Here is a 62,087-nt window from a genome sequence, read left to right as displayed (position 1 = left end):
AAATTAGGAGACTAATAGAATCTAGGTACCAGCTGATGAAAGTTTGGGTTAATACAGGGGCAATGATCATAAAGGAGAGGACAGGCTCTTGTGACTGATAAAGGAGTTAAAGACCATGGCTTCAGAGCCTGGGAACTAGAAATGCAGTTGTGCTATTCAGAATAAGAACTGGGAGAGGAAGGGAAGGGGAGGTGAAAAAAAACCCTTTACTGTGGTTTTACTTCCAAGTAAAAAACATTTGTAGGTAGCTACAGATATTAGACCTAAGCTATCAGATTCAAACCTTTCATTTAAGGCATGAATTCTGTATTCTTGCCTGATATACCTCCAAAGATGCTGGGCAGGTCTTCTTATAATAGGTTTCCCCAAATCATTGTGACACAACTACATTTGCTTTTTGTGTGGACTTGGGAGTTTTGAACTCAGGACAGAACACAGCTTAGGGTATTGTCTGTGCCTGCCCACTCTGTGTATTAAATACTCAGTATTTCTTAAACATGTTAGCACAACAGTGGGTAAGATCTGAGGAAAAATAAACAGGGTTGAAAATGGGCTCTTAGGCAACTCCCCAAAATAAGGAATGAGGTAGAAGTGCTCCCAAAGAAATCTAAACCAAAGGCACATAGTCTGTTTCAAACAGAACTGACTTTTAAAAGTATACTTTCAACTCACACCTTTTAGAATTTCTTTTCATTTTGTTTTACAACTGGCAGTCTCCCCTTCCACGTAACTACTTGGAGGCAATTATTTTGTCTTGTTTGACTTTATATTGCCAGGGACAGTGATAGTAGATACACAAATGTTTAATAAATGATTACCAAATGCTCTAGAGGACGAAGAATTGAGACAGAGAAGTCATTGGAGACCTTTGAAGAGTGACATTTCCTAAGTACCCCATTCCCTGTTCTTTCACTGCTGGACCACAAAAGGACCCTGTATCTAATTTGAATGGCCTTGCTTCAGTGATCATGTTGAATGTGTGCTTTTTTTAATGGAAAAAAATTTAGGCAACATTATGAGAATGTTCTCAAAGGGAGGGTATGAAGGTATGTTGATTCACTTAAAAACGGATGCACTGGGCCTCCCCTGGTGGCACAGCGGTTGAGCGCTGGGCTGTGAAGCTGCCCGCAGCCTCTGCAGCGCTGGTTCGATCCCCGGCCTCCGGAGAGGGTCCCACATGGTGCAACAGACCTCTCCTGCCCCGCCTACTGCTCCCCTCAGCAGTGTATTTCGTCAGCCTGCCTGCTCTGTTCCCCGCTCTGGCTCTGGTGAATTCACTCACCCTCCCGCGCTTCTGACTGTACCCAGTGCTTGTATAAATAAATGAAAACAAAAAAAAGCAGCACTGAGAGTGGCCCCTCAAACACATAATTTTCTTCTAAGACTATTTGTAGGCCTTATGAGTTCAGAGTAACTCACTGAACTGTCCTCTAATTCATAATTATAGTTTCTATCAACTTATAAGAAGGTAGGCTTCAGAAATTGCTTTGGAATAAGGAATACATGTTCTTTGAAATAACATTAGAGGTAGTCACAGCCCTAGGTCAATCCAAAAACACCTGAAAGTATACTTGAAACACGTTATTTTTTTTTTAACCAATCACTATAAAAAGGTTTTTCTAAGGGAAGTAAATCTTGCTCCAACTTGGAAATTCAGGAACCTATCTTCCTTTTTCCTCAATTCTGTAAGTGAAAAAAAGGAGCTCCCCTTACCACCTACTGCACTACTGGAGTCCTCAACTACCTTCGCAGGCCTAGCAAAATGAACAAATAAGCATATTCTTGTGCTTAACTCCCTTCATCCTCCCATCCTTCCAGTGTGGCGGAGGGGACGAGGGACGGTCAGACAGTAGGCAGAAACAGAGAAAGGATGAGATTCCTCACAGCAGCGGCTATTCCTGGGGAAATGAGGCACAGATACCATAGCACTAAGTTTTATTAGGGATTCCATTAAGGTTAAATCTCTGGGAATGAGGGAGTTAGTCAGGGGGCATAAAGCCCACGAAGTCTCCTCAAATCTCATAGTGAACCACCGGCTCAGGTTCTTTGGTGGGATCGCCGCCTCGTTCCAGGTAGAGATTATTGTAAGGATACTGCTTTGGCCCCTAGGAAAAAACACAGGTCAGCAAGAACAACAACGTCCAACCAATATCTGGCTATCCCCCACTCTGAGTTAATAATCACTTATAGTAAATGGGCACATGGTAGCCTCTGGCCAGACCCAGCTGGGACAGAATGTCAGGAACAGCACTCCTCTTCCACACTCAGCCCAAGGCAGAGAGAAAGCCTAGATTGTAAGAGAACTGGTATCTACAGTGTGTGTGGAGGGGGTGGGGGAGGGAACACGCGTGAGAGCGTGAGCGTGCACACAGGCTTTGTAAATGAGACGATGCATCCATCCATCCCACTCTCTCTCGGGGTCGAGACAGACTCAATCTCCTTTAAGTCACTCAGCCTCTAATGGTTCCACCACTAAAGTGGCCTAGCAAATGAGGCGTGCAGGAGCAGCGGTGGGGGAGAGCACAGAGGAGACACGGCTGGGACGTGCTTTAGGGGCTGCTGGCTTTACCAACAAACAGCTGTCAGAGAACACAGCTCAAGGGGAGGAGAAAAGGGTGATGTGCTTACAGAACTGAAAAATGGAAGAGCCACACTGTGTTTCTTGCTCTCCTGAAGTGAAGTTAGTGCTCACACCAGCCCTACGTGCATTCTCCAGCCCGGAGCCCCTAGGGCTTGGTAGAAGGCTCGTGTCAGTGCACATAGACATATCAGCTATCATCAGGACATTGATTATCTCTGCAGAAGTAGCACTGGGCAGGCAATTGCAAACACGGCAGCTACCCTGCTTTCAGTTCTTTTCCTTACGGTCTATCCTATAGACTATTCCCTGTAAATCTTCCTAAAAATCTAGCCTTCGTTATGAGTCTTCTATTCAAAAGCACACTATAGCTCCCCACTGCCAAGTCATCATTGTATCCCAACCCCTGGCACCATCTGCATATGCTACATAGTAGGGGCTTCATAAATATTTGTTGAATTAATGTATTACTATACCATCAAGTATAGTCTACTCTGTCATCAAATTTCTTAGGCATGCAATAAAAGCTGCTCAAATAAATGATCACCTCACCTCACAGTATTTTTTAACATATCATTTTCCATACCTGATTTCCAGAACTACCTGGGCACTTGCTTAAAAATACCGACTTTAGAACCCATCATGGGGCAACTGAATTAAAACAATCTAGGAAGTGGAGTCCAGGAATCTGACTTTTTAGCAGCTCTCCAGGTTAACCACTGCTGGTGGTTATCTAGGAACTATTTTAGTCTGTTCTACCCCAGCTCACTCACTCTCTACTGCATTGTTTTTCTTGTCCTAAATGTTCTGATGTTTTCTCCAATTTCTCCCCACCATTCAAACACACACACACACACACACAATCTATCATAGCCCTTTTCCTTAACAGCACTTCACACCCCTTAACAAATATATTCAGTACACATATATAAACATAATAACTGCACAATCCCCAGTGGTAATTCTAGAGACTAGCTGGCTTCCATATTCTCATTCTTCAGTTAGTCCTAAATTGCTGCTTCTCACTCAGACTAATCCAAGATGTAAGGCATGGACCAGTACTCTGGTACTTGTGTCAAGCCGAGAAGTAAGGTCCTCTACAGGCCTTACCAGGGAAGCCAAGCTTGGTACCGGCTGGATGGACCCCCTACTCCAGAGACTTCACTCCTTCAGGAAACTGGGTTAAGTAAATGTGCTTAAGGGAGCATTTCTCAGATACTCACCACAGGCTGGTAGGAGGGGTAAGTGTCACCCAACCAAAACATTAACAGCATGAAGGCCACGAAGCCAAAAAGGTGTTTACACATGACATTCCAAGAAAGAGGCGTGGGGGATGTGTCCACACGGTTCCTGATATACATGTCTAGGTCCCAGTGCATCTGAGGCAGAAAGGCAGATAATTGTCACCAATTGTTCTTCCTGTAAAAGTCAGGCAGTCCAGGTTTTGTACCAGAATTTGATACAAAGCTTGACAAAGGCATTCTACTGGCCTAGGCAATGTTCTGAGAGGTCAATCTGAGATACTCTCACCCATAGGACTAGAACCTGGCTTATGTGTATATTCTGCTGATCAGACTGCTCATACAGCATGAAAGTCCACAACTTTCACAATACAGAGTTTTAAGTTTCCCCAGAAGTTCCATTTCATGTGTAACATGTGGAACCCCAGATCTCAGAACACTGGATCTTGCTTCCTTGGGCAGAAAACTGTGTTACTTGAAGAAGTACCATTTAAGCAAGATAGAATCCTCAGGAAGACATTACAGGGAGGTCAAATGGGATATGGTTCTCTTACCGGCTCACCCCAGTTCAACCTCAATTCTGGATGGTCCCAGTCATACCACGGATCCCTCTCCTGCTGTGAGCGATCAGGGAGCTTCGGGTAGTCGCCATACCTGAGAGACAGCAAGAACTGCTATAAGGGGCTCTGAGAATCCTCACTTAGACAATTCAGAATGTCCACATCTCAGACGAGAAAGCAAGTGACAGGTAACTAACTGCCTCCCTTAAGGACAGAGGAATTGACTTTCAGACAAAATCTTAATTTCTGGTCACTAAACACAGAGCTAACCACAGAAATCCAAATTTCAGGATTTAGTAATAAAAGTCCAGGTCAAATTCTGAAACATTATAATATGCACACAATTATCTTAACTTCTTTCAACAAAAAGAAAAAAAATCACACAATGTTATAATGTTCAAGCTGAATGAGAATTTAGCAATTAATCACTCTGATTCCCTCATTAGACAGAAAATGAAACTGGTGTTTAGTCTGAACCCAAGGTCACCTAGCTAATTAGAATTAAAAAAAGGGGGGGAAGTTAGAAAAGTATTCTTTTCATAGCAACTGTGTTCCTCCACCATCTCCATGTCTCAAGCACCTCCTGGGACTTCTTGCTAAGCTGGGGTTTTTTGCCCAACACACCCCAATCCAAGGCTGCTCTTGTGCACAACAAAATAAAAGACAGAAAATGATGACAACTAGACGTATGTCATAGAGAATGAGTGGAAAACAAGAAATATTAGGAGCCGCTGAAACCATGACTACAAGAGTGATGCTAGGATGGGAAATGAGAGTGAGGGTAATCGCTTCAGATAATTAAACATAGGGATTTTATGTGGGAGGTGGGAGGGGAATATAACATCAACTGGAATAAGGGAGCTGGTCATTTAATCTGTTTCACAGTTGCTACCATTTCCACAGCCCTATGAGCAAAGGCATTTTTTTTTTTAAATAAATAAACACAAATGTTGGGCACTTCATCTATAAATAAGGTTCTCATGTCAGGAGTCCAGCTCCAGCCTGGTCACGTGCCTTGATGACAGCACCTGAGCCCAGCAGATGCTCAATCTAAATGAAACCTTGGGCTCTGGATGAAGCCAGGGAAGGTTCCTGCTATTCAGGGGTCCTCCGGGGAGCTATTAAAACCTCGGCTTTCTCATTTGAGGAGACTGCCTGAGCCAAGGAGAAAATTGAAGTCCTCTCGGTTGCAGCTGCTCACCCACCCCCTCCCAATTCTCTTCCCCGAGAAAAGCACCCACACCGCTGACTCTGAAGGGTCAAGGGAAGGTCCTCGGAAAACAGTCAGGGTCGAGCCAGCCAACCCAGCCGACCTCCTCCCATCAGCACCCGAGAACAAGCGGCCCCTCTCCATCTCACCCCATGCCGTCGTCCGGGTAGGGCTCGTAGTCTTCCACTCGCATATTATACTTCTTGGCGGCGGCGGCCCGTTCTTCGGGGGTCCTGGGGTAGGGCCCTGGGAGCATGTCCTTGGTAATGTGGGAGGCTGCAGCGTAGAAGAGAAAAGGTCAGAAACGACCCGTTCCTCTGGCTGCCCGCAAGCCTTCACGCTGCGGTGGTGGGGACGCCGGAGCCCGAGCTTGCGCGCCCCGCGACGCTCTCCACATCCGCCCGCGCCCGGACACAGCCGCCGCGGGACCCACGACCCCGCGGCCCCCGCCCTGACACACCAAGCCTCCGGCGCCCCCTTTCCACACCCGGGCCTCGCCTGTTCTCACGGACCTGTCCGTGCTCCCAGCGGCGCCACGTTCTGGACCGCCCTTTGCAGCCATCGGACTCCCAAGACCCCCGCCCTGGCCGCCGCCATCTTCACCTTCCCCCGTTCGCCCCGCACATGCGCACAGACCCGGCCACGGCGGCCGAGCCGGGCCAAACGCCGCGGGGGGGGGGAGGGGAGCCGGCCGCGAAGAGAGGTCCTGGGGTTCAGCCAAGGGCCGGACTTAAACTGAGTTGGGGAACGGGAGGGAAGAGAGCGGACGTGTAGAGGCAAGGAGGAAGAGCTGGCAGGAGAGAAAGCCAGACAGGCCACTGCTTTGATATTTCGGATTGCTGTGGTCCTTTTCTCCTAGAGGGATCTAGACGCCCCCAGACACAACGGGACTCGGACTCGGAGCGTCTCTGGTGGACAGCTGACTTACCTCTCCCGGGAGCGAGAGAAGTAAAACGATTTGTCTTAATCTCGTCTCTGATTGCTTGCCTTTTCCACTTATGGTCCATGTCCAAACGGGACCATTGTCCAAATCCAGCTGTTGGCCGTGACGGGTCTAGTTATAGTCTCCAAACTGGTCTCAGGTGTCTTAGATGTGCGGCGCTAACCCAAGTCCTCAAAGGCACCTCAGTTTCGTCCCGTGTTTACATTCGAATGCCCCAGTCACCTCAACAGATGTAAAATCAATCCGAGCACCGGAGGCAGGTCTCAGCAAACCGCCTAAAGCCTAGGATTTGCTAGGACTTGGATACATACACTTCAAGCTGGACCACAGTTAACAAACACTAACTTAACAGGAGAATGAAGGACATTAGTGTGTTTGCATATGAATGTCTCAATTTATTTACATAAATGACATATGCAGAATAAATATGCACATACTTCCTGCAACTTTTAGGGTGATCATTGTTGGTGGAGCAGGACCCATTACCATAAACATCCTCAAATATATATATATCTATGTATGTATATGTATCGCAAAGCAATAAAAATAGATATATACCATTTGGTATATAAATTTTGGAGGACTACTTCCCCGCAACGTGCCCTCTTACAATAAGCATCACTAGCCATGTTCGGGATAATTGCATAATATCTACATCCAATCAATAGCAAAGCCTGATCTAATTTGGGTCAAGAAACAGGGCTGGTTTAATTAATTATTAAGCTATAACTCACCTATTATAAAATCCACCCCTATAACGTATACAACAGCGATTTTTAGTGTATTTACAAAGTTGTGTAACTACCACCACTAATTGTAAACTATTTTCATCACCCCATACCCACTATCATCGCTCCTCGCTGGCCTCACCCGCTGGTGACCAACCACTAACCAACTTTCCCTGCAGACTTGTCGGCTCTGGACGTTTACCTTTAGCCTCGCTCAGGTCCTCGGGGCCCGACATAGGGTGCACAGCTGCGGGTCACCGTTAGGAGGCGCTGCCCAGGCCTCCGCTCCGCCTTCTCAGTGTCCCCGCGCCCCTCCCTCTCGAACCCCGTCTCTATGGTTTCCGTTGTGGGTGTGCTCCGGGATGGGCGGGGCTTCCGGTTCCGGTGGGGCCGTCCCTGGAGGCAGAGATGGCGGCGACGGCGGCCGAGGCTGCGGCCTCGGGCTCTCGAGAGCCCCGGGGAGAGGCGGAGGCCCCCGGCCCCGCCTGGGAGGAGTCCCAGCTGCGCAGCTACGGCTTCCCAACGCGCCCCATCCCGCGTCTCAGTCAGAGCGACCCCCGCGCAGAGGAGCTCATCGAGAACGAGGTAGGGGGCGGGGCCGCGTCCGAACGGGAGGGGGAGGGGACGAGCCGGACCTGGTTGAGAGCAGAGGTCAAAGGCGAAGGGTGAGAGAGGTGGGGGACTGACTGGTGGGACTGGTGCTCGGGGGAGATGGAGAGGGAGGCGTGGAGAAAGGGGACTTGAGGAGTTTCTGCTGGCAAACAGAAATGACTCTCAAGTTGGGAAGTAGTTGGAGTCACGGCACAAAAACCCGCCTGCCCCTTGGCACGACCTCATTTGTTTTTTTTCAACTGGTGTTTTCGTTCAGGAGCCTGTGGTGCTGACCGACACAAATCTTGTGTATCCTGCCCTGAAGTGGGACCTTGATTACCTGCAAGAGAATATTGGTAATGGAGACTTCTCTGTGTACAGTGCTAGCACCCACAAGTTCTTGTACTATGATGAGAAGAAGATGGCTAATTTCCAAAACTTTAAGCCAAGGTCCAACAGGGAAGAAATGAAATTTCATGAGTTTGTGGAGAAACTACAGGATATTCAGCAGCGAGGAGGGGAAGAGAGGTAAGTTCCCATACTCTCATTTTCTGTCGGATCTAGGACATCCATTTTTATTTCCTTTCCTGCCTGAAGATAGAGAGGAGTTGTGTGAATTGTCTTCTTCAAGGAATTTGGGAATGACTAGATTTGAACTGCCATTCTCTGGTTCTCCCAAAAGTGAGAGGCATGTTTGCCTAGCAGGCTCAGGTAGGTGAACAAAATGAATGGATTTGTTTGGTTGAGAACTGTGATGAAGCTAAAGGCATATGCGTTTTCAGAATAAAAGTCATTACCTGACTCATTTCTCCTTGGGAGTGCAGTCTTGGGGTAGCCAGATATTCTCTTTCCAAGAGGAGTCAAAAATGAGAACTTTAACTTAAAATCTTTTTCACTTCTAAATGTGGGTAACTAATTACAAATTTTTGTAAAATGTTGGAAGGGGCCAAACAAAGTGGTTGTTGGATTTAGCCCTGAGATTTGCCAGTTTGCAGCTTTTGTCCTAACATATTAGTCAGGCTAGGACAGTTCGAACTGGAAAATTATAACACTTGTGATTCTGGGGTGAAGGATATCAGGGTCCTCTTAGGGAAGATCAGATTAGATGGGGCGGGAGAATATTGCTTTCCCATATTGTACTGAAGATGGCAGGCACAGGACACACACAGAAGTGAGACTTCCTCTCTGCTTTTATCCCTGTCTCTAAAGACAGCCTCTTAGGTAATTGAGAATTGAGTCCCCTACGATTGCACTGACTTGCTTTCACTGATCACTTCATGGTGAATGAACATCTCCATCTCATATTTGGTGTCCAGTCCTGGGCTTCTCGGTAGTCATCTATCTCAATTTTCTTCCTGACTCTTTGCTAGATGTTTGTGGATGAATGGAATGATATAAAATATCTTTTTTTTCCTGACACTTAGCAGTTATAATTGTAGGACTTTGATCAAAAGAACTATCTCAATTATGAGTGATCTGGTTTTTATGTCTTAAATCCTGAATCATTTATGTCATCTCATGCATCAGTTTGCTCACATATACAAAACATGCACCCAGTTACCCCCCTCTCTCTATGAGAGAGAGATTAAATGGTACTGGTGGAGTGTAATTATATTGGCTACATAAGCACTGGAATGAACCTCAGACAAGACACATGACTGCTGGTTCCTCAGTCACTTTAGCTTCCTTACCTCCCATGGCAAGAGCGTTTGCTTAAGTGAGCTGCGAGCATAGTGTGTACTTCCTGGGTGAATCAAGGAAATTTTTTTATTATTACGTGGTTAGGATCTTCTTTGAGCTATTTTGAGCATAAGGCTCAACAGGAATTGTTTAGGTTCATGTTTGTGGAATGTTCCTGACTTTCTATTTTACTTGCGAAATTGTTATGTGAATATATATAACATAGTCTCTGGGGAGAGTTCAGACGTTGCATCAACGTTGAGGTTTCATATCTCCAAAAAGGTAGCTAATGTGCCTATCTTAATATTTCTAGTTAATGTTTTCATAAACATCATGATTGTTGGCACTAAGTACTTTTGAACCTTTGGAAGTAATGTTCTTAGGGCTGTTCCTGTGTCTTCAAGTTTGCCCTCTTATTAATGTTTCTTAGGAGGCATAATCAAGTATGTCTGGGTTTTCCTACTCCGTAAGCCGCAGCTCAGCAACTTAAGGCAACAATGCTTTAGTTCTCACTCGTGATACATGCTGCCTGAGAGCGGTGCTCTCACATCATCTTCACTTTGGGATCCAGATTGCCCTAGAGGCTACTACCTGAAACGGCAGTTGCTGTGGTGGAGAGAAGGAAATGTGTAGTGTCTCCTGTCTTCCTATTAGAGTTTGGAAGCATAATGAGTCACTTTTGGTACATTCCATTGGCGAAGCAAGTTAAAGAAGCAAACTTGGCTTCAAGGTGGTACAAAAGAATAACTCCCATAAGAAGGGAACTAGCTTGGTGGACAGTAACACTGTATGCTACAGTGGTCATTAAGGGCCATGAGGGGTGTTTTGGTCTCTGAGTCTCTGGAACAAGGTTGATTTTCATTGTAATCTGTGGGAAGGTTTTGAGAAACATGAAATTGCATGAGACGTGTATGTGTGTGTGTGAGTTTTTGTGCAGCATCTTCCTTGGATTCTTAAAGGATTCATACTGTGACCCAGAAGAGGTTAATAATCACTTATTTAAAAAGGTTGGTGTTGAACAAAGTTCAAAGGAGGATGGGTAATGATTCAGTTCTGTGAGAATCTGTCTTGGTTAAGATTTGCCTGGCTGCATCTCTTCTGAGGAAGATGCTAGTATGGGCTGGGTTTGGATTTCCAGGTGTGGGGAGACCATGCCAAGGGACTATGTATACATGCACTAATGAGATTTTCTTCTTGGGGAGCATAGGTTATATCTACAGCAAACACTCAATGACACTGTGGGCAGGAAGATTGTCATGGACTTCTTGGGTTTTAACTGGAACTGGATTAATAAGCAACAGGGAAAACGTGGCTGGGGGCAGCTGACCTCCAACCTGCTGCTTATCGGCATGGAAGGTAAGCAGAAAGCAGCATGGCTTGGGGGTCATAAAACCCAATTTCTGATCCTGTCTCCACCATTTATTTGCTCTGTGACTTAGAACACGTCACTTAACTTTCTTAAACTTCAACTTCCTGACTTATAAAAGGAACATAACATTTTATAAATAGCTTTGAAAAGTAAAATAATGTATGTTTAATCTTAAAGTTAGTTTCACAAACACTAAAAAGGAAGTGAGTTCCCTTTTCCCTTCTTCAGCTGCTGTGTGAGTGCATGTACTAAGATGCTAGGGAACTCTCTGCAGTACCGCTGTTCTCTATTGGCTATGTCCGTATTCAGACAATTTTTGAAGCAGGAAAAGTTTATTTTTCTATTATAACCTTAACCTTGTCTTTTGAATAGATAGCACATAAGGGTAAATTCAAGCAGTATAACTAAGTAGTGATAAAGCTGTCTTCTGCTTTAATTTCCCAGTCTCACAGTTTTCCTCCTTGGAAAGAAGGATACTGGTTGCTTATGTGTCCTGCTAGAGGATTTTGTACGTACACAAGCAGATAATGGTGAATATGTTCTTCGGGGTTTTTATAAAAATAAAAGGTGAAGTCTTTGAATGCCAATCAGGAAAAGAGCTACTTACAGCTCAGGGTCATTGTCTCTTTCTTATTTTTATCTCCAATATTAGCACAACACTGGGCCAAGAGTAAGATACTTAGTAGATGGTGAATAAACTGGGTTGGGTTGAACAAAGCAGCAGAGTAATTATTCATTGTCATTCACCACTGGGCTCTGAAGTCTGTTCTCCCCCTTTCATTGTCCCTTTTTTAGATTCAGATGGGTATTAATAAAGGTTTCCAGCACTGCAACTAATGAATTGACTCTTAACTCACTTCTTTGAAACCTACTCTTTGTTGATCTGGTAGCATCCAGTTCTGGTTTACTTGACTGAGTTTCCTGTTGTCTTCTGTGCTGTGGTAGAGTGCGGGGAAGCCTGCATCTTCCAAGATGCACATGGACTCTCAGCACTGAGGACGGCAGCCATTTTGGTACACCCAGGCCGACCCGAGGAATGTTTTCTAAACACTGTGCCCTGCAGAAGGCCCTTCAGCTCTCAGAGGTGCAAAAGATAAACAGGCATGGTCTCAGTTTTAGAGAGTAGATGGAGAACACATACACTCAGCCTAATACAAGTCAGCATTTAAATTAATTTGCCTTACTCAAATTATATAAGACTGTTAAGAAATCAAGATATGTTTTTCTCTGATGAGAATCAATAGCCACAGTGTTCGAGGAAATTTGCGTTCTGCAGGTGTGTTGATGTAGAAGCACAAGTTGAGAATTTCAGCTCCAGAAGAGCTATCCAAAGCAAATTCATATTCCTACAACTTCAGTGACTTGTTAATTCCAACAATGAAAAAGATCATGTGTGCATTGTTGATACCAGTCATTTCAGTTCATTTTTGTTTTGCTGCCCTTGAATTCTTGCCGTAATCAAGAAGAGTGCAGGTTTACCCAGCGTATTACTTGGCCAGACTTATAGGTATCATTTTGATGTGCTGTTGCTTCTAGCAATGGCAGACGTTGTTTAAGAAAATCTGCTTTGTACAAAAGCAGACTCTTAGATTATAAGAACAAAATGGTGGCTATGCAGGGGGATGGAGGAGATAAATCAGGCAAAGGTGGTCAACTATGGTGGTGAATGGAAACTAGGCTTTTGGTGGTGATCATAATGTAGTATATACAGATGTCAAGTTATAATGCTGTATACCTGAAATCTTTATAATGAATATTATAAATGATTGTGACTACAGTGAAAATTTATTTTTTTTAAAAAAAGCCTACTTTGCTACTTGATGGTGAACCCATAGCCAGTGATGGCTGCTAGATTTATTACCCATTAAAAGTATAACACCTAATTTTCTGAGAATAATTATTTGCAGTCTCTCTTAGTCTGCCTGAAACTTTAATTTGGAATGCTTAGCTAAGAGGACAGGCTGGGATTCTCTCCAGTGCTGGGCCCTATGTTTCAGCCCATTCCTTGGGATAAGAAAATGATTTTCTTCCTACAGGAAATGTGACACCTGCTCATTATGATGAGCAGCAGAACTTCTTTGCTCAGATAAAAGGCTACAAGCGATGTATCTTATTCCCTCCGGACCAGTTCGAGTGTCTCTATCCATATCCTGTTCATCACCCATGTGACAGGCAGAGTCAGGTGAGCTTGTGTGTTCTGAGGAGGGTGTCAAATCTCTTTGGGATCCAAGGCTGTCATGTCTCCCCCCTTCCCTATGGTGTTGTACCAGATTAAGACAAGCTCACATGGTAATTTCACAGTGTCATTCACATATTCCAGCCCCCTGTGGTGGGCCCCAGATGTTTCTATATATATTCAGCCCTGTAGAGCTAGTTTTAGAAGGCAGACCCATCATTGATGCTGGTGGACTTTGGTTAATTGGCTTACAAGTTCAGGGAGCAAAATGTGTTTTGTTTTGTCATGGATACCACGTCTCTTTGATAAGGGGCAAGTAGAATTGAAATATGCCATTTAATGTCTTTCCTGGATCTAAGAAAGGCATGTGGTTGCCTTTGTGGCCAGAGGTCTGTCTGACCACCTCATGTGGCCATCTTTGCTGGTTAGAAAGGAAGATGTTTGGAAGAAAGTTTCTGCAGGTTTGGGTCATATTCCTCCTACCTGCAGGCCATGAGTAAGTTTTCTGAAATACAAGCTGTGTTGATTGACTTCTGACCTCGAGCACTGAGGTGCAGGATTCTTCAGCACTTAACATTTAAGCATGGTGTCTTACAACAGCCTCTGAGGCAGAGAGAGCACGTATGTTCAATGTATGTTGTGTCCTTTACTGGAAAGAAGTTGTAAAGACATCTCGTTTCTTAGGTGTCTTTTTGACTATCAAAGTAACTACCACGTCGTAGTAATTCATAAGGATTTGATGATTGACTAATTTTTTTTTCTCTTGAACCTCTCAGGTGGACTTTGACAATCCTGACTACGAAAGGTTCCCCAATTTCCAGAACGTGGTTGGTTACGAAACAGTGGTTGGCCCTGGTGACGTTCTTTATATCCCAATGTACTGGTGAGGAGGGGGCTAGCGCTGGGGGCTTCTTGGGAGCTTTCTTTCCCATTCTCCGGAAAGCCTTGTCTGCGTCCCTCCTGAGATCAGGATTGGTCTTGGTGATCTACAGGAGGACTGGGATATGCAGATGTGAGCATACTGAACGTGGGGGAAATGACAACTCTGTCTCTAGAACAAGATGACATTCCTCAAGTCCAAAGGGGTCCCTCAGACTTGAGGTTGGGGAAACTGTTCTTGGCTCTTTGGATTCGGGGACAGAATACCACTGTCTCTAGCCCCTGAGTGTGTTTGGTAGAACGAGTTTAAAGATACGGTTTTCATTACTTCCCTTAGTGGACTCTTTCTAGTTTTCCACCCTCCCTCTGAAAAGTATTGGTGGCAGACAGGAGCCTGTTTATTTTCTTGCAGGTGGCATCACATAGAGTCATTGCTAAATGGGGGGATTACCATCACTGTGAACTTCTGGTATAAGGTGAATATGGGTTTTTTGGTAGATGGGACTGGGGTTAAGGTAGGTGTGGTCGATCATTTAGGTGGGTAAGGACGTTGGCTATCTCTGGAAGTGACTCCCAGGTCTTTGGGAGAGATTAAGAGGGATGGGGTTGAATTGGGATGGCACTGGGAACAGTGGGTGACAGTGAAGCCTGAGTTGTTGCTTCCTTTGCAGGGAGCACCTACCCCTAAGAGAATTGAATATCCCCTCAAAGCCCATCAGAAAGTGGCCATAATGAGAAACATTGAGAAGATGCTTGGAGAGGCCTTGGGGAACCCACAAGAGGTAGGTGGCTGCCCCTTGGTGGTGCTCCTGTGACTCCTTGGGTAGAATGACCAGAGAAAGGCAAGATTGGCGTCATGTTCTCTGTAGCGCCTCTGTTTCAGCATCTTGTGTCCTCTCTCCATAGAGGTTATGGGCATGTTCAGAAAATCCTTGTTTTCTGGTGGAAGCTGGGCTTGACTGGCGGATCAATTATAATCTGTTCCATGCTAGTGGTAATGTTCCCTATGGGGCTTGAGTGCCAGCTGGGTACCCCTGAGGGGATTCTTCTGGAACGGGAAGCGAGCAGTAAAGCATCTCCTCACATCCTCCCAGCTGTGCCAGGGCTGCTCTAGGTAGTGTTGAGACCTGCTTCCTCACACAGGTGTGCCAGTGGCCCACTGGTAAGAGGGAAGGTTTTTGCTTGAAATACTCTCGCCTCCTCCCTGTGGGTAACCTCACATCCAGAGGACATGTAAGGTTGGGGGTTGGCACCAGTTGGCGATTGCAGGTGACCTTTCTCAGGATATAGAGGCATTTCACATTCTTTAAATGTGTCTAAGAAACACAGGCTCTCTTGGGTGTTCAGGGATTATCAGCTCCTCAGACCTTGTCTGTCTGGTGCAGGCTTATGGATATAAGCTGTTGTGACAAGGAAGGTAAGCCAGGGTCAACCCAGAGAAGAGGGCCATGCCCTAGACTGCTGGTTGGACCTCCAGGAAGAGAGTAGTAGTGGGTTTACATGATTGAATGAAAACCTTGTCCCTATCCTTGGCTGGACACCCTCTCTGGCTCTGGGAGCTGGGGACAGGCAGTTCTGACGGGCTCCTCATGTCTCTTCACAGGTGGGGCCCTTGTTGAACACAATGATCAAGGGCCGATACAACTAGCCTGCCAGGAGTTGAGGCCTCCTGCCAGGTGACCGCTAGCCCGTCCACACCGCTTCATTGATGAGGACAGGAGACTCCAAGCGCTAGTATTGCACGCTGCACTTAATGGACTGGACTCTTGCCATGGCCCTGGAGGCAGGTGTTTGAGGCAAGGCAGGGTGGTTGCTACTCCAGTCCCATTTGGAGGTGCTTCTTACCCTGGCCTCTGTGCTCCAGCACCTTCTCTCTCTGCCCCCCCTAAAGTCCTGCATTCAGTGTGTGGAGTCCCGGCTTCTGGTTGTCATCGTGTCTGTGTGTCAGTCTGTCAACCTCGGAATGTATGTGCGTGTGTGTACATGCACGCACATGTATGTATCTGTTCTTGCTCCCCCCTTCTGGGTCAGGATGCCACTTCTGCCTCTCAACCCTGTCTCCTGCAACCTCAGTGCCTCAGCCTGAGAGAGGAGATGCTCTTAGACACCTGTTTCACCTGTTCTGCAGGGCCAGAGCAGTCCTGACCACAAGGTCAGCCTGCCTCCTTCCAGCTTTTGAAGAGTCAGCTTCTAGACAGGATGGGAATGGCTCCTGGGACTCTAATGGGAGAGCAAGAGGGAGGCTTGCCCTTGAGAGCCTGGATAGCCTTCCTGTGAGAGAATTACTAGACAGGGTTCCAACTTGGACCTTCAAGCTCAAGCCATACATAGACAAGACCCTTGGAACACGAGAACCAAGGATCGTGCAGAAGTTCCAAATTACAGACACAAACAGCTTTTTTCTTTCAGCACCAGCTCTTGCTCCCTGTGCTGGGTACCAAGGGAGTTCTCCTAGCAGTGGCTTCTCTAGGTTCTAGGGGTGCAAGCGTGTGTGTGTGTGTGTGTGTGTGTGTGTGTGTGTGTGTGTGTGTGTGTGTGTGTGTGTGTGTGTGTGTGTGTGTGTGTGTGTAGCACGCGCGCACACTGACCTGCCTCTGCTTACCAAGTTTCTCCACAGTAACTGTCCAGTGGGAGCCCCAGGGAAGTACTGCCTGGCCTGAAGCATATATACTCACTTGTAGCCATTGTGTGTTGGTTGGTTCTCATTGCAAACTGCCAGAGGTCTGACTGGCTGGCGCCACGGGTCCTGTGACCCTCCCTGCCTAGGCCATATCCTCTACTCCTTCCTGGCTGACCGGATGAAATGGGGTCAAGCCTAGGCAGCTAACTCATGACCTGTCATCCACCTCAGGGCAGGGCCCCTTAGAGCCAGCACCTCTGCTTGACCCCACTATAATGTTCCACACACAACCCCAAAAGACAGGGCAGTTGATGGAGCACAGAAATGGAATTTCCTTTTCTGGTCATAGCTACTCGTGAGAACCCCTCTCAGGGCTGCGGCTCACAGCTGGGCAGCTGTGCACTGCACCACGCAAAGGGCCATCATTCACATCTGCTCACTGGAAGGAGCTCCTGGGGATGGGCAGCGTGGTAGCCATCTTCTTGCCTCCGCTCCCATCTCCATGGCCCTTCTCTGGACGGAAAGAGGAGCTGGAAGTCTCTGGTTTTCTTTTTGTTGCCAGAGATTTACTTCCAGTGTCTGAGTGTTGGCCCTCACTGCTAGCACTCAGTTTACAGCTACAGTGCGCTGATGGATGGAGAGGATGTGTGTGCGTGTATGTACTTGTGTATTTGAGGGAGGCTGTTTTATTACCCTATCCTGGGGTTTTCTGCTGCTGTGTGGGTGTGCAAACACGGTACCTTCTCAGTTTAGTCCTTTCAAATGCAGCCGATGCTGGAAAACGTGATTGCCGCCATCTCCTTCCCGCCATCTGTTTTGGGAAAGAGGAGCAGACTGAGGATAACCTTGACCACAGTCACACTTTGAGAGACAGCAAGTTATTTCTGTTCTGAGCTGCTCTGCCAGTGTCCTGACAGACTCAAAGATGGGAGTGCTAGGTGGCAGGGAGCTCTGTGCCCGTCCGCCGGATCTTGTTGGTTTCTGTGCTCACAAGGTCTGAGCTAAGTTGATCCAGGGTGAGGGAACTTCATAGGGCCCTTGAATAGAATAGTGACCGCTGACTGTTGGAACCCTGATGTGTGCCTAGTGCTTTTGTCTTTGCTTTTCACTATCCTGCAAGGTAGGTATTGTCACATTACAGCTGAGGAAATGGCTCAAAGAGGTAAAGTGACTAGTGGCCATCAGGATTCAAACCTAGTGCTGTTTGTCTACACACCCCTTGCTGCTCCTCTCCCACTGGACTATGTTGATTTTCCTACCTTGCTCCCATCTCTACTACAGGCCCACCTCAGTTTGTATCCCACTGGGCAGTGTCTAGTGAAGGCAGACTTAGCCTAACAGGGAACAAGACTTGGGGTGAAAGCATGGCTGGGCTCTAGCTAAAGATACCCCAGGGAAACTCCCTTGAAGCCCTATTATAAGACTACAGGAAGAAGCTTTGGGGAAGCAGTTCAGATGCCATGTGTTCCTTATGTGTCCTTGAGTAGATCCCATAGCTTCTGCCAGCATGCTTCTGCTTCTACAGAAGTGATGCTCTAGTTCTAAGATAGCACTAAGAACTTTGACTCATGTTGTGCAGCCTATTTGTCCTCCAAGGAAGAAACTGAGGCTTGTCCCTTCACTCTTCCAGGTTAGGGCTGTTGGGCCTTAAATTCTACTTGCAGCAGGGGAAGCATTTCTGCTCCGTTGCTTCCTCTTGTCAGCCAGTAACTTGGAGGCAAATACACAAGGGAAAGTAGAGGTTTGGGCCTGTGTGGAGGTCAGCCAGGTACAGAGGAAACTACTATTTTGTGAAGTCAAATATTTGTTGGGGGGTTGGAGTTCGGGGGATGGAGGAGGGGCTGTTCTGGGCATCAGTTGAGCAGATGCCCAGGATGCCTGGGGGAGACCAGCTTCCCCTACAAATCAGAGCTCTAAATTACAAGGTTTTTACCAACGTGAACAGTTGGGGGAAGTCGTCTGCTCTCATTTGCGTAATGGTTTCTGTCACTGGTGATTAGACACAGGATGAAGGAAAAGAAATTTGACAATTAGGAATGAGCTATCATTAATCTGAATCTGTTAGGAGACGAGAGTGGGGAAGGATCCTTACCAATGGGCCAACCCGGTGTAGGGAGAGCCTTCTGTGCCCTAGAGACTCTTGGGCCACAAACTTGGTGTTTTTCTCCCAGCAGGCCAAGTTGGATATTAACAAAAATTAGGTGGACCCAGCCCCCAGCCTGAGGTGGATAGTGAATGGTTATCTACATTCACATGCCCACAAGACAAAAATAGCAATAGAATAGTTTTGGCGTGTTTGTGGGAAATGTAATAGTCACCATTCCAGATATGCCACCTTTAACAAATATTTGTTACATTCCAACACTGGGGGTTGTGGTGAAAGCTTGGTCTTTGTCCCTTGGGTGTGGAAACCATGTGAGACAAGTGGGGGTTTGAAGCCATGTGTCATTGTGTGCCGTGAAGAGGACCATCAGGGGAGAGCAGAGCTTCACCTCCATGCCCCTGGGCTCCCAAGGAGGGGCTTTTCAAACTCTAGGCCTCTTGGCATCATTGATTCTCACCCCCTCCCCACCCCATAATCAATGCAGCTGTAATATGGTGGCTACTGAGGCTCCTGCCCAGATATGTGAGCGACGGAATGAGATTAACAGGTTGAGTCTTAAGGTTTGGGAAGCCCCAACTTGGATCTTCCCTGCTCTCCTCTCTTGAAACTGAAAGGACAATATCAACTTGCACCATTTGGTACTTGTCCCTCAGATTTGTGATTCATATGTGGTGGGTCCTTCAAGCCTAAATTCCCTTGGATTGGGGGTGAGGGTGGTGGTGATTTGTCTCTTAGAGCATGAACTTCCCACTGGTGGGGCTGTGTGTGTGTCTCCCTACCTCTGGGTCTTCCACTCACCAAAACTTGCTGCAGTTTAGTAGGGCTGCAAGGAATGGCCTTCAAGGGCTGGTTTTGCCCAAATAGGGGGAATGCTGGTGTACACCTGGAAGTGGCTCCCAGGGTTCCAGAGGTACTGGCCTTGTAGCCGGTGCCCTTTTTCTTTGGGGGCTGTAGCTGATTGGCCAGCTGCTCACTCGCAATTGCCTGTTCTAGAGATGTTCACTTCCCCGGCCAGTCTCCAGCAGCAGCTTCGCCAAGGCTCTTTGTCCTCAGTTCTGTCCCCAAGCTTTTTTTGCTGCAAGTGGTGGACAGGCTTGTCTCTAGCATCCCTGGCCCCACGGTCATCCCTTCATCTAGAGTCTCCTTTGCTGACTTCCAGTAGTTCTTTGACTAGGACTATTAGCCCTCTGGTTCCGTGTGCTGTCCTCTTGCCATCCCTCTGGAAGTCATGTGCATCCTCATCTCCCTTTCCTGATACGTCCTTGTGTGTGTCTTCAGCCAGCCCCGTTTCACCCTCACGGGTCTTGGGATCTTCACTGAAGCCCTGCTGAGCCCTTTGAGTGCATTTCTGGGGGACAAAGCCTCGGATATTGACCCAGAGGCCTGCCTGTGATCAGTGAGGCCTCCGTCTGAGATGGTAGCAAGAGAGAGGTGGACAGTGGAGAGACAGAGGGGGGAAGGGCCCGGAGTGGTGCCAGGCTGCCAAGCCATGTGGGAGAACTGAAGTTAATGCTTCCCTCCGAGTGCACCTGTGTGCTTTAGGGTCCAGCAGTTCAGGGCATTTTGTGACTCCTAATTTCTCTCAGGTGTCTGGCAATCCTCCAAGTCACCCAACTCCACTGGTTGCTGGAAGGGAAACTGCATGTTTGAGTTGTCAGATGTTGGGTTGGAGGTCATGGATGAGGATGCCTCCAGGCTGGGTACCAGGAGAACCCTGTGGTCAGCTTATACCCAGACTCTGTTCTTCCAAGAATTTGAGTATGATAACTGATAAGAAAAGTTTTGGCCCTGCCTTCACCCAGAGTCTGATCTTCTGATACGATTTTGGGAAGGCGCCTGTGCCCTTTAACCTGAATGAAAAGCAACCTAGTGTGGTGTTCACAAGCTTGGGTTTTGGTTCACGTTTCCAGCTCTGCTACTTACCAACTAGGTTTGACCTTGGTTGATGTACTTAACCTCTCTGAACCTCAGTTTCCTCAACTGTAATGATCTGGGGGAAGAGGGGGTTGAAAATATCTACCTCATGGTTGTAGGATTAACTAAAATAATGTAAAACTTCAGCACAGTGCCTGGCAAGCACTTAATAAATGGTGGTGGCAGTGATACTTTATATGTAATTTATTCCAAAAAGTTGATTTCGGTGATTTCTAAGCAGATTATCAATGATTCCTTCCCTCTCAAAGCATGAGGAAGGGCACGGGCAATACCCAAGAGCCCATATTGAGTTGAGGGCAGTCAGCAGAGCCTTGGTACCCAAGCCCATCCTAGTGTGAAGGAAAGGGAAGTATCTGATGCCAGTTCTGCCTGGCCATCCTGATTCGACCCCTCTTCACTGCAGACCTGGGTGAGAAGCTTTCCTGTGAGGGATAGAGAGAGCTGAACACATCGCACCTGGAGAAGCTGCTGCCCTCACACCAAGACACTGCAGCAAATTGGGGCCCTGGTTCAGCTTTATTCCATACTCCTCTCTGTATGAGATTGTTCTAGGACAGAGGGGCAAGCAGAGAACTCAGGAAAATACAAGACTAAATAGCTATTATCTGTGTCCACTTGATGCATTTCTGGTCCAGGCCCAGTGTTGGTCCCATCCATGTGCCTCCAGGTCAGTAGGGGAGACAAGCAGGCGGTTACGATGCACATAGAAGCCCCTGGCCAAGCTCAGGGGTGCGTAGTAGGCTTCCTGCAGGAATTGACACGTTGAAGGCTGACACCTAGGAGATAGCCAGGGGCTGGGGATAGTAAAAGGCATAAGTTTCTCCTGGTTTATTTCTCTCTGACCCCCATGAACATTGCTCCTCCATATTTAAGGATTTTGTTTATCAGGGAAAGCCAGGTGACAAACCCCAAGAAGAACATTTAGTTCGTCACAGAATCTTTGGCAGTTACTCAGGTGCTGGTCCAAGTGTGTCCTGGACTCTGACAGACCAGGCCTGCGCACTTGTGCTGTTGTCCTCAGAAGGCTGTGTGGCTCTGAGCCACTCTGCCCCTCTGCTTGGAAGAACTGCTCCATCCAGTCCTCTGACATCAGCCTGAGGTGTATCATAGCTGCTTGGAAACAGCTGATCGTGGGTTTGCACCCCCTTCTGGCCATCTCTCCTCCCACCATGGGGCAGGTCTGCCGTTCTCTGTAGTTACATCTTGCCTCTGACCCTGGCCCCCAGCTCATAGGTAAAAATAAAAAACTAGCTTGTGCCAGCCATCTCTGGACTGCAGCCTTACTGTAGTCACCTTGCATTCACCACTTTACTTCTAGATTGTTCTGACTTGGCCTTGGAAGCCTTCTCTTTGGCCCCAGAAAATGTTGCTGTGTTGTGTTCAGTTTGCTTAAAACCTGTTTACTTGGTCATTGAGGTCAATCCTGCCCTTCAGGGAAGCTGTGCTTCTTAACCCAAAATGTAAGTTACATCTGGGCTAAGTTCCTATTACCTCAAATATATACTGTATACTGCAATATAGGGGAGTGGTTGAGAATGAAGACTTTGCACATCTGGCTTTGAATCTTAGATCTGCCATTCTGTGTGACCTTAGGCAGATAACAAGCTGCCTGAGACTCCCCGTCCTATGTATGAGGATACCGCCTGCCTGAAATAAAGTATGTTAAGAAAGGCTTAGCAGTGTGCCTGTTCCTTAGCAAAGGCCCACGTGTCAGTGTCTTTGAGTAGCCCCAGCCCTTCGCGCTCTCACAGCATTTACGTCTTCCTCATCCAGCTTCCAAACTAAGGTCCTGCTTCTAGTTTCAGGGCAAGTGTAATTGTCAGCTAATGAGCCAAGTGGAAGTAAAAGCATGACCCACTCATGGTACCAGTCCCTACCCCTTCTTAGGGGTCTTTGACTCACAGGGGCCCTGTCACACTGACACCACTGTGGAATGATCCTCCACAAGTTCTATATTAAACACACCTGATACCCAGGGTCAGTGGAAATGAGCTCAGACCTGCTGCTGCCCTTGAGGAGGTGCTGAAGGCTTGTGCTGGCTGGCGCCACAGCTACGTGCGGGGGCACTAGGGTGAGCAGGTGGCACCGCAGCTAGGGACATAGGTGATGGAGAATGATGCAGGAGCTACCGAGCTAGTCTAGGGGCTCGGGAGCCGTGGACTTGAGATTTCCTTGACATTTTTGACTTGTGAGTCTTCATCTTTGTGTTTGAGCAAAACCTTACCCACTTCACAATCAGCGAGGTCATTGTTCTCTCAAGGACTTGTGGGATGTCTTGGCAGGAATGGAGGTGGGGTGTTAAACATGACTCCTGGGTTTGAATCCCTATTTGTCACGTCCTCACACTAACCTTAGGTAAGTCGAGTCTGGTGTTGGCCACTTCATGCATTGGCATGGTCAGCTTTGTAAGGAGTGGTCGTGGTGAGGCTTAAAAAGCCCCGCACAGTGCAGGCACTCAGGAAGCGCTTTCTTGCTGCCTGTGACCAGTGTCGGCTGGCGCTGCGAGAGACACTGGCAACTGGGCTTTGGCTTGCTCTGACTCAAGGTGCGGCGCGGAGTCACAGGGATGACACGGTGGGCAAGCGAGGTGGATGAGGTAATGTGGAAGAGACTGAAGTCAAAAGTAGGGCAGGGGACAAAAATGGCTTTGCTGGGATGGGGTTTTGAGGGACAGCAGCAGGTGTCTGGATGCTAGGTTACTCTCTCACCCCAAGAACAAAGCAACTGCAGCAGGAGGGTGTCTGTGGAGGACACAGGGTGGCCAGTTGGAAAGAACACGAGGTCCTGGGCAGTGAACCTCCCTGTGCGCCTTAGATGTGCTTTCCCAGGCTGGGTGACTGGGCGCATCTATGTCTCTGCTTCAGTCCCCTCAGCTTTAAACTCGGTTAAGAATACTATTAACGCCCTTACAGGGCCAGTGGGGCGATCTCTGTGATGGGGTGATATGAGCTGAGCACTGTGTGTTAGCAGTTGGGGGGAGAGATAGGCGGAAGTTTCCAGAGCAGGTAGTCCACAGAATTGCAGTGGTTCACAGGGGTAGAGTTTTCCATAGCCTGAGCAGAAAGTGTAGAGAGCAGCATTTCACACCAAAACACAGGAGGGTTGCCTGTGGGGTTCAGAATGGGCAAGGTTTGCATATTGGCCTCATCATCCCCAACACTGAGGCAGTCAGATTCTTTACTGTCTCTGAGCCTTGATTTAACAGGTCCCCTCAGGTGACTATTGGGAGTGAATGAGGCACTTCAAGTGGAACAACTCAGTGCCTAGTAAGTGCCCAATTAATGTTCCTTTCTTTCCTTTTCCCCTAGGAAGCATCTAGCTTACCTAGCATACAAGGGACTCAGTGGTCTGTGCTTTAGTGTAAAGTGATACCAAGTTTCCCTTCTTTCTACCATGAGGTCAGTTGCCTTCAAAAAGTGTGAGTGCGAGTGGAGAAGAACATGGAGAAGGGGCAGGACTCAACAGTCCTGGAGATGGAGTAGCGACTCCCCTGGTCTTCAAGTTGGCAGAGGGGTGGGGTGGAAAAGGGTGATGTTGACAGGTAAGAGTTTCCAGAAGGAAGGTGGGTGCTGAGTATAGCGGGAAAAGCCAGTTGAAGGGCAGTGTGGGATGGAGAACAGGACTGTGAGCTCAGGGTAAGGAGACCAGCGTTCTCCCAAGAGAGCCTTGGGAATTATGACTGCAAATCAGCAGTTGTGAGAGAAGTCCTGCCTTCGGTCAGTCACCATCATCGCACCTGTGAGCGCTGTGGTCCTTCCAGAAAGGCAGACTGATAAGAAATAGAAATCATCAAGCAGAAAGACTTAAGTGTTCCCACAGCCAAGAAAATACACCATCCGATCAACGTGTAGGGCAGGCTAAGTAACGGCCTACATATTCTATGGGAAAAAAAGCATCAGACCCAGGGATTTGAGCTGGGTGACCACCTCTTTAACGAAGGCCCTATGATAGGCCTTTCAGAGGACACAAAGAGGACTTCTTAGAATCTAGTCAGTGGTCCAACCAATGATTTCTTATTTTACAACCTCAACTGTGAGAAGACAACCTCCAAAATATATGGGGTGGCATCAGTTTTTCCTTGACAGGCCAGCCTCTTTCGGTGCTGGATCGCTCCGCATGAGGGATGGACGTGCTGAACAACATCCAACCCATGACCTGACTGTGCCTGCTTTAGGGAATGTATGCAGTTTGTACTTTACATCCTTGGCACGTGGAAGAGAATTGGCCTGTTAGATGAACAGGTTTGCCTTGTAAAATCAACTAAAGAGTATAAAATCAACTACATTTATTTAGACTTGGATTTTAAGTTGAAATCTTGCAAAGTTTTATGTAGTTTTGAAGACTTTAAAATCACTTAAGATTCGTGGTATTTATAAACTTAATTTATCAGAGATATAATAATTATTTAAGTACTTGGAACGGTATGTTTTAGTCATAAATGAAATACTTAAGGAAATCTTAATATTAAATCCTTTTTTTCTTTCATAAGCAAATTAATAAATTTTGTAAGCTGAACTTAAAAGCTTAGACAAGAACTAGGGTTTTCAATTTGCAACTTTGAAGACTGAATATAACTTTTTTTAAAAAGATTTTATTTATTTATACAAGCACTGGGTACAGTCAGAAGTGCTGGAGGGTGAGAGAATTCACCAGAGCCAGGGTGGGCAGACCGAAGTACACTGCTGAGGGGAGCAGCGGGCGGCAGGAGAGGTCTGCGCGCCATGCGGGACCCTCCTCTGGTGGCCGGGGAGCAGCCAGGGATCGAACCGGTGCTGCAGAGGCTGCGGGCAGCTTCGCAACCCAGCGCTCAACCGCTGCGCCACCGGGGAGGCCAGGAATATAACTTTTAAAGCCAAAGTAATTTCTGGATAATTGTTCTTACACACACACACACACACACCCCGCTGTCACGAATACAGAAAGCTCACAGGGAATGCAGCACGACCACGAGCCAAGTCGGGAGCCCTCCGCGCCCCGGGCAGCTGGTGTCAGTGATGACCAGCCATGGGCCAGTTGGAGCTATAGGTGTATTTTTGAAAGTTTAAAAAAAATAGTTGGGGGCCTCCCCGGTGGTGCAGCGGTTGAGCGCTGGGTTGCGAAGCTGCCCGCAGCCTCTGCAGCGCCGGTTCGATCCCCGGCCACTGGTGAGGGTTCCACATGGCGCACAGACCTCTCCTGCTGCCCGCTGCTCCCCTCAGACTTCCTCACTCTGCCTGTTCTACTCTCCGCTCTGGCTCTGGTGAATTCTCTCACCCTCCCACGCCTCTGACTGTACCCAGTGCTTGTATAAATAAATAAATAAATCTTAAAAAAAAAAAGTGTGTTAGCAATTTAAAAAAAAAAAAAATAGTTGGAAGCTTTTAAGATCAATTTTCATCTGAAAAGCCAAAAAATTACTAGGAAACTGAAAGGTCTGGTAGCAATAAAATCACATTTCCCACACGACAACAGTTGACTGGAGCTGAGCAGCTCCCATCGCTTTGGCCATGTGCCTTCCAGTTTGCCACGGTCTCTACTCCTCATTTTGGTTCCTGACACTGGTTTTGTGTCTCGTGACCTGTCTGGCTCACAGACTTTTGAGTGTGTGGCCCTCAACTAGAGGTCCTCTGAGGGTTGTACCAGCTGATTTGTAGCCTCAGGAAAAGTGCAGGCCTCACTCCAGCGGTACTGTCTTTTTCCATCTGACCGGATCCCAGAACTGGTTTCAGCCCCTTTGTTTGCTGTGACCAGGTCCCTCCCAGGTCTTCTCTTGCCTAGACAATTGCTTCTAACCTCACGTCTCAGTTCCTGTGAGCTTCCTGATCACACTTCTAGTTTGAACACGGTCTCAGTTTGGGATGTGAGGGCCCAGGCTCCTTGCCTTGTGAAGCTCCCATACCTGACTGTACTTGGTCCCTCAGACTTATTTGTGAACCTTCCAGCTCAGATTCCCAAACCCTAACTCCATCTCGCCATCACTGCTCCCCACCTGGGCAATGTGGTTGCTCAACTGAGAAGTGTAAGACAGGTGGCTGAAGGGCCAGGAGACCTCAGAGGTAAGGTTGGAAGTGCTTATACTCTCGAGAGAAAGAGAGGCAGAAGCCAAAGTGGGTTTAAGGAGGCAGCTAGCAGAAGGCGTTTTAGGTGTGAGAGGACACTGCACCTATTTGTAGGCAGAGGAGATGGCAGCCGGGGAGAGACTGTAAGTGTGAGAATAAGGTCTCAGAGGAGGTTTGGAATAGGAATCAGCAACAGCTGTCTACACCCTGGGAGGTCCTGAAGTTCAGAAACTGCAAAGATGCAGGAGGCTCAGCTGATAATTTGGGGGTGGAAGTGATAATCCCCTAAACTAATGGTTAAATAAAGGATGCCAGAGCTTTGGTGAATAAAAAGAGGACATGGCCCTGATGTTGGGCCGCAGCCTGGGCAAGAGGACTTTTCAGCAGTGCAACCAAAGCTGCTCACAGTCTCTCTACATGTAGCAGACACATCTGAACCACATCATGGTCACGAAACCCAGTGAAGAGCCAGACCCTGTGAGTGTTGATTAATGGATCCATGTCAACCTAGTCTAGAGGGAAGTCTCCAGTAGTGTGCCTTTGGGCTGTCTGGGCCTGTGACCCGTCTGACATTTTTATTGACAACTGACCGAGGCAGCGGGCTCGTCAGGTTTGCAGGTGATAGAGCTAGGAGGGGCAGCTAATACTTTGCATGAAAGAGTCAGGATTCAAAACGATTTCAACAGGCTGGTACACTGGGCTGGAACCAACAAGATTAAATTTAACAGGGATAAATGTAGAGTCCTGCACTTAGGTTAAAACAAAATCAATGACATAAGTACCGGGTGGGAGGGTGGACCCAGCTTGACAGCAGTTCATGAAGAAAAGACCTGGGGGGTTTAGTTGACTGCAAACTCAATATGAGTCAACTGTGTGATGTGACTGCTAAAACCTCTAATACAATCATGAATTGTATTAACCACAATGGAGCAGCCAGATCAAGAGAGGTGCTTACCCCACTGCTTTTTGAGATTGTTAGGCCACCTCTGGAATACTGGGTTTAATTCTGAAGTCCTTTCTTTTTTTTTTAAGAGGGTCAGTAACAGTGGAAGAATATTTTCAGACAAGCAGCCAGCATGGCAATGGGCCTGAATACTGCCAGACATTTGCCAGAAAGTCTACAGTGCTGGGGTTCCGGAATGAAGGGTACGGGTGTAATCTGACCTCAGGCAAAAACAGTTGTATCTGGAACACTATTCCAGGATTGGAGGGGAAATTCTGGGGTCTGCTTTCCCCCAGTACTGTGGGTACCCAGAGGCATTAGCTTGTGAATCTCACCCCAGGCCTTCCTGAAGTCAGGGAGTTAGGGGTCACTTCGATGGGATCTAGAATGGAGAGCAGCATGGGAGTGGGCAGAGAGCGGGGCAGTGAAGTGGGAAGAGACCTGGAGATGTGGCCCTCAAGCGCCACCTCTTCAGCGCCATGCCGCGTCCCCGGGGATGTGAAGTTCCCATTTCTGTCACAGTGTGGCGCCCTCGCTCCATGTGGGGATCCAGAACCAACAGTGGGAGCCGAGTGGGCAAGATCCAAGCTGCCCTTCTCACACTCCCCACAGTGGGGAGCGCTTGAGGCCCTCGCTGCGTAGGCCCTGCCGACCTGGGACCCCTGTGTGGCCAGACGACTGTGGTGTGGAAAAGCTGACTTGAGGCACAAACACACTTGGGGTCCCGATGCGGCTCCTCTGAGGGCCACACATTAAGACCTGAGCTACGCTGCACGTGGCTTCCTGTCTGCCCTGGCACTAAGCCCATGCTGCAGAGAGGGCTCTTCTGGCAAGAGGGTGTCCTGGCACCAGGAGCCCCAACGCTGGGGTCAGAGGATCCAAATCCCCTCCCACTAAGTGTATGGCTACACCAGCTTACCTACGCTCCAGGGTTCTGGAGTTCCGGAGTAGAATAACACCGCCAAGTTCATGGAGCCGTTAGCAGTGGATGAGTCAGGCATCCATGGCAAGGATTCTGAGCTGTCGCAGGAAGCACCAGAGGAGCTTGTTGAAAACGCAGATTTCTGGTGCCACCACTAGTCATTTAGTGGTTCTGGATGGAGCCCAGGAACCTGACTTTTTAGCTGCACCCCAGGTAATCTGATGTCCATGATCCTCTGAGCTCATTTGGCCCAGCACGTCCGAGGCTACTCTAGCAGGCATTAGTGCTCATCCTCTGAGCCGTGGGAGCCACTGTGTGGTGACCCCAGGCCAGAGGGACACAGGCTTGCTCTCAGCGTGGCCCCAGCCAAGGGGGGGAGGGCTGGTGTGGAGATGAGGACACAGTATTTAAGCTCAAAATGGATGTTTGAGACCTGGAGGGACTGGGTATATACAGGGCCATAAAGGAGCTGGGGTGCTGGTGCCAGAGATGGGGGGCACTAAGCAGTAGGGCAGTGGGGATGTGCTGGTGTCTTGGAGTTTGAACATAATATTACTGAAGGGATGGGATCGTGTCCTGGGAAGGGCAGACACTGAGGAGATGGGGTAGAGTGACACTGGCGCTTCTTGGGAGGGGTGGGGGTTTGTCATATCGTGACAGGAGCACAGACAGAGCAAGGGAGACTGCGATGCTCAGTGAAGCCCCCTGGGGGCAGCCACGCCTTGTGAGTTGTGGTGAGGCACTGCGCCCAGGCGGCTGACTTCTCATTTTGGGGGGATGAAGATGGGGGTGGGGTTAGTTCCTTAAGAGCTTCTGGAGGACTCCCCTGCACCTCCTCTTGCCGCCCCCAAATATAGGTGAAGTGTGTGTGTGTATATATACGAGGAGTGTAAGGTTAACTTAGGCTTCCTTCCACAGTTAGCCTCATGCTCAAAAGTCCCCTCTGGATTTCCTGACTGTGGAGTGTCTATCTTCTAGACACTCTCCTCTGCCCTACCTCCATACACAAAATACTATTTGACCCTACACTTGGGGTCCAGCTTCTCCAAAGGGGGGCACTCCTGTCAGCAACTCATGAGCATGAGGATGTCTGCTAACTGAAAACACTTTCCAGAAAGTCTGAAGGTCTTCCCAGAAGAATATTCTAGAATATTCATATTCCAAATCCTTGAACACTGGAGCGGGAGGAAAATTCAAATACCACCTGATGTCGTCTCCCCCAACTAGCTGGGGAGGCTGACACCTTGTATGGATGCCTGCCTTCTAAGTCTCTGAGGACCCTCCTGGTGAGGGAAATGAGACTCACACTCGCATACAGAAGAGGGAGACACAGAAGAGCCAGGCAGTGAGTTGTGAGATTCCGCTGATAAACACCTAGGAGGCAAGGGGTCGGTGAGCACCAATAAATGAAGGCTCCCTAGAGCAGTGCAGTTGGAACTGCACCTTAACATGGTAGAATTTATATTGGTTTGTTTCTTTTTAATTATAATGTCATGAAAAATGAAGAAAATTAAAATATTTAGCTGAGCAGGTGGGTGGGGCATGTTGGACCATCTACAGGGGAGCAAAACTGCAGAGGCCTAAGTGCATTTGAGGATTTGAGGACAATAAAGAGACCAGCTTGACAGGAGAGTTGGGAGGATTGCATTTTGGGTGCAGAGAGAGGGAGAAGGGCAGAGGTGTGGCTGCAGTAGGGGGGTGAGGCTAGAGTCCAAAGGCAAGAAACTTGGAGCTGTGCTCATCCTTGGCTGGACCGAGAGTGGAGGAGCTGGTAAGACACCTGAGGTGGAAAGAGGTTTTCAGAAGCAGGTGTGCACAAGCCAGAGAAACATTTGCCAGGTGGGCAGGAGTGGGCCTTAGAGAGTGGAGGTCACTGAAATGGAGGGTGGAGAGGGGAACAGGGAAGGGGCGATCACAGGCTTGACCTCCGAAGAGGAGTTTGGGTATAGGAGATGGGGATGAGGAGTGGAGGCCTTTAGAGTTGGTGATGAACAGGACAGCAGGAGGGTCAGAGTAGGAGTCAAGGTGAGGGTGGCACAGTAGGGCTGGGCTGGAGGGGTACAGAGGAAGGGGTGGAATCAAAGGAGCTGTCCCCGATAGACTGCCAGGGGAGGGGGCGGGGTGCAGTGGACTTGATTGGGTTGCCTTGGGCCAGGGCTGACACTTAGTTCTGGGGGTAGCATGTAGCGAGCAACCCGTGGCGTGGCACCACAGATTACAGTCTCAGGAGTCTAGAAGCCATGAGGGTAGTGAGGGACCTCACTGGGGCAAGAAAGGGGCAGATTCTAGGGCCCAGCCTGAGAGGGCTTGATGGAACAGGGCCCGGTCAAGAGTCCAAGGTCAAATGAGAGGCATTATCATTGTTACTACGTTTAAGTATCTGAAGTAGACTCTGAGTGGGGAACAGAATACTCAAGGGAGCATTACTTTGTGTCAAACACTGTTCTCTAGTAATTAATCATCACAAGACCCTCCACGCACAAGTGCTATTATTATTATTAACATTTTAGAAACAAGGAAATTGAGGTTCAGAGAGGGAAAGTAACTTAATTGAGGTCACACAGTCAGTTGTTGACAGAGCTAAAAAGTTTTCCTGACTCCAGAGTCTCTACTTCCTGCTCTGCCTCTTAATCAGCTACTTACCAGGTAGGTAACATTAGTCAGGTCACTGATTCCCCCCTCACTTTCCTCGTCTGAAAAGTAGGGATGATAGTAACTATCTCATAGACTTGTGATGATTAAATGAATTAATATATGTAAAGGACTTAAAGCAGCACCGAGACCACGGAAAGTGCCACTTCAGGCTGTGCTTCTGCTGTTGTTTTTGTTATTGTCCTTGCTCCTCACGGCCTCTTGCTAAAGCTCTGAGGAAAAGCTCAGGAAAGCCAGTCCTCTCCTAAGGGCTTGAGCCACTGACATGAAGGAAGAAAGGCCCAGGGCACACTGGTAATTTACAGAGAGTCAGGACGTGGGGGAAGGTGAGAGCGCAGCGTCCAACCTGAGGTATGCAACCAGGGACATTTTCGTTGTTCCTGCGGCCTGGAGGAGCTACTGGGTTTTGGTGGGCAGGAGCCAGGAAAATTAACAGTGGGTAGTAACAGCCTAGCTGAGAATGTGCGGGCAAAACTCAACCGGAAAGGAGGCCTGGGATTTAATGGCCCAGAAGAGGAACTGTAGAGACTGGAGCAGCACAAGCATTTGGAAGGGGCTTGGAGGCCCGTGGGCAGCTGGGAAGAATCAGATCCTGTTGGAGGTAAGTGTTAGCACTGCACAGACAGGCTGGGGCCAAACCCCAGAAAACCAGGTGGAAGGGTATGGAAATTGAGCAGGAGACATGAAGAGCTGTGAGCTTCTGGATGAGGCCCCGAAGCATTGAGGAAGATCACTCGTGTAGCCAGAGAAGAGGTGGGGTGAGATGGGGAGAACTTGGGGGCATGACGGGAGCTTGGGGCCCGACTCTGGCAGTACGGGCGCATGAGGTAGGATGGATGTGGCATTGGTGGGACATCACTGAGGGACATTGAAGGAAAACTACCAGTGTGAATGGAGAGGGAACTGGGCCAGATCTAGCAGGCACATGACCTGGGAGGGAATTCTGGGAGAGGTGGGCTGATTTGGGACTCAAGGTGGTTGCAATGAAATTAAGGTGGTGGTGGGGAGTCTGGGAGGAGATGTCTGGGAGGAATTGCAAGTCAGAACTGAAGTGCCAACTGGGGAGTCATTAATTCACATTTATTGAGTTCCCATGATGCTCAACACCCACATGAAATAGGGCCTAGTTGAATTTGAGGTCTTGCTTGAGGATTAATCGGCCATAGGAGAGAGGGTGGAGGGAGAGGCACTGCAACTGGCCCCTTCCAAGCCTGCGCGGATAACAGAGAAGGATGCTGGGGGACAACCAGAGAGATGGGGGGGCTGGAAGAGGGAAGAGACTTCCAGAAGGGCAGCACCAGCACCAGGGCCACAGAGAGAGGCCTAAGGGCTGGCTGCCTCCAGAGCCAGTGACTTGAGGACAGTGCAGAACAGAGGCCACAGTGGTGTCACCCGTGGAAGGCAGGTGGGTGAAGATGGCTGGTGACCCCTCCCACAAACACACCCACACTTTCCCAAACCTCTCCTATGGATTAAACTGTTTTATAATAATTTCCTTTTCTCTTCATAAGCAGATAATGTCGTACAAGATCTCTTAATTACCTAGATATTGACTAGATATATAATCATAGAAAATAGGACTTCAGTTATTAATGAATTTTTTTTTAAAAGTAAAGCAGGAAAAAAAGATGATTGACAGGCTGGAATTTGGAAGCTCAGGGAAAGAAGCCTGGAGCTATGGTCCGAGGGCAGGATGAAGAGGGTGTGTATGAGACAGGGGCGAGTTGGGGTAATGGAGAGGAAGCAGGGAAGGAGGGTCTTCTCTGAGCTAAGGGGTTCCTGAGGTACAAGGTACCACAGCAGGTACAAAGTAGTGGAGTTCTCCAGGCTCAATTCCCTGGTCTTCCATCACTCCCCACCCCCTCAGGAGCCTCACTTAACTCCCAGTTTGGGCTATTTCCTTAGCCTTGGCCTCAAGGAACACAGGGGAAAACACCATGTCCTGTAACTACCCTGACCTAGCTGGCTGCCCTGCCCTGCCCTCCAGGTCCCTGCACCCTTAGCCTCCCCGTCTCCAGGATGAAGTTCAGCTCCCATGAATGACTTGTCTGTAGAGTGTTTCCCTGTGCCATCGTCAGCTCATGTGGGCTTTTCAGAAAGCTTGTGGACCGCCCTGGACTCTTTCCCTCCCCACCACTGTCCTCCGCTTCTCCTATTCAGACCCTACTTGTCTCTGTCTCTCTCTGTTTGTTGGACTGTTTGATCACAGTCCTTTCTGGAAAGCAGTGCTCAGATCCCTCCCCCATGCATCCTGGTCTTTGAATCTGTCACCAGAGCTAGGAATCAGCAGAGGATGTTGAAAACTCCTCTCCTCTAGGAATCCTCCTCCAATTGGACTCATTTAATTCTTATTGCTCCTTTCCTCTGTCATTCTGCAGATTAGGGGGTTGGGGGGGGCCACTGAGATAACTTTGCAGATAAAAACAGCACATGCCCTGGTAGCTGATTGTTTCAGAACTATTTTGCTTCTGTTGCATTGTAATACTCTGAAAGGAACTAGAGATCATCTAGTGCAGAGATCTCAAAGGATATGTTAAACTTCAAAACTTCAGTTCTGAACACACACACACACACACACACAGGCTTTTTTTTTTTTTAAAGATTTATTTATTCATGCATACTAGAACCAGGGTACAGGCCAGATTTGCAGGAGGGTGAGAGGATTCAGCAGAGACAGAGTGGGGAACAGAACAGGCAGACTGATGAAATACACTGCTGAGGGGAGCAGGGGGCAAGACAGGCGAGTTCTGCTGTGCCATATGGGATTCTCGCAGCCGGCTGGGATTGAACCCGCGCTGCAGAGGCTGCGGACAGCTTCACAGCGCTGTGCTCAACCGCTCAACTGCCTGCACCACCAGGGGAGGCGCGTGCGCGCACACACACACACACACACACACACATACACACACACACTTTCTCACCTTGCCCAACCCTGCCCATAGCAGCCCTGGATGGTCCTGAGAAGCCCAGGGCTCCACTTGCCAAGGTCTAATGCCTTCATTTACAAATGAGAAGACTGAAGCCCAGAGAGATAAAGGGACTTATCCAAGGTCATGCAAGCAGGAGCAAAACCTCAGATCCCCCCCAATGCCAGCCAATGCTAGCATTCTAAGACTTACTAGCTTCAAGCTGAGCTGTCCCTCCAGTTTCTGTCATGTACCTGGTGTCTGTCATTCCTTCACTTAGCAGATGTTTGCAGGGCACACTCTGTGCTAGGGACACAGGAGACCCTCAGGGCTCTTCGCTACAAGGCCCAGGAGTGAGTGAAAGCAAAAGCAGATACTCTCTGCCCTCGTGGGGCTTGCAGTCTTAGTGGGAGTGCAGAAAAACTACACCTGTGGGAAGTGCCATAGAGGGGAGATCAAGGGTATGATAAGGAGGGCTTGTAAGTGGGGTGTCAGTCCCTTTGGGGTCCCAGAACAAAAGTACCATAGTCTGGGTGACTTAAAAATAGCAGAAATTTTTTCCTCTTGGTTCTGTAGACTGCAAAATCCCAGATCACAATTTGGGCATATTTGGCATCTGGTGAGAGTCCACCTAGCTCACAGCCCTCTGTCCTGCCCTCACATGGTGGAAGGGGTTAAGAGAACTCTCTGGAGTGAGTGGCTTTCACAAGGGCATTAATCCCACTCACCAGGGCTCTGCCCTCTGACCTAATCACCTCCCAAAGGCCACACCTATAAATACCATCACACTGGGGATCAGATTTCAACATACAAACCTGGGGGGGCATATATATTCAGTACAGAGCATGGGAGATCTAACCTCGTAGGATGTGACCTGGAGCCAACAGCTGAAGGAAACTAGGAGACTAGAGGAAAGAGAGGGGTTCCAGGTAGAGGGAGCAGTGAATGCAAAGCTCTATGGCAGAAGCCTGGGGCGGGGCGGGGGGGGCGCATGAGAAGAGGCCTATGAGCCTGTGTGGTGTGTGGGGTTGTCATACGTGTGAGCGCTTGAATGTGTGGCCGGGTTCTCCAGGTGGTGGCCACTGTGGGCAGTGGCTGCTGGGGTGGATCTCCTCTAGGTGCCATTCCATGTGGCTGTCGCTGTGGGTGTTGACACAGAGAACTTGATGTGACAACAGCAGGTGTGGCCTGTGTGTTGATGTGTGATGTGAACGTAGGCCCTGAGTAAGTGTGTGGCCCGCGTGCTGGGCTGGTGAGGTTGGGCTGGGGAGGTGTGGTATGTCTGTGTATCTGCAGGGGGCGTGGGAGACCCCATCCCCTGCAGTAAATCCAGAGGAGAACAAGCTTTCCAGAGACTGTTGGAAGCTCTCGCCTTGGCCCCTGATGATTGATGCAGGGAGGGAGTGGAGCCTCTGCCTGGTGCGGCCCTGGGATGTTGGGGAGCCAGGGCCTCCCCCGCTGGCGCTGGAGGGGAGAGGGGAGACAGGGCGACTTGGCGGGTCGGGGCTGGCCAGCCAGGGCCAGATTAATAAAGAGGGACCTGGGGGAGGGAAGGCCGGGCGGCTGAGATGAAAGTGGCCAGGCTGGCGGGCGGGCAGGTGGCCTCTCCCCTGCCCTGTCAGCACTTTTTAATGTCCCCTGGGTTAGAATGTGTGGGAGGAGAGAGGCTGGGAAGCCGGAGCTCACCTTTCCCAGGCCCTGGAGGCGGAGGCTGCTTGCAGCGGGCGGGAGGAATGCCGCTGGAGGTGCAACTGAGGCCCTCTGCTCAGGCCCTCTCTCCCCTAAGCGCTACCTTAGCTCCTCCAGCCCAGCCCAGGGAGGCAGGATTAGGAAGAGCTGGAGAAACAGAAGGGAGGTGGCGGGGAATGACTGGGCCCCCCACGTGCAGGTCACTGTGAGGGTGTGTGAATTCAAACCTGTGTAAAGAAGTGAGCATGAGGCTGAGTTCATGAGAACGTGTGAGCGGGACGCATTTGTGTGTGTGTTCGACTCTGCGTGTGGGGATTTAGATTTTTTTTTTTAAAGATGTATTTATACACACAAAAGCTAGGGTACAGGCCAGAGATGCGGGGCGTGAGAGGATTCACCAGAGACAGAGCAGGGAGCAGAACAGGCAGACTGACTGAAACACACTGCTGTGGGGAGCAGCGGGAGAGTCAGGAGAGGTCTGCTGCGCCAGGTGGGTTGCTCCCTGGCCGGTTGGGGATCGAACTTGCGAACTTGTGCTGCAGAGGCTGCAGATTGCTTCATGGTGCAGTGTTTAACCCCTTGCGCCATCAGGGAAGCCTAGGGATTTATATTTTAAAGCAGGGCCTCACATCCTGGCTTAGCTCGATGCTGGCGTGTGGCTTTGGGTAGGTCATTCAACCTCCCTGAGCCCCGCAGCTTCGCCTCCAAAGTGGGGACTGGGGCATCTGTCTCACAGGATGGCTGTGGGGCATAACTAGACTGAAATAAATGTTCAACTGTAAATCTCTGGCTAAACGTGTGGTATCCTGGCGAATAATTGCATGGGGGGCATGGTGGGGGGCGACTGTGTGTGCTGGTGTGGGTGTGTCAGGGCCTGAGTGGCTTTGTGGATTCACCACAGCAGGTGCCCGGTGAGAGTGCGAGGCTGAGTGGAAACTCTCTTGGCAACAGGCCTGTTGTGGGGGCGACTGTACAGGTGTTAGATGTGCATCTGGTAGTTGCGTGAAATCTACAAAAATAGCTGTAGATTCAAGAGTGGGGAGCGAGTCTTTGTGTGACTGTGAGCCTGTGGTTTTCTGTGGGTGTCTAGCATTGTGTGTATCTGCCTGGAGCGCGTGCTGGTTCCATGCGTCTGGGGGTGTAGCTGAGCCACCCTGGCCCCGAGGTGGACACTGTCCGGGGTGGGTGCGGCCGGGCGGGCCGGCCGGGCCTGGTGTGTCTCCGGGCCCGGGCGTGTGTCCCAGCGCGCGCGGGGGAAAGCGCCTTTGTCTCGGCGCGAGTGTGATGGCGGTGCGTGGGGCTTGGTGTGGCTGTGTGGGCCTGTGTGTGTGACTGTGTGTGCGTGTGCGAGTGTGTGTTTGGTGAGCGGCTCTGCTGCCTTAAGCACCTTTCGAATACATTGGCCACAGCTCATTGAATCCTTTAACAATCTGACTCTGCTCTTCCTTCCCCGTTTTTTCTAATTCAGTTCCTCTTATTACAAAAATAAAAAATAAAGCGCTGCCCCTTTCCAGTGGCTGGCCCCGCGGAGCCCCCGCCTCGGGACCAGCCTCGTTTCACTCCATTTCGGAGAAAACGGGAAGTCGGTAATTTTAAAAAATATTTTCTACTTTATTTGGGATTTAATGTTCTTACAGAACCCTGCTGCCTCCCTATGTGCCCCCCTCCCCACCCACCCCCAGCCCCACATGCAAGAGGCGTAATGGCCCATTCAGCATATTAGGGGAGCCAAGCGCACACCCGTGTGTGTGTGTGTGTGTGTGTGCTCGCACACACACACACACTCAGATCAGAGCACGGAAACACCCACAGCAGACACACACAGGAGCACACAGCAGCTCAACATACACTCAGATTTGAACTAAACACTCTACCCTGGCGCTCACACCCCACACAAAGGCACAGACCCACCCCCAGACATAGTCACACTCTGAGGGGAGACCTCTGGAGACATAAAGGGAACCAGGCAGAGCAGGGAGGAAGGAGAGAGACTTGTTTCCAGTAAGAGATGGATCAGATGCAACTTTTGAGCCATAAAGGGAACATTCGTAGAGTAATTCCAGGGAGCGCGAGGGGCCTTATCATTCCCGAGCCAGGCACTGTCCCTCCTATACAAAGGGGGCGCTGCATGGTCAAGAAATGAAGACTCAAGGTCACGCAGGGAGTAGAGATGAGGTGTGGGAACAGAAATAGAATCCTGGGCCACTTTGCTGTGTCCTGCTAGCAGGGCCCCCGGGCAGTACACAGGGTAAGCCTGTGTGTGTGCTTTCAACACACAAACTCAAGTGCCATCAACAAATGTCTGTAGACCTGCTGGGGCCTGAGTGGGGTATGTTTGTAAGTGCACACCTCAGAAAGTGTGTGTGCATGTGCGTGGATCTGTGTGAGTGTGGCTGTGTGTGGCTACGTCTAGGCACAGACTGCAGGGGTAGAAGCCACATCTATCCTATTTACCCCTAAATGCCCTTCACCTAAGGAAGGGCTTGGCACATAGTAGGTACTCAGTTAATGTTTGTTTGAGAACACACGAGTTACTTAAATTGCTCTGGGCATTCAGAGAGCTTGGGGAGGGTCTGACCACCCCTGGCAGAGGCCCTGAGCAGCCGGGCTCTGGGCAGGCCCTGGAGGAAGGGAGATGGCGCACTGTGGTGGGGGAACAGGAGCGCCTTCCTTGCTGCCATCTCTCTCCTGCTAGGAGATGTGGGCCCTGCGGGCTATGCTTTGCCCAAAGTGATTTCAGGCTATTCTGTGGGGGAAAACACTAAATATGAGACAGGGTGGGGGCAGTAGTGGATAGAAGCTCTAGATGGATAGAAGGACAGAGACGGATAGACATACTGACTAAACACACAAACTGATTAATAGATTTATTTATAGACAGACCTGAAGACAAATAGAGACACAGATAAATAGATTTAGAGATAGACACACAGACTGACATGAATAGGCAGGCAGACATTCTCCAGGAGTGACAGACAGATCAACAGACAGGCAGACCAATCAATAGTCAGATAAACAGATGGATAGCTGCCTGCACAGAGAAGATGGATGCATCGCTCAGCAGACAGAACGGCCCCACCCAGCAGCCCTGCCCGCACTCTGTACTCTTACTCGCTCACGGAGTCACTCTTTGGCTTGATGTTTGGAGACCAAGTACTTTGGGGAGGGTTGAGCCCTTCCCCTGGCCTCAGAGGTGAATCTTACTGGTGTAGGAAAACGTGTCTTGTGTTTTCCACCTGGCTGTAGTCAGAGTCTAGGCTGCTCGAGGTTCATGGAGAAGACCTTTCGTATTCTTGCTTCCGCTGTCTCCAAGCAGGCCCTGGCAGGTCTTTTGGGCTACGGCTCTTGACCATTCCCTCAGCCTTTCTCAGTGCCTGCGCAGATAGCAACTCTCCCTCCTCCCCCATGGCCCTTCCTTCTCAGCCTCAACAAGATTCTTTGAGAGGCTGCTGCGTGCACTGTGCTCTTCCCACCCCCGACCTCCCACTGCCACTCAGCCCCACCTCCACCCAGGCACGTTTCCTCAGCAGTGACTTAACTTGTAGGTGTCCTGTCTCTTTAGCTGCAGAATGAGCTTAGCAATGGTTCCTTCCTCCCAGGATTGTTGAGAGGGTTAAGTTAGAATGAGTGGGCGCTTAACACAGTGCCTGGCACTTCTTCAGTGCTATAAAAGTGAGGGTTATGTATTATTCTGTTATACTTCTGGCTCTGGAGAATTCAGGATTCTCAAGCTTAGAGGAAGAGAAACACCAGGTGCACTGAGTGTGTGCGGAGGTGCTTACACCTGATACCTCAATTAAAAACAAACCCAAGAAGGGATGGTCACCCCATCTGCCCCATGGATGAGGCTGTGAGGCTTTAGTTGGCTGAAGGAGACTTGTCCAAAGTCTCACAGCCATAAGAGTCAGGAGTTGAACTCAGACTCCCTGGACACTGGCAGTGTGCCATTTTCAAAACACTGTGCTCTTTCTCTGGTTTGAGGATCGGGAGATTAGGACTTGAGTCTGTCGCTCAAGGATGTGGGTCTGAGAGTGCTACTGCATTGGGTTATTTGGTTGGGAGCAGTGTGTGAGTGGCTTGTTTTCAGAGTGGTCACAGTGTGTGACAGGGCATTGCAACCCTGTTTCAGAATACCTCCACCCAATGCTCCTGAAATCAACGCTCTGTGCTCACAGCATGGTTTGGAGGTTCCAGGGAGGTGGGTACAAGAAGACAGCAAGTCACCAAATTAATGACCCACCTGGGGTCAGGAAGTCCGGGGACACCTGGAGATGAATTATCTGGTTAAGAAACCATGACCAGGTGGATCAATGGAGATAGAGGGTTTGTCACTAACAGAACATTTCAAGAACGGCACCCCTGGGGCTGAGGCTCATGGGAGACTGCTGTCTTCCCCCAGTGGGGCCCCAGTCCTGGATTGCTAAGTCCTCAGGGACTAGTTATGGGTACATAAGCGCTGGAGCCTTCCCCAGGAAGCAGATTCTGAGATAGAGATTAATGAGTAGGGTTATCAGGACGCTCTTGAGATGGAGGAAGGAGAGGGAGGGATCAGGACGGGCCACCATGGACACTTTGAGGCACTCTGGAGTTGAATGGTCCTTCAAGTTTTTTCCCAAGGTGGGGCAAAAGGGCTCCGCTTTTATACCCCCACACTGATGGGTCATGGGAAGCCAGTAGCCCGGTAGTGACCTTGATCTGGCAGCTGTCTTCAGCTGCGGCCATTCTCCAGTAGGGACCAACTGTCTGGGACAGCCTGTTAGCACTCCCAGCAACTGGGCTGTCCCTCCTTGAAGGGGATCTGGATGGTACCTTACTTAGCTTCTCTGTGTCCATCCCAATGCTTGCCCAAATGAATGAAGGGGGAAAAAAGATCAGGAGGGGGACTAGGAAAAGTGGGAGTTTCTGGTAGAAAGAACAGCATGTACTAAATCCCAGGGGCAGCACTGACGGAGAGGTGGGCAAGGGGCAGATCTGAAGGTCTGCACTACCTTGCTAAAGAATTTGGGGTTTTTTTGTATTAAGGCGATGGAGAACCCTTAAGGATTTTTAGGACAACATGTGACATGACTAAGATTTGTGTTTAGAATAATCTAGGCACTGTCACTTACGAGCTGTGTTACTAGCAAGTGAATTAACTCCTCTGTGCCTCAATTACCTTACCTGTAAGACTGGGATGATAACAGCGCCCACCTCCTAGAGCTGTTGCAAGAATGAAGTGAGATCGTGTGGGTAAGGCTGGCGAACATTAGCTATCGCTATTAGCTACAGTAGCCTGGGGGTAGGGAGGGAGAGGCCAGCGGAAGGACCAGTGAGATAACCCCAATAACGCAAGAAATATGGTCTGGGGTCACTGAGACAGAGTTAACAGAGGTAGAAAAGGAGGGGACAGTTGAAACTCTGAGAGGCCGGCTGGAAAGTCAAAGTGTGAGGATCGTTTGTGTGAAGGGGATCGGCGCAGGCGTCGTCTGGACCCGGGGTGAGTACGCAGAAAGTGAAGAGTTGTGGGCTACAGACAGAGCCTTAGCTGACATCATCATTAAAGCGAGTTTGGGAGGGAGATAGAAGAGATGGCAGAGAAGCAGGAGGAAACAGGGCGTGCTACTGTCACGAAAGCCAAGCAAGTAAGGAGACCCCAAAAGGCACCAGCCAACAGAGCTCACAGAAAACAACAAAGATGAAAGCAGCAGAATCTGTTGAGGGCAAGAGGCTGACCTTAAGGACAGCGTTTCCTCAATGTCATCAGCAGGTAGAAGGCAAGTTGGGATTGTGTGAAGAGCACAGAGGAAGCCGGGGGCTGCACATCTCTGAGAGGGCAGTCACGTGGGTGGAGAGACTCCCGGGGCAATGCCAGCCGCGCAAATGCTATCTTCCCACGTGACTGTCACTTGTGCTCCTTCCCCACCTTCCCATCACACACTGCCTGGATCTATTGTGGCTTTCTCTGTCCCTGCCCCCTCATTTTCTGCTAGGCCATCAGCTCCTCCCAGGTGGGAACCTCATCCACACTTGGGTCCTTCCTTCCCTGCAGCAGATACGGTGCTGCCCAGACCTGCAGCTGCTGAGGAGTGAATGAAAGATCCAGGTAAGACCACGAAGCAACTTCCCTGATCTGCAGACTCTTCAGTCACCAGAGAAGAGGTAAAACTGTTCTGGAAGAAGATGTGTGATGTGAAGAGGTATCATGGAGACTATGACCAGGTAGGGATCAAGGCACTTAAGGACAAAGAAATACAATTGTCCTCTGAGCTGAAGTCTGACCCTATCCAAATTCTGGACCCCTTGGCGGTACCCGTGTAAACACTGACCTTCTGGAAAAACACACATCGCACTTTCATATTTAGTTTACAAGTGATTTCAGGAATTTCACAGACAGCCCCTGCCCCCACAGAGCCCAACCCTAGAGGTCCATCTTTACACCCAGTGCTCCAAGGGTTTCTGGTCAGGAGTGTGCCTCCAAAATAGAGTGTTTACCACCCCTGAAATCTGGGGTACATCACCTACCCCTCTATTTCTTTACAAGATGAGGAATCATGAGGTAGAGGTGGGGAGCATAAAGAAATTAACCACTTTGTGAGTCATCTGGTGCAAGTATTTCACACACCGCAAATATCCTATTCTGTTAGTGGGTAGAGTATTCCCTTTTGAAAATGGCAAAATGAGGCGCAACTCAAGAAACTTGACCAAACCTCACTTACCTGAGTAAGCAAAGGATCTAGACTCCACCAGGTCTGTCCACCTTCACCTCCCGGGCATGACCCTGAAGACAGCATAACGTGATCAGCATCTGTCTGCCCACCTGCCAAGGTTAATGCATTGACAGGAAGTGTTTTGGAAACTGGACAGCACTTTTGTCAATATAAGGAATCACACTGGTATCATCATTATTGATCACCTTGTATCTTAAAATCCCTTTCTTGGCATCTGTTACACTTCGCCCCCTAACTTCAATCTGCTACTGCTTTGTTTTCATCATCTACTCCTCCTTTTCCTCTCATCTTCTAAGGCAGGTTTGCTGGAGTTCTCACCTCTTGCATTCTGTTCTTTACTCTCTAAATCCCCTCATCCCACAACTTCAGCTACGACCTTCAAGCAGATGACTCAGACCTATACTCCAGAGCCTTGTTTCAACTGACTGATGGGAGATTAGCAACAAAATCAGTGGTTCAGCCTTCACTTCTGCACCCAAATCACCTGGAGCATTTGTTAAACCATACTGCTGGGCCCTACTCCCACAGTTTGATTCTGTCAGCCTGGGCTCAAGAATTTTTTACAGGCTTCTACAAGGCATAATTAACATTTAGTAAAATGCACATATTAAAAGTGAACAATTTGATATATTTTGACAAATGCTCTTATGACACCAACACCACAATCAAGAAAATGAACATATTCATACCCCTCTAGGGCCAGCAAGGCACAGAGCAGGTTCTCTATGATCCAGGCAGATGGGTAAAGGAGGGTCCTGGAACCCTTGGTGGCTTTCTCAGGCTTTTATTGAGCTTTTTGCATCATTTGTAGTGTGGCAACTAGGTACACAGCAGGCAGGGGGGAGGGGCTGGCAGGCCTCCCAGCCCCGGGCGAGTCTTCCCTCTTTCTGGACTCTCTAGCATTCTCTCGCGGGTTCTTCTCTGCTGGTACTCATGCCGCCATTGCTGTTGCTCCTCCTGTTCCCTACTGGTGTCCCATGACGCCACCCTTATAAGCCCAGTCTCTCCGCCCAGGTGCACCCACTTACACATGCCCATACCCTACTTTGGGTGCCAACCATCAGGCACACGTGCAAGCCTACAGGTGTCTATGATTAATACTAATTGTGGGAAGGTGGAAAATCCTGACAATTTTTATTTACCCTACACCCCCAAATGCTTCTCCCCCCAAACTCCACCCCATCTCCAGATAACTATTAACATGTTTGTGTCATTGTAGATTAGCTTACATTTTGTATAGTTTTATGTAAATTATCATAAAATGGGTATCTTTACTGTTCGTGGCCATTTCACTCAGCGTAATTATTTTGAGGGTCATGCACGTTGCTGCATGGATCCATGGCTGGTTCCTTTTCATTACTGAGTAGTAGTCCATGCTACCATATACAGCAACTCATTTCTCCATTCTCTGAATTGATAGACATTTGGGTTGTTTCCTGTTTGAGGCTATTACAAATAAACCCACCAAGAACATTTGTGTAATAATCTTCGCGCTTTTATTTCTAAGTGGAATGACAAGGTCATATAGTAAGTGTATATTTAACTTTTTAAGGAAATGTCAGACTGTTCTCCATATTGGTTGTCCTGTTTTTCATAGCTACCAGAAGTGGATGAGAATTCCAATTGCTTCACATCTTTGCTAATATCTGGTATGATCAGAATTTTTAATATTAGCTATTCCGGTGGGTATGCAGTAGTATCTCATCCTAGTTTCCATTTGCATTTCCTTAATAACCAATAATACTGAGCAACTTTACTGGTGCTAATTTGTGACCCATATATTTTCTTAAGTGTCTGTTCAAATATAAAAATATTTACAATATTTTAAAATATCTTAAATATTTAAATATTTTAAAATATTACACTATCTAAAAAATTATATTGTTGTCTTCTTACCAGTGAGCTACAAGTATTTTCATATATATATTAGAACACATGCTCTGTTAGAGAGATGGTTTAAAAATAATTTATCCTAAGATATGCCTTGCTTTTTCATTTTTTAAACAGTGTTTTTTAAAAAAACCAGCATTTTTAATTTGATAATTTTTTTAATGGTTTGTACCTGTAGAGGCAGGAATGGGCTGCAGTGCAGGTTTTCTGATCCAGCAGACCTGGTAAAGGAGGGGTTAGAGTCCTCAGTGGCTTTTGCAGGCTTTTTATTTAGATTACCAGGTACACGCCAGGCAGGGGCGCTGGGGGGCCGGGAGACTGGCAGGCCTCCCAGCCCCCAGCAGTTCTTCACTCTGGGCTCTCCAGCCTTCTCTCAGCTTCTGCTTCTCTTGCTTCTCTCTCGGCTTCCCTTTCAGCTTCTGCTGGCGTCCCCGTGACGCTGCCCTTAAAAAGCACAGTCTTAGCCCAGGTGAATCCCATCTACCTATGCCTACAGCCTACTCCAGGTGCCTGCCATCAGGCATGCGTTCCGGACCACAGTGTTCCTTCATCTATCCTCATGGCAGGAGGGCAGAAAAGCCTGATACCTTTTACCTTACCCTACAGTACCTTTTGGTATATTTAAGGAATCTTTGCGAAACCCGAAGTAACCAAGATGTTATTTTATATTTTCTTATAGGCATGTTATGGGTTAGCTCTTATATTAAGTCTACGATCCCCGTCAAGTTATTTTGTGTATGGCATATGGTGTGAGGTAAGGGGCAAGGTCTTTTGGTCTTTTTTTCTTTGCATATGACTATCCATTGAATCATCTTGACTTTTTTTTTAAAATCTATTGCCCATTTATGTATGGGCTTATTTCCAGACTATTCTGCTCCATTGATCTGTTTGTCTATCTTTATACCTGTACCATATTGTATGCTGTATCTTTATAAATCTTGAAATCAGGTAGCATAAATCTTCCAACTTTGCTCTTTTCCCAAGTTGCTTTGGTTATTCTAGGATCTCTGTATTTCCATATGCATTTTAGAATCCATTTGTCAAAGTCTACAGGTAGGAAGCCTGCTGGAATTTTTAAATTGCATTGAATCTATAGATCAATTTAGGCAGTATTGACATCTTAGCAATATTGAATCTTCCAATGCATGAATGTAATATTTGTCCATTAATTTGGGTTTTCTATCATTTCTCTCAGCAATGTTTTATAGTTTTCAGTGTACAAATTCTTTGATCAAGTGAATCCCTAAGTATTTAATACTTTTTGATGTTCTTGTAAACTGTATATTTTAAAATTTTTCTATTTCATATTATTGTTGCTAATGTATAGAAATACAATATGTGTTTGTTAAAAACAAATTGTTATGCCCCACCCACATAGTTTCTGATTCAGTAGCTCTGGCATGTGGTTCTAGAATTTGCATTTCTAACAAATTCCTAGGTGATGCTAATGCTATTTTTTCTGGGGGCCACACTGAAAAGCAACAACATGTACAGTCTGCCTGAGTCTTTTGTTCCAAAGGAAGCTTATCACATGACTGCAAATAAGCTCTTCTTCTGATTTCCTTCTTTCAGAAATGCCCCACTACCCAATCCCATGTTCATTGGTCAACTGAGTTTCCCATTGCAAAATCAATCTGTGGTTTATTTTAACATCTTCATATGCAATCAGCTGCCACCTTAATATATATTTCTGAAATTTGTTTCCCCTCTGTCCACTCTTTACTTTCCATTTCAGCTTCATCACTTCCATCCTTGACCAGTGAGCCCTCTTGCTCTCTCTACCTATAGTGTCTTTCTACTACAATCTGTTGATCTTTCTAGCCAGCAGCTTGGCTAGAAATAGTCTCTTACTAAGTCTCCTACTAAATAGTATACCACAGGGCTCCTGCTGCTGCACTGCATTAAATCTTAACCCCAAACTCTGTCTATTTGGTATATATTCTCCTTTCATCTTTAGTAATAGTACTCATATGTTATCCAATGAAGCAATATGCCCAGATTTTTGAAAATTATATTTCTCAGTGTCCATTGCAGATAAATGGCCATGTGAGTAAATTCTGGCCAATAAAATATAAATATAAGGTGTTGGGTGCCACTTCCTGGAAGGTTCCATAAGGAGGGCAGATACCTAGACAGACTGCCTAACTTCCCTTTCTTTTCCCTCCATGTCTGGAATACTGGAACTCCAGCAGCCATCTTGAACCATGAGGCAACTTTAAAGATGAAAGCACTTGGCTTAGGTTATAAGGAATTTGGGTATCGGCAGTCATACCAATCCCAGATCACAAAACTCTGAAGTAATTTTACTTAGAGAAAAAAATTAACCTTTATTTGTTCAAGACACTGTAATTTGGTTGCTTGTAGGCAACCCTAATCTTTATGGATATACTTGATATTCAAAGCTTTCCAAATATTGGCCCCAATATACTTCCCAGGCACCTGTCATTCTACAAATATACTATATTTTAGCAAACTATACTATTTTCTCTTTTCTAAGGACAATTGTACCTTCCTCTCTCTGTTTCTTTGCTCATCTCATGCCCTTGATCCATGTCTGCCTATTGAAGTCAAGCTCAGATACATCTTCCTTCACCAATCCCTCCCTAATTCTTTTATCCAAAATTATTTATCTTGCCTCTGAACCTCTTGACAATTAGAAACTGCCCCAAATTATCATTACTTAGATGCCTATACTGCTGGATTGTAAGTGCCCCTCATGATGCCAAACAGTTATTGTTTAACAAAGATTTGCTAAAATAACTCATAACTAAATAAAGGAAGGAAGGAAGGAATGCAAGCAAACAGTAAATATTGTTTCTCCCCTCATTCTGTAAAGCATCCATCTCAACTGCTTTAAAGAGACCACATTGGTTTTTAAAAAGTTCCTGCAGCTATCAAGGAGAAGGCAGAGGCAGTGGGCACAAAGGAAGCTAAGAGGTTGCCCCTGTCTGGAGAGGACAAAGCTAAGGGAGAATTATTACACTTGGCTCAGCCTGCCTTGTAACAACAACAACAATAAATATTTACTAAGTATTTGCTATGTGCTGGCACCATGCAAAGTGATTCACACGCACTATATCATTTCATCCAGCCTATGAGATTGTACTAATCTTTACCTGATAAATAAGGACCTTATAAGTAAGGACTCTGAGTTTTAGAGAAGTGAACTCACTTATCTAGAGTCACAGAGCTTAGAAGTGACAGAGCTGGAATTGAGGCTTACTCCCACTTGCTGCCAAGCCATGCCCTTAACTATGTGCCAGACTATATGAGATGCCAGACTATGAGACACGGTTGTGTGTCCCACTAAGTGCTGATATCCTGGCATAAAGGAATAAAGTCTGTATATCATACTTACTCTGTAGTACCTACACAGTGTCTTCTTTGTCCCAAAGTCTCAGCAAATTGATTAATATCAAAATGAGTTTCCTATCTTAGGAAGATAGAATAGGTATATTTTTCCTTTTTCTTTCCTTTAAGTACAACTAAATATCTGGGACATTATACATAAAGCAAACATAAGAAGACTGAAAGGTAGAGAGATGAGGGCAGACCAGCTGAGGACACTGGAACTTGAGGAATGATATAGCAATGAGTTAGCTGAGTTTTCTCATTATTTTACCTCAAATACTTCAGACCTGGAGCTGAAGAAGCCAGCTACCCAGAAACATCAATAAATACAGACCAAGAAAATCCTGCTCTCTCTAGACAAAGGACTAGCCTAGCAAGACAGCTTTTAGACAATAACCACCCTGTTACATTAAAAAACAAAACAAAACAGAGTAACCTGTTCCCACACATGTTGGCAAGGGTGAACAATGAACCTACGTCTACTCTAAGCCTGTAATGATACATGCCAACCCCTGCAGGATGATATCAGAAAAAAAACAAATAGGAAACCTGGACATTGTCCCTGTCAGTAGTAACAAGCTCCCCACCGCCAACCCACAATAATAGTGGATACTATGTGGGCAGCTTGAAACTTTTACTCCAACCCAGTAGTGAGACAACCTTTCCCTTTCACATTGAGGCCTGGTGAAGAGTAAGGACTTTCATCCCCTGCTGCTCCCCCTTGGTGTCAATGGAAGCTATGAGGGCATAGCTTTTGTAGTAATAAAGCTCTCCTACCCCTTGTGGCTAGGGAGGTATCAGAGGAGGCTTAGTGGACAGCTAGGACTTTCACCTCCATCCAACAGTAACAAGAGTGGCCAAAATGAGGAACCTGGACTTCTACCCTACCTTGTGGTAACAAGCAGTGTTCTCCCCCTTAGACTGCTAGAGCAGTGTCAGAGGAATCCAGATAAAACAGAAAGTTTTCATAAAATCAAGTTTCAGGCCTCCCTGGTGGTGTAGGGGTTAAAGACACAGCACTATCAAGCTTTCACCAGCCACTGTAGCACGAGTTTGATCCCCAGTCAGCCAGGGAGCTGACCCACATGATGTAGCAGACCTTTTGTATCTTGCTGGCTGCTCCCCTCAGCAGTGTATTTCAGTAGATCCGCCCGTTCAGTTCCCCACTCTGTCTCTGGTGAATCCTCTCACTCCCTGAACCTCTGGCCTACACCCCAGTTCTTGTATGCACAAATAAATAAATCTTTATAAAAACATTTTAAAAAGTGATCTCTCACTTTAAAAGAATTTTCATAATACCCAAAATTTCATTCATCATATCAAGAACTAAGAAGATCTTAAATCATGAAAAAAGATTATAGGTAGATGCCAACACTGAATGACAAAAATGTTAGAATTATCTGACCAACATTTTAAAGCAACCATCACAAATAAGCCTCAATGAACAATCATGTATACAATTGTAATAAATTTTTAAAAATAGAAAGTATCAGCATAGATATAGAAAGTCTTAACAAAGATATAGAAAGTATAAGGAAGAAGCAAATGGAAATTTTAGAATTCAAAAAATGCAGTATCTAAAGACTTCTATGGATGGTCTCAAAAGCAGAATGGAGATAACAGGAAAGAACCAGTGAACTGGAAGTTAGAACAGTAGAAATCACCCAATCTGAAGAACAAAGAAAAAACACTGAAAATAGACCTTAGGGCTCTAAGAGAAGATATAACATTTTTGTCATTGGCACCCCAGAAGAGAAAGAGAGCAGGACTGAAAAGTACTTAAAACTGATAGAAACTCCCCAAATTTGGCAAAAGATATAAATAAATAAAGAAATTGAGTGAATTTCTTATTAATGGCTAAAGGAAATTATCTAAATAGAAAATTAATAAGGGCCTCCCCTGGTGGCACAGCGGTTGAGCACTGGGCTGCAAAGCTGCCCGCAGCCTCTGCAGCGCCGGTTCGTTCCCCGGCTGCCGGTGAGGGTCCCACAAAAAACAAACAAACAAATAAATAAATAAATATCTCTTCCTAACTCCCTTTGAAGAGCTAGGTACAGTAGTCTTTCCTTCTCCTTCTCTTGGGTTTTCCAAATTATGTTTGACAGTTGAAGCAAAAAAAAAAAATTAACACTGTCCGATGTACATAAAGGAAATATTTAAGACAATTATATTATAAAGGAGAAAGGAAACAGGATATAAAATGAGATAAAGTTTATACATTTCCCTTAAACCAATAAAAAGATGACACCAGTAGATTGACAGATTATGCATATATAATGTAATAACTAGAGAAACCACTAAAAAATCTATGCAAAGAGGTACACTTGTAAACACCATAGCAAAACAATAAAAGCTGAATTCTAAAAAAATGTTTAGTTATCAATGGAAAGGCAGGAAAAAGAAATAAAAAACTAGAGAACAAGAGAAAAACAAAAAAATTTAAGGGCAGACTTATGCCCTAATATATCAATAATTATATTAAATATAAATGGTATAAATATACAAATTAAAAGATAGACTAAAAAAGTGACCTGAAATTTGGGGACCCATAGGGCAAAGCTGGAGAGCAAGGCTCAGGCTTTTATGTTGGAGAAAGACTTGAGTTCTATTTGCGTTTGTTTAACCTTTTGTTTCCCCAAATATTTGACCACAGAACCCTTTCTCCTATATAACACCTATTTATATCTATGGACCTCATGCTCAGAAATGGCAGCCTAAAAGGTGGTTGTAGTATAATAAACTTTTTTTTAATTGTCATAGCATTGACTTACAGCATTGTATATAATTTAGACATATAGGATATCTCCCATCCGCTGTTGTTACTACACCACACCCCCCACCAAAACATCCATAGTCCTCTACCATAGTCCCTTGTGCTCCCTCCCCACTTTGTTCTTTTCTCCCCCCTCCATGTAGCCACAGTTCTACAGTCAGAGTTCCAGGGTTTGTTAATAGTTTGGCTTTATCTGACCCTTTGCTTTGTTTCTCTTTATTCCACATATAAGTGACACCATCTGATATTTGTCTCTTCTTTCTGACTTAGCTCAACATAATCTCCTCCAGTTCCATCCATGTTTTTGCAAACGGTGTGAGTTTATCTTTTTCCATGAGTAATATTCCATTGTACATAGATACTATATCTTCCCAATCCACTCATCTGTCTTTGGTTGTTTCCATAGCTATAACAAACCTCTTTTTTTTTGCATATCAAGTTGGTGATAGGCTATGAATAAAGCCATCTAATCAAATTTAATAATTTTTTAAATGTTCTCCACAAATATCTGTGGAGTCCCTACCTTGTGACCCATGCTCTGCCAAGCGTTAGGCACACGGGGTTTGTTGAGATATACATTGTTCCTGCTCTCATTAAGCTTCTATTCCAAAGGGGAAGACACATACTAAATCACAAACAACCACCCTCATATGCGCACAAAGTAATTATATTCCAAGGTACTAAGGAAAAAGGGCATAGAGTATGCTATGAGAGTGTATAATGTGTAGTTTTATAAGATTTCCTCAAAGAAATTAATCTGCCACCTACAAAATGAGCAGCTAGTCAGGCAAAGTCAGGGTAGAGAGCATGAGTTGGAGTAATGTTGGGAAATGTACCAGGCAGAGAATTCAGTGAGTACAAAGGCCCTGAGGTAGAAACAGAGGGGTCTGTAAAGTGGGTATACCATGAAAAAGGGGTAGTGAACAAAGAGTCCTATTATGCAGAACTCATAGGTCAAGTTGGCATTTTGAGTTTTATTCCAAGAGTAGCAGGAGCCAATGAAGGAGCTTCCAATCTAATAGGGAAAATGTAGACATAGTCAGATAATTAATTATATGGCTTTTTATAATAAGATATTTTATTGGCATAGCACTTTGTGCTTTACAAAATAGTCCCACATCTTTATGTCTTCCTTGCAGCAGCCCTCTGAGGGAGAAAGCCCAAGTATTTGTATAAATGGAGGATCTTAGGCAGAGAGAAGTAAGAGACTTACCTAAGACACGCAGTAACCTAGTTGGGGAGCAGGCATCCATATCCTGATGGTTTCACTTTTTAGACCAGTTATGCAGAGCAAGCATTGGCTCTGCAGGAGTCAGACCTAGAATCTACGTCCTTATTGCCAGGGAGGTTTCTTTACTGAGGACATGTGAACTAGTGGTTAAGTGCACAGGCCAAGAACCTGCCAAACTAGAGTTCAAATCCAGGCTCAACAGCTACTTACTAGCTAAGTGATCTTTGTCAAGTTACTTAACCTCTCTCACCTTCACACTCTTTATTTGTAAAAACTAACCTTATAGCATTGCTGTAAAATTTAAATTAGATAATCTATATAAAATTATCCGACACATAGTAGGAACTCAACAGATATGTTTGATTTTATAGAGATAACTGACTTATTTTGGAACTTTCGGATATATTGAATGTGGAAGTTAAACGGGGCTCAAATCTCTTCAAATTAGGGTTCATTGAAATGGGTTGGATCTTTGTGTGATTTTTCAGATACTCAAGATGGTTCAGAGGAGGAACAAGCCCTGAGATCCTTCCCAGTAACAGTGCCAATGTTCGAAGTAAAGTCAAATACAGCTGACACTTCCACCTCCTGGGCGGTGTAGGGGAGTTCGGCGGAAAATAATTTTCCTGGGAGCCGTGTGCAGGGGAGTAATTGCCCAGGTGTCCTCCCAGGTGGATATTATATGGTGGCTTTGAGAGCCACATTTAAGGAATTGTCTGAGGTCAAGGCCCAGAATAAGCAGTATTTAGGGGTCTCAAAGTCCTGCTAAACATCAACTGAAAGATCTTCCCAGAATGTTGATAGGGGTACTAGGGAGGAAGGTGTGTTAGGGTGACGTAAGGGGGCCTAGAGCACCGAAAGTGTCTGGGATTCACAGGAATCACTCCATATCCTTCACCACTTGTAGGGTTTTCAACCCAGGGCAGCATGGGCCTTTTTGGGACTCACCATCTGCCCTAGAGCATGATATTATTCTCTAAGAACTTCATATGGAAAATATAGCTCTTTTGAGTTTTCTGACTTTGCAAGTAATATTTGTTCTTAGAGATGGGCCTGTTAGAAGTAGATAGTAGATGGAATGGGACCTCAGAGAACAGTGAACTATTACCTAATCACTGCCCCTAAAATATTTTTTCCCTGACTTATAGCCTACAATACATTTTGCATGGTGATCCAAAACCTGCATGTGCATGCACACCCACTCACACACACACACCCCTGAAACAAAAGTTTCATTAAGCAGTACCTTTACTTACATACACCTGGTATTTTGTTTTCTGTTTTATTCAGTTTCATTAAATTGATTTCATGACCTGCTAATGGATTGCAACCTGCACTTTGAGAATCATTGGTCTAATAGATGATGACTTGTCCTTGAAGGTGATTGAGGAAGACGCTGTTCATGAATAATGAAATTCAGATGAGCAATGCCAAAGGCTGAACACACTAACTGTATGCTTTCAATGCTCACAGAAAATCCAGAACTTGGTTTTCTGTCACCCCTAAATGTTGAGGTTAGAGATAATAAAAACAATAACAATAAGAATAACAAAAATACTTAGTAAGACCTACTCAGTGCAGAGAGCTGGATGAGGTATTTGAGTGGGGTAAAAATATGAATCAGAAATAATCTGTCCTTAAATAACTTACAACCTAGTCAAAGAGATAGGCTGGATTATAAACACAAAATATATAAAGGAATTTCAGGTTAATGAGGCAGTTTGAGCTGAAAGATGAGTAGGAAAATGTACCCCATTAGAAATATACACTTTGTAATTATATATAGTCGATAAATTAAAATGTACATTAAAAATAACAATTGAAAAGTATATAACCACGGTCTAAAACAATAAATGGAAATCCCTCAGAGCCAGGAATGAAAAGAAAACTCAGAGCCAAAGTGGCTGGGGGAGCTCACAAGGCCTTACAGCCTATAGCACGTCACAAGAGATAGAGTTTGACGGTGATAAGGGTCGGGAAGAGGGGCCCAGACTTCTGCGTCTTAGAGAGTTGGAACTGAGCTCCCCTCATAATGTTAGGAGCCATGGAAGGTTATTTACTCATGTAACAGGAAGCAGAAAACTTCCTCATTGACAAGAAGCTTGTCATTTTCTGGGGATAATGGTGAAAAAAAGTCATCCATGAGAAATTACAATCCCAAATCCATGCTGATAAGCATGAATGTGCATTTTAACTTTACACTATTTGCAAGGTCTGAGAAACCCAATTCAAGAAAATAACATTGGTTCAGAAATGGTGAAAACCCTCAGATTTTGACATGAGGGCTCCTCCATGGCCAAAGGCATGTAAAGCTCTCACACAAACCAAAATCAAAATACTATGAATCACAAGAAGAAATGAACTACAATGAGAAACAGGGTCAGTTAAAAAAATAAATTGAAGAATTCAGCTATCTGTAGAGGTAACAAAATATATGGAAAATACTTTAAAATAAATATATTTAAAACTCTCTCCCCGCCCCCCACAATAAAGGAAAGAATAAAATATAAAGGCAAAAACAAGACACAATGGGGGGTAGGGGAGGAAGGAGAGTTGAAAAGAACCAGGTAAGAGTTTCTAGACATAAAAGAATATTTACATAAAATGACTCAATGGATGGATTAAAGAGTTGACAACATTGCTGAACAGAGAATAAGCGAATTGGAAGATATATTGGAAAGAACCCAAAATACAATTCCCAGAGTTACAATCATGGAAAATATAAGGAATAGTTCAGAGACATAAGGGATATCAGACATTCTAGAAGGAAAAAAACAGAAAAGGGAAAAAGGCAATATATAAAGATAGAATGATGGAGAATTTGCCAGTATTGATTGAATGCAGAAATGAATTATTAGTAAGAATGGACACAAATGGATTTCTGAGCAGAATAAATAAAAACTGGTTTACACCTAAGCCCATTGTAGTGATACTGCAGAACTCAGAGACAAATGTCTTGAAAGCTACCAACGTAATGACAATCAGACAGGCAACAGACTTCTCACTGGGAAGAACGGAAACCAGAAGATAAATAACTACAGCCTCAAAACAACTCTAAACATAGGGCACTATCACTCAGATAATTAGCCTTCAACAGAAAGAGTGAAATACAATTTCAGATACAGGTGAAAGGGAGTTTACTATTCACAGTTCCTTGGTAAACGAATTTCTAAAATTCCTTCAGTGAGAAGGAACATGAGCCCTAAAGGAAGAATTTGGGTATAGAAGTAATAGAGAGCAAAGAAATTGGTAAATGTGTAGATAAATCAAAATACTATCAAAACAATAATAGTACTTATTATAGCAATTGAAATAATGAATACTTTATAGAGAATAAAATTATGATGGAACTAAAATACTGATTAATAAATAACATGAAAAATGAGAGGTTAGTCATATCTTAAGATCCTTCTACTATTTAAGACAAGGACAAATTATAAATTAACTTGAATATTAAGTAAAATATGCATGTTTTAAGTTAAGAGTGATTCTATTTTTCTAGGACTAGAATGTTTAACTTCTAAATAGTAGACTAGAAAATGTGAAAGAGAGATAAGGAAAATTTTATCAATGCTATAGAAGGCATGTGAAAGAAGGAAAAGCAAAGAGAAGGAAAACATGGAGAATAGAAAACACAAAGTAAGATGATAGACAAATGCATTAATCACAATAAATGTAGACATTTCAAATTTGCTTTTGGGTCCCCAACCCCATCCATCGAAAATGAAGCTATAGAACAAGATATGCCAGACACATATGAACCAAGAGGAAACTGGCCTAGCAATATTGGTATCAGACAAGAATTTAAGACAAAGGCATTAATAGGATAAAACAGGGTATTACTTAGCGAGAAAAGAAGTAATCCAACAAGATTTACCTACCAGCAGTCAGGAAGGTCTGTGGTCAGCTGGCCTCCAGGCTGGGCAGCTAAGGGACAGCGCCTGCTCCCACTGCATCTGTGTTGGCTTTCACTGCCTGGACTGGGCAGCGTACCCAGGACAGGGCATTGCTGGGGATCACAGGCTGTATTTCTCAGGTATAGTTTATTATAGTTGCATGATCTGGGTACACGTTTATTGTAAACTTACAGTACTTGGATTTTTCAAAGACCGGGGATGAGAGTCCCCTAACCATGATTCCCCCGAAAGTGAGCAGGGGTAGTCACCTCTGCCAGGAAAGAGCCATGTATTCCATGGGACTCAAAAATACCAGATACCACTGGGGTGCTTACTTATGTGTATGGGACAGATCTAACAACTCTGGGATTTGGGGACAAAGTAATAGGCTTGGTATATGTTCTTTAGAAGATCAGGTGACAGGAAAGTAAGGTGAAAGGAAGGAGGGTGAGGCTGACCCAGAATTATGTCTCCACTTCTGAAGCTGGATCAGCACCTGGTGTTCCACCCTCCATCTCACTTGGGAACTGCACCTCCGGACATACCTCCCCTTGTGGATCACATCTCTCCAGACGTATTGCAGTGTGACTAGCCTATGGGACTTGGTAATATAACCCTGGTGCATCATCTTTTCACTCGGCCAGCACACTGGAGGCCCAAGGCCTTGCCCCTTATGATAATCCTCCAGAATTTTTATCTGCTCATCCTTTGAAAAGTTAGCTAATTTATTTCTGTGACATGCATCTCTTGGGGTGTCTGCCCAGAATCTTTGGGAACTACTCTCCCTACCCACTGGGTGGCCTCCCAGGAGTCACATTTGGCCACAGTTGGTGGAGGCAAGGTCAGAAACCTCACACAGAGCAAGTCAATCAGGTCCCCACTCTTGTGAGTTGGGAGTTTGAAGGGATGAGACTGGAAACTGCGAAGCTGATAGGCAGGGTACCATTATCAACAGCACAAAGAAGGACAATGGGCCTCAGCTTCTAGGAACACAGAGCTGCCTTGTCTTCGGCCTGTTCCAAGCCTGCAGGTGTGAGATACTCCTTGAATATTCGCAGTAAACATTCTCTTGTGCTTAAGCAAGCAGAGGGTACATTTGTACCATTATTAATATGGCTTAATTATAGAAAATATCTCCTCTTAACTAAAAAGACACTTCTCCAAAGAAGGAAGGCAAATGGCCATCGGCACATGAAAAAATGTTCAACATGACTATCATGGAAATGCAAATCAAAACCACAATGAGATACCACTTCACTGCAGTGAGAATGGTCCACATCAAAAAACCAGGAAACTACAAATGCTGGAAAGAGTGTGGAGATAAAGGGACTCTCCCACACTGCTGGTGGGAATGTAGACTGGTCCAGCCACTGTGGAAAGCTGTGTGGAGGTTCCTCAGAACACTAGAAATGGATCTACCATACGATCCAGTGACTCTACTCCTAGCAATCTACCCAAAGGACACAAAAACACTAATTCAAAAGGAAACCTGTACTCCTATACTTATGGCAGCAATATTTACAATAGCCGAGATATGAAAACAACCTAAATGCCCCAAGATAGATTAATGGATCAAAAAGTTGTGGTCTAGGGCCTCCCCGGTGGCGCAGCGGTTCAGCGCTGGGTTGCGAAGCTGCCCGCAGCCTCTGCAGCCCCAGTTCGATCCCCGGCCACCAGGCAAGGGTCCCACATGGTGCGCAGACATCTCCTGCTGCCCGCTGCTCCCCTCAGCAGTGTACTTCGGTCCTTCTGCCTGATCTGCTCCCTGCTCTGGCTCTGGTGAATTCTCTCACCCTCCCGCGCCTCTGACTGTACCCAGTGCTTGTGTAAATAAATAAATAATCTTTAAAAAAAAAAAAAAGAAGAAGAAGTCTTGCTGGTCCTCACACAGAGCCTCCATGCGGGGTCTGTAGTTTAAAAAAAAAAAAAGTTGTGGTCTATTTATACAATGGAATATTACTCAGAATCAAAAAAGACAAACGTATGCCATTTGTGTCAATATGCATGAGTTTGAAGGGATTATGCTAGCTGAAATTAGTCAGAAGGAAAATGATAAATTCCAGATGGTCTCAGTCATATGTGGAAGATAGAGAAACCAAGCAAAAGGTCAAGGAAAAGTCAAAACTAGCAAGCTGACCATAGAACTGAGTCACACAGCAAAGGAAGGGGAGGGAGGGGGGCAAAAAGGGGAGGGAAAAACACAAGGGAATATGGTAATGGCTCATGGGTGATAAGGTGGCAAGAAAACTATGGGGATGTAAGAAAAAAATTTTAATAAAAAAATTTTTAAAGAAAGAAAATAGCTCTTCTAAGTAAAAAGAGTTCTAGAAATTCTTGCAATAGTCAGTGCAGAAGCCCTGGTTCATTGTGGACTGAGTGTGCCATTATGGTAGCAGGTCAGCCCATACCAAATGGTCCTGAGTCTGCCTGTCATTCATTGAGGAGAAAAGTCTTGTCTCATCCTCCCAGGAGCTATGTGACTGGAAGGCTCTGCCCTGGGTTTTCCCTAAACAGCAGGCAGCCTCGCCTTCCACTATACCACAAGCAGTAGATGTACCGCAATTTCCTATAAACAGCATTGGGCCGGGCAACCAGTAGGATTCTTAGTTGAAAGAACTAAGCAGGGAATCAGGTCAAGAAGCCCTAATGAACTATTGTACATTCTGGAGCTATACCCAGAGGGCAGTGTTCCCTGAAGTCACTGGCTCTGTGAGCCCATGGAAGGGTACTCCTTGCAGGCTTGTCGTATACATGCTCCTGTGTTCTACCTGTATTCCTCATGTACCATGGGCTAATGTACCTGTTGTACATTCCTCATGTACCTGTTCCTGTGGATGATATCTCAGCAAACATGGGTATATTTGATCTTGCAGGTAGTTTTCCAGGAAACTATAACTGTATCAAGTGGGGTCTCTCATAGTCCATAGGAATACCTGGTCTTGAGGGGAGGTGTCCTTGGGGTTTCGGGTATACTTAGACTGCTGGTGAGTGGCACTGTTTCCATGGACATGGTATCTCCAGAGACCACAGTTATACTTGGTCCAAACCAGCATGGCTTCCCCATTCTTCTCAAGACTCTTACATGGGAACAACCTCCCTTATTAAAAATACAGAAGACTGGGGCCTCCCCGGTGGCGCAGCGGTTGAGCGCTGGGTTGCGAAGCTGCGCGCGGCCTCTACGGCGCCGGTTCGATCCCCGGCTGCTCCCCGGCCACCGGAGGAGGGTCCCACATGGCGCGCAGACCTCTCCTGCCGCCCGCTGCTCCCCTCAGCAGTGTACTTCGGTCCCTCTGCCTGCTCTGCTCCCCGCTCTGGCTCTGGTGAATTCTCTCACCCTCCCGCGCTTCTGACTGTACCCAGTGCATGTATAAACAAAACAAACAAACAAACCAGCAAACTAATAAATAAAGCATGCCTCTATAAAAAAAAAAAAAAAAAAAAAAAAAAAAGAAAAGATTAAAAATACAGAAGACTGCCAATTAATAAAGGTAGAAGGAATTATAGAATTAGAAAATTCACCATTTTGTAGCCAATGTTGTCATAATTTATTCAGAAAAGATCATGAATGGATGCTACAATCACTGGAATAAAGATACTCAGAGAACAGGATAGTCACACATTCTCAAATCCTGCCTGCCACACATAGCATTTTGTTCATACAGGGCAATGGATAGCTTTACAATGGAGAAACTTAGGTGATGCTATCTTAAAAGTGATCAAACTTACTGTCACCAGTAACGGGAGAAATTGACAGCATGTGTGCCTCCCAATATGATGCACTGTGAAGGAAACATCACCTGTTATGGTATTCCTGCCCAAAATGTTTAGCCTGGATTTAATCATGAGGAAACAATCAGGTGAATCCAAATTAAGGAACATTCTGTTGCCTGGACTTTCCAAAGCTACCAAATTCATGAAAGGCCAAAAAGAAGTTGGAGAACTATTTTAACATAAAGGAGTTTTTAAAAACAACCACAGAAAAATAAATGTAATGGAAGATCTTGGATGGGGGTGTTATAAAGATCTTTAAAGGAACAATTGAGGGAATTCGAATATGGACTATATTAGGCATATGTTAAATTTCATAAAAGTGATCATTGCATTGTGCAGTATAAACAGATGTCCTTGTTCTTGAAAGACAAATGCTTAAGTATTTGCTGATGAGGTATCGTTTATGTCAGCAACTAACACACCAGCGTTTCAGAAAGAGAAAAGGAGAGATAAACCAAATGTGGGAAATTGTGAATCTGTTGCAAATTGTTAATCTGTGTCAGGGCATATGAATGTTCCTTGTAAAAATGAACTTTTCTGTAGGTTTAAATTTTCCAAAATAAAAAGTCAGAGAGAAGAAACAATTTTAAAACAAATACAACAACTCCTACTGAAATAACGGATCTAGTCAATGACAGTAAATTGCTGTTAAAACCATTATGTGAAAAGCTGATGAAGGCAAAAAGGCTGAAGGGAACTTTAAAATGGCTAGATCTGGATGACAACAACTAAGCCCACTGATTAATCTTAATATTAAATAAAGAAGAAAGACAAAATCATGTGGCCCTGATGTAAAGCCATAGGAAGTTTACATCACCTGTCAAATATTCTTGCCAAAAAATCAAACCTTACACCATGCAATTCTGGAATCTACCAAATTAAAGGGACAGAGAAGCCTGCTAACTGATAACACAGGGGGCATATCAGCAAAATCCAATGAAGGAAATTCCATAGAACAAGTAGCTTAGAGTTGCTTCAATAAATAAATTGCAGAAAGCAAAATGTAATTTATGGAATAAAAAGAAAACAAACCTGAAGGCCACATCAAACACATACAGTGCGCGGATTGTGATTAGAACCCAATTCAGGGAAATTTGAACACTAAATGGATATTTGATGAGAGTAAGGAATTGTAGTTAATTTCTGTTTAGGTGAGATAATGACATTGTGGTTATGTTAAAGAAGTCCTTAACTTGTAGAAATGCATATTGAAATATTTATGGGTGGGCTGTTTTGATGTCTGTGATTTGCTTCCAAGTAATCCTGCGGGAGATGAAATAAGCTCAGCTGTATCTTGTTAGTTGCGCAACTAGGTGACAGGTACATGGATGTTTAAAAGTAAATTTGAAATTCTCCAGAATAAAAATGTTCAATAAATAAGTAAACCCAAGTCACTCTGATATTTTCCTAACATTGGAAATGCCAGCGGAAACTCTTCAGTGATGGAGAGGATGGCTCACAGGTAGGCCCAGGTGAGGTCAGAGAGAGAACGCTCGGCAGAGGGTAAAGCTGGGGCCATCTTGGGGGTCCAGAGCCTCGTTAGAGTGGAGCGCTGCTTATTCTGGGAAGCTCTGTCTTGTGTTTTTAAGACCAGACTGTTTCCTATCTGACAGAAGAAGCAAAATATGCCCATCCCGGCGGCTCGCTGCCCCAACCAAGATTAAGGACTGAGGTTTGCAAAGGCCAGTGGGTTGAACTCAGGGCAGAGTCAGGAGGTGAAATTAGATGTCTCCTTTTGTGAGGCTTAATCCAGGCGGTGGTCCATGATCAGAGGTCAAGGATGGGGCTGGAGGGATGGGGCATCGCAAAGGTGGGTGTGCTCTGTGGAGACCAATGAGCTTCAAGAGCAGGCTCTCTTGGCCTTCCTGCCTCCAGCCTTGGTGCTGCAGTTGTTCTGGGGGAAGGAGACAGAGGCCCTGACACATCTCTTCCCACTCTCATCGTCACAGGGGGGCCCTGCCCGCTTCCTCCTATTCCATTTTTTCTTTCCCATCTCACTCTCTGGCCCATTTTCATTCCCTCCCTCCTTGAAGGCCCGTCCCTCATCTCATCCTCCACCCCCTGTCCTCGGCCCTGCCACACACCCCAGTTCAGGGGCCAAGAGAAGGACAGCTTTTATGTGGCTTGTAAAATTCTGTTATATCTGTATTCAAAACCTAGCAGCTGAGAAACACTGGTAATAAGCGTGTTATTAAGCGTGTAAATACACTTCCACTCCAGGGCCTCCAAGGGGTGGGGGCCGGGTTCTCAGCCCGGTGTCTCCCCTGCATGGAAGCCCCTTCCCACCTGTGCCAGCTCAGCCGCGCTCCGGCGGAGGCCAGGTCTGCTCTGGCTCCGAGCGCCGAAGTCCCGCAAAACCCAGACCCTCGAGAAAGAGGGCGGGGGAGAAGGCCGAAGAAAAAAAACATTAGGAAAAAAACTCCCACCCAGAGAGCATTCTTTCTGCAGCACTCAGGAAAAAGGATGTCTCACAGGGGACGGGAAGGCGAAATTTTTTCACATCCAAATGGATTGCAATTTCCCTCCATTTAGCACCTGAAGGTAATTAGCTCGAAGAGACTGCCGAGTGCGAAACACGTTCACGGAACATTAACTCTCACACATTCTCCAGTTGCAGGGAATTAATAGGAAAGATTAAAGTTTAAAGAGAGCAAAATGCCATTACCTCGCCAGCCACCTCTCTCCGCGGCAGTATCCAGCCCCC

At 46.4% G+C, this 62,087-nt stretch overlaps 2 protein-coding genes across 9 annotated transcripts; one reads left to right on the top strand and one right to left on the bottom strand.

Annotated features, from left to right (window-relative positions):
* Positions 1-1,364: 1,364 nt before the first annotated feature.
* NDUFB8 (NADH:ubiquinone oxidoreductase subunit B8) lies at positions 1,365-7,596 on the bottom strand. Of its 8 annotated transcripts, none has more exons than XM_054689969.1 (6): positions 7,463-7,596; positions 6,518-6,625; positions 5,739-5,865; positions 4,374-4,473; positions 3,802-3,957; positions 1,365-2,732 (listed from the first exon to the last, which is right to left on the bottom strand). In XM_054689969.1, the coding sequence occupies exons 1-6, from the start codon at positions 7,494-7,496 to the stop codon at positions 2,727-2,729; spliced, it is 531 nt and encodes a 176-aa protein (XP_054545944.1). In that variant the 5' UTR covers positions 7,497-7,596; the 3' UTR covers positions 1,365-2,726. The 8 variants fall into 8 exon arrangements, with proteins under 8 accessions (XP_054545944.1, XP_054545945.1, XP_054545946.1 ...); XM_054689970.1 differs by having other exon boundaries at positions 1,368-2,732; positions 6,518-6,876; positions 7,463-7,502; XM_054689971.1 differs by having other exon boundaries at positions 1,368-2,732; positions 6,518-6,872; positions 7,463-7,501.
* Positions 7,597-7,616: 20 nt separating this feature from the next.
* On the top strand, positions 7,617-15,866 carry HIF1AN (hypoxia inducible factor 1 subunit alpha inhibitor). Its single transcript, XM_037495959.1, has 8 exons — positions 7,617-7,845; positions 8,129-8,379; positions 10,739-10,887; positions 12,937-13,082; positions 13,853-13,959; positions 14,368-14,431; positions 14,627-14,737; positions 15,559-15,866. Exons 1-8 carry the CDS (start codon positions 7,669-7,671, stop codon positions 15,601-15,603), a joined length of 1,050 nt encoding a protein of 349 aa, XP_037351856.1. The 5' UTR covers positions 7,617-7,668; the 3' UTR covers positions 15,604-15,866.
* The last annotated feature ends 46,221 nt before the right edge of the window (positions 15,867-62,087 follow it).

This window comes from Talpa occidentalis, unplaced genomic scaffold (genome assembly GCF_014898055.3).
Source record: "Talpa occidentalis isolate TD23 unplaced genomic scaffold, MPIMG_talOcc4v2.1 talOcc4.8, whole genome shotgun sequence".
NCBI lineage: Eukaryota > Metazoa > Chordata > Mammalia > Eulipotyphla > Talpidae > Talpa > Talpa occidentalis.
The sequence above is the reverse complement of the archived record's forward strand: the minus strand, read 5'-3'. Positions and strand labels throughout refer to the sequence as shown.

Bases quoted from the DNA above. Each gene is read 5' to 3' on its own strand.
- NDUFB8 (XM_037495962.2), bottom strand. From the start codon at position 6,186: ATGGCGGCGGCCAGGGCGGGGGTCTTGGGAGTCCGATGGCTGCAAAGG. The intron at 5,866-6,101 runs GTCCGTGAGAAC...TCTACGCTGCAG, and splicing joins GCCGCTGGGAGCACGGACAG to CCTCCCACATTACCAAGGAC. The intron at 2,106-3,801 runs GTGAGTATCTGA...GTTTTTTCCTAG, and splicing joins ACCCCTCCTACCAGCCTGTG to GGGCCAAAGCAGTATCCTTA.
- HIF1AN (XM_037495959.1), top strand. From the start codon at position 7,669: ATGGCGGCGACGGCGGCCGAGGCTGCGGCCTCGGGCTCTCGAGAGCCC. The intron at 13,083-13,852 runs GTGAGCTTGTGT...TGAACCTCTCAG, and splicing joins CATGTGACAGGCAGAGTCAG to GTGGACTTTGACAATCCTGA. The intron at 14,432-14,626 runs GTGAATATGGGT...CTTCCTTTGCAG, and splicing joins CTGTGAACTTCTGGTATAAG to GGAGCACCTACCCCTAAGAG.